This window comes from Magnolia sinica, chromosome 18 (genome assembly GCF_029962835.1).
Source record: "Magnolia sinica isolate HGM2019 chromosome 18, MsV1, whole genome shotgun sequence".
Taxonomy (NCBI): domain Eukaryota; kingdom Viridiplantae; phylum Streptophyta; class Magnoliopsida; order Magnoliales; family Magnoliaceae; genus Magnolia; species Magnolia sinica.
Window position 1 is genome coordinate 5,504,869 of NC_080590.1, and position 53,616 is coordinate 5,558,484.

At 39.0% G+C, this 53,616-nt stretch overlaps 2 protein-coding genes across 2 annotated transcripts; one reads left to right on the forward strand and one right to left on the reverse strand.

Annotated features, from left to right (window-relative positions):
- The first annotated feature begins 11,387 nt into the window (after nt 1-11,387).
- LOC131233450 (E3 ubiquitin-protein ligase Os04g0590900-like) lies at nt 11,388-13,364 on the forward strand. Its single transcript, XM_058230157.1, has one exon. It carries the CDS (start codon nt 12,085-12,087, stop codon nt 13,186-13,188), a length of 1,104 nt encoding a protein of 367 aa, XP_058086140.1. The 5' UTR covers nt 11,388-12,084; the 3' UTR covers nt 13,189-13,364.
- A 9,920-nt stretch (nt 13,365-23,284) lies between these two features.
- LOC131233772 (transcription factor bHLH71-like) lies at nt 23,285-31,508 on the reverse strand. Its single transcript, XM_058230563.1, has 3 exons — nt 30,963-31,508; nt 30,134-30,572; nt 23,285-24,300 (listed from the first exon to the last, which is right to left on the reverse strand). Exons 1-3 carry the CDS (start codon nt 31,371-31,373, stop codon nt 24,167-24,169), a joined length of 984 nt encoding a protein of 327 aa, XP_058086546.1. The 5' UTR covers nt 31,374-31,508; the 3' UTR covers nt 23,285-24,166.
- Nucleotides 31,509-53,616: the final 22,108 nt, after the last annotated feature.

A 53,616-nucleotide genomic window follows, 5' to 3' on the forward strand; every position in this document is an offset into this window, starting at 1 on the left:
TGTGCCAGGCCCCTATACCTTGGGCCTTGTACTGTTGGATTGGTCTGGGCCTCGTAGGGCCTGGAAGTTGGGCCCGCCTTTAATGTATGTGGTCTATCCACGCCGTCCATCCGTTTTTCCATCTAATTTAAGGGGTTGAACCCAGAATTGAAGCATATCTAAAGATCAAGAGGATCATACCACTGGAAACAGTGGGGATAATTATGTCCACCGTTGAAACCTTTTCAGGCCCTGCAGTGATGTTTATTTGTCATCCAACCTGTTCATAAGATCATACAGACATGGATGAAGGGAAAACACAAATATAATCTTGATCCAAAACTTCAGTGGCCCCCAAGACATATGCCTCATTTTTGAGATCAAGCCCTAAAATTATGTGGTGAAATGGATGGACGGAGTGGATAAAATACATAAATCATAGTGGACCTCACAGAGTTTACTCAGTACGCTAAGCGTAGTGAGTCACTACGCAATCCGCTTCCTAGGGTCCAACCCATTGCCACCCCTACCAGATGCCGCCTTAAACTCGGATCATGTGTGTACGTCAGAAGCCTAATTACTTATCAAAACTTCTTCTATTTTTATAATATCATATAACAATTTTAATATGACGTGGAAGTACTTATATATGACATTTGCATGTTTACGATAAGAAGAAAATATGGAGTCTTGTTTTTACGAGAAACTTTCCCACACACCTCAACGGACGGTATCATCCACCTGCTTATTTGCCAGCTCTTATATATTTACGAAGTCCACCATCCGAAAGGTGGGTCCATCATGAAAGTCTTACGGCACAAAAAGAAGGCTGATCCAGGGCCTCACGTACTAAAATAATGGACACCCAACAATACACACATGATTGTTAATCAGATGCGATGTGACCCTACCAATGACTGGATCAGCCTAATTTCGGGGGCAAGTGATTTTCATGATGGGGCTGAACTTTTCAACGGCTCGGATATTTTGATTATGTCACCCTTGCCTGTGTGCACAAGGTGGACGGTTAGCTTAGAAGTGTGCTTCAACACTCTTTTCTTATTTTGTTCGTGTCTGGTGAGATGCGCGACCTCAGATAAAATAATAATAGAGTACCGGACTATATGATATGGATTTATATTTGGTGCGAGGGTTCCAATCAGAGACCTACCAATCGTCTTATAGATAGCTAGGGACGTCCAATTGCCTTTGACCCTCCCAACGGGATGTTCCTGTAAGTGGAAGAAGCTGTGTGGACCTCAATGCAATGCCCATGAGAAATCCACTCCGTCCATCAATTTTGCAGGCTCACGATAAGATAGGAGCCCAAAAAATGAGGCAGATCCAAAACTCAAGTGGATCATGCCAAAGGAAACAACGGGAGATCGAAAAAAAAAAAAAAAAACTGATGGAGGGGGTGAATTTCTCACAGACATCGCGGTGGGCCCAGAAAGCTTCCGCGTGCAGGAACTTGTCCCATTCGCGTGCACATTTACCAACATTTCACATGTGTGAGATAATTAGGACTCGTCGGGTTGGGCGAACAATGAACATACCACACATCCATGAAAGAAATAGACAGCTCCATGTATGGCCTGATTTTTTGGCCAGTGTATGTTTGCGGTGGGCCCCTCCTAAGTAATTAATGGCCAAGATCATGTACACATGTGCCATGAATGCTGTAGAGCCCTCCATCTCAAGCAAGCTAGCACCCGTCCGCATCTTGCTTACGTTGTATGGATGTTGAATGTCAACTGGTGCGGGCCTGAGTCATCTTCATCCTACCAAACACGATAATAAACAACAACAAAAATTACGAAAAAAAAAAGGATCAAAATGAGAAGTAGGTCGATTGTTGTTGGAGCCAAATCAGGAAAAATAAGGGCGGTTTGGTGTTTGGATGCTTTACGATTAAGTGTATTAGGATAATCAATGCCAAAATGCATTTCCTTTCCTTTTTAACCAATGGGAAACCGTCTCTCTTTTCGAGTATATGAGACAAAAATTCCAATTTCTTTAACCAGACTTAGTTAGGAGTAGGGGTGGCGATTTATCAGGTTGGGTTAAAGTCCGACCCTATCCCGTTACTAAATGGGCCACGAATTGTACAACCCATTACCCTCTGGTCCGCATTACCTGGACTACTTCAAATTTATCTAGCCCAAGTTTCAACGGACCCAACCTATTCAATTGTAATTGGGTCAGGCTCGACTCACCTGACACAACTCGCCTCAACCTAAATCAAATTTAGAAATGAAATGCAGGATAATGGCATGCAGTGGCCCTCTCTGTTCATACATACATAGATCATGCGGACTTTTTTTTTTTTTCTTTTTATTTATTTATTTATTTATTATTATTATTATTATTATATATTTTACTATTTGTTTGTTTTGGCCTTTGAGTCAGTCGTCTGTCCCTAACCACTGATGGGCTATATGGGTCAGCCGAGTCTGGTAGGGTTCAACCCAAACCCGTAATATTTTATGAGGCACTACAAAGGCACGTGACCATCCTAGCCTCACAGTGATATTGGCTGGACGTAGGCCCTGGTGATGTATTCAAAGAATCCAACTCATCCATTTGATGAATCACCTGAAACAACGCCCAACTCCCACAAAACCGACTGGTCCAAAACTCAAGTGAGCTACAGCACATGGAAAATGTTGATAGGGAATGCCCACCATTGATTAATATTTGTGGGTGGGAGGGGGATTACTACAATGATCTTTATATAGAATCCAGTCCATTCAAACCCTTAATGAGGGAAGAGTGAGGCAAAACGTCGGGCTGTTGCATGACTCAGGTGTGCCCCCGTGAAATTCAGGGTGTTCCACTCAGATTATTTCCTTTAAAAGGGTCCACTTCAGTTTGGAAAGAGCCTGGTGGTATTGACACTTGTGTTTTTCGAGGTGACACATCTGATGGATGGGCTAGATGATTTGAATAAATCACATGGGCCCCACATCCTGGCTGGTACCATCCGGTACTACAGGGTGTGCCCCCTAAATCAAAATAGTTCACATCTTTAACCTCAGGCCGATCCACTGCCAGTTTAGCTTTGGCCCAAACCGCCCTCAAAAGCAGGTTGGGGTAGTTGACCCACAGGCCCACCGACCCACTTACAAGTTAGAAGATACTGATGAAGCAATAAGATTGTTTTTTCCCTTACAGGGACTTGAGATCCGAACATATCTAATAGTTAGTAAGATCCGTTCAGTGTCCTTCTTTCGGACGCCGATGAGATACTGTAGTGACGTCACCAAGTTCTATGGGGCCTACCATGATGTATGTGTTGTATCCACACCGTCCATCCAACTAGAGAGATCATTTTAAGTCATGAGACGAAGAATGAGTCAGATCCAAATCTGTAGTGGACCCCACCACAGAAAACAGCGGAGAGAGGGACGTCCACCGTTGAAAATTTCTAAGGGCCACAAAAGTTTTTGATCAAGCAGAAATTTGTTTTTTCTCTTCTTTCATGTCTGTATTAACTTATAAACAGGTTGGATCTCAGATAAACATCGGAGTGAACCTTAGGAAGGTTTCAACGGTGGACGTCCCTCTCCCCACTGTTTTCTGTGATGAGGTCCACTACAGATTTGAATCTTACTCATTCTTTGTCTCATGACTTAAAATGATCTCTCCAAATGGATGGGCAGTATAGATATAACATATACATCATGGTGGGGGCCACATAACTTAGTGACGTCACTTCGGTAGGTAGCCTGGCTGCTCAACCTGTCAGTATCGAATCCGCGTCCCCTTCTTTCGGCTTGGAAACCCGATTTTAACGGCTTAGATTAAGCACATGTATGTATGATAGCATATGGACTAGCTCGCGTTTTTAAGCGTGTAAAAAAAAGTAAGAAGCTCCTGCGGCGCTTTATTCTCATCGGTATTTGCCCCCGACCTGAGAATCATTGTCAACTACTAAAAGTGCACCCGCATCTGACACGTTATCACGAGACAGAAGAAGGTGGTCGAGCGATGTTTTCGATACCCCATCAAGCATGCAATCTTAAGGGTCCATTCAGTACACTCGCGGAGTATCACATCCACACCGTCAGTGTACATGTGTCACATATATAACACAATCTAAACAGTCCAAGTCTTGGGCCCCTCTTTGGAGGGGGAACACACCTGGCTGTCCCCTTTTGTTTTGGTCATGCGTGTTACGTGTGCCGGCGTGCCAATAGTAGTTATGATGATCAATTCAAACCCAGCAACTTAAACCTAAGCACCAAGATGTGCAGATACGTCAAGTACCATTAAGTATCATTCATTACAAGAGCCAAATATAAGAATAATAGTTATGCTAATCAATTCAAACCCAACAACTTAAACCTAAGCACCAAGATGTGCAAATACGTCAAGTACCATTAAGTATCATTCATTACAGGAGCCAAATATAAGAATACGGGGAAATTGTTATAAGATAATCAGGTAATTAGGTATGGATTTTCCTTCAAAAATAAATTGTCTCTTGCATTTTATACTAAACGGTTCTAACATGTTAAAATAATTAAACAAAAAGAAAATACTTACAGCAAATTACAAGAAACGGTTATAAGGTGATTTCTTGAATGAAAAACTGAGTATATTAAAAATTGGAATAGTCTAGTGTATAAGTATACAAAGGGACTATAGCTATCCATTACAATTAAGAATTGTTGCTAAAGGCTTACAACTAACTGTTATCCCTACTTCTTTGATAGAATTAAGCTGTGATAAATAAAGGTAATTTGATTGATTTGATTCGATTAGTGTGAGACGTTTTGCTTTATTGGATTCATTGTTGTTTATAGATTTCTCTCACAATTATTTTTTAGGAATTTCTTTCTTTACTCATATGGTTATGGTGGTTGATTTGTCACCACATTAGTCTTCCATATACTTTCTTCTTTTTTTAATACGTGCCCTTTTAACTATTCTTTTTACACGTCCATGCTTTGCCTTTGGATTTCTCGATCATGATCTGTCATCAAATGATGCATACCATCCAAATCATCACTAGCTATAATTTCATAAAAAGAGTTTTGAGTATCTCCGAAAAACTTTTATGTATAACATATTTCCTGTGCCATTACACATATCCTTTTTTAATTGGCTATTCCAAGAATGATCAAAAATAAAATACAACAACTATCCAATTTGGTGGCCATCGATGGAATGGATGATCAAGTGAAAATAGCCGATCGCTTGAATTTAACAACAAAATGTTTGTTAACGGGTATCACAAATGTCCAATAATTCCGTACCCAGACCCACCTGAAATGGGCCATGATTTGGATGGTCTGAAATGAAGTATAAGAATGGATCCTGGTACTCTGCTATGAATAGATGTTTTTCTAACTATTCCAGATCCAATACAAACCTTTCTACTAAGGTGTAGGGTCAACATGATGTTTTAATAACATCCAATCCGTCCACCAACTAAAAACCTTTCAGATTGTATTTGTGGGCCTACTAAGTGTTTTATATTTCATCTATTCCGTTCAAAAGATGCATTCCACCTAGATTAATGAATACCAACAAATCAGGCAACTCCAAAACTCAAGTGGGCGACAACACGTGATTTTGTAGGTTTAAGGCATGACATGGTGTGGACCACCTGAGCTTTGGAGCGACCTGAGTTTTATTAACCAAGGATAATAGGACGTGTCATAATTGGACGGACGGATTGGAAGTCATCAAAACATCACAATGTGGACCACACATTGATTGGTAGGTTAAGCTGAACATTGAAACGTTATTTAGAAGGAATTTTTTAGCAGGTTTGCAGTCACCGTTTACCGAACAAGACCACCCAACGGCCATCTACACGTATACAGTTCTGCCATATTTTTTTACTGAAAATTACATCACTACCCATTTCAGTCAAAGATGGAGAATATCCAACCATTATAAAGCACGTCGATCAAGGGTAATTTAGTCTTTTCGACATCTCCAAAGACACCTATATTCGAGCTTCTGTCTAGTGTGGTTCATTTAAAAAGCCAGGGTTATTTTGGTAATTTTGAAGGGAAGCCATCTCTCTATTTGTTGGTGGAGCTGACTGGGTTTTGCTTTCCCTTTCGACAGTTCACCAAAAAGCTGATGGGTCTCCTTCACGTTATCCGTGAAAGTGAGCCGATCCCTTCTTCATGAGTTAAACAAAACCTCCTCAGCTTTTTGAAAAATTACGAAAGTGGTAGATAGATCGTATAGATGGATCCAGAAATAAAGCTTCGTAGCTTATTCTGGTGCGGACGTGGATTGCTTGCAGCGCCTGTCAGCAGGGATATCCCTGCAGCACGACGTAGCCCAAGCTCTGTGGAGCCCACCTTGATGTGAATGTTTTATCCACACTGCCCATCCGTTTTTAAAGCTTATTTTAGGGCATGAGCCAGAAAACGATGAGGATCTATATCTGAAGTTGACCACACTATAGGATAAAGTGGGGATTGAACGGCCACCATTGAAAACTTCTTGGGGGCTACAAAAGTCTTGAATCAAGCTGATATTTGTATTGTCCCTTCATCTAGGTCTGTGTGACCTTATGAACAGGTTGGATGGCAAATAACCACCACTGTGGGCCATAGGAAGGTTTCGATGATGGGAGTCATTGTCCCTCTTGTTTCCTGTGGTGCGGTCCACTTGAGCTTTCCATCTGCCTCATTTTTTTGAAACACGCCCTTAAATGAGCTGAAAAAATGGATGGACGGTGTGGATAAAACACATATATCACAATGGCCCCACAAAGCTTGGGCCAGGTGGCGCTGCAGGGAAATCTTCATGACAGGCGCTGCAGGCCATGCACGTCCTAACGGTGGGAATTCCTATGTGGAGCCCAAGTGGATCCACCAGTGATCTGTAAAAGTAGTTGGATAGGAGGATCCTACCTTAATCGCAGATGAGCCAAGACGATTGGATGATCACAGCCAAACAATTAAGGGCATCCAGTGACTCAGATTCAATTATAAAAAATCAAAGGTTATGATCATCACTGAAGTATAATCATGGGACAATAGCTTATTTACTAAAGCATACGGTTCAAAACATGACCATCTCAGCATGTGGGCCCCATAGGGTCGCGACATTGGCTTAATCTGCCACAGGAGAGACAAAACGAACTCATTTTTATTCGATGACCGATGCCATACATACACATGTTAGCCCACGAAATCAATTATCCTAACGAGAATAGAAATTTTGTTACAAGGAATCCAACGTGTGGATACAATGATGATTATTTTCATTTTTGTTGCAGCAAGGATTTCAAATTTAGGAGTCTTAGGTGGGTGTTTGGATTGTAATTTACTTAAAATAAGGTTTATTTTTTTTACACACACACCCCCACACACTCACACCAGTGGAATTTCACCACCTATGGATACTCGAACCCTTGACCGGGTGTTGAAACTACTGGGAGTCTACCACCCGATCAAGAGTAAGGATCCAACTTAAAATAAGCTACTTATGTCTTTAAGTAGCTTATTTTGATTTCTACTTATTAAACTGAAATAATTAAGTAACTTTTAAAAATGTTTCTTATAATTGGCCATAAACCAAACTATCTCAAGTAAATTACTTAGCTACTGTTGTAAGCAGAAAAAGATTTGCTGGCATCAAAGGAGCAGTAAGAAGCATTTGCCTCGTGCCTCGTGTTAGAAAAATGCCATTGTAAATGAAGCCATGCCTCGGTGGAGTGGTGAAATTCCACAGTGGTAAGAGTGCATGTGTAAAAAAAAGAAAAAGAAAAAGAAAAAAAAAACAAAGGCCAATGATTATTTCATGATATTTATGATTTTCAGATTTTTAAATGGTGATTGTTGTTAAATTCTTTTCCCCTTGAATTGTTCGTATTCAAAGGCACCATCTTGATATGTGAGGGTATTATTGTAATTATTTGGCTACGGAAATGCAAGATTGGAATCCTAGCAAATGGGTAGAAGTAGGTGGACGAACTGGGACCAAAGGGATAATGGATGTGGTGGGGAGCAGCAATACTTGCAAAGAAGTGAAAAAGAAAAAGTGAGAAACGTTTAATAAACGAAAGAAGAGATTAAAAGCAAAGGAAAGAAAATAGAAAAGAGGAGTAGAGGATTGCTAGATGTGCTCTCGAGCACCTTTCTTTTCTCTCGGCACCTACCCTCTCACACGTGTTTAAGGTACAGGCCCTATTGAGATGCCGTGTGAAAAAGATGAGGCTAATCTGATGGTCAGATTAGACACTAACCAATAAGAGAACTGGACGATTAATAAGAGTCTCGAAATGTTCTAGATACAGTTTACACGCCTGGCTTACCTAATGAACTGACCAGCCTAATATCTTTTCCTGAGAAATTCATTTATACATCCTCCCTAATCAACTATTTTGATATTCTACACGCGTGCAAATTTTCCACCTATGAGAGGATGGCCAAGAAAGTCTACTGAAGTTTGCAGGTGGTTGGTTAGGGACAAGGACTTCCTGTCATGCGAAGCCGTGTAATCAAGCTTTGTGGGCCCAGCATGGTGTTTGTGTTAATTTTGTTATATCTACAAGTGTACCTGCTAAAAATATACAAAATTTTAAAATTTCCAGTAGATGAATTATCTTGAATGCATAATTACAACCGTTTTCTTTATTATAAAAAAGAAAAGTATTTCAAATCAACTTCTTACACTTCCTTCATTAAAAAAAAAAAAAAACCACATATTTAGAGACGATCTCAGCATCTCTGATACAGGGTTAATAAGGTGTACTGAATTACTATGTTCCTTCACAATAAGAAAACTTAATATATACCTCCAAATTAAGTAGATTAAGCGTTAGACCTCTGAAACTATGATCTTCCTAATAAAACTAACATTGCGTTAAATTTATATATGAAACAAAAACATTTATCTCAATCTTATATCACTTTTCATAAACAGTTGATTTGATCATTCTCAATCAAACACCTTTAATTTCATCTGTGCATGTGCACAAATTTCAATGCTCCGACTGTGAGGCAAACTCATCTACTTATGACATCTTGAGAAATTAATTAATTAAATCAAATTAAAAATATTAATAAAATAATATATAAATATTTTAAAAATAGTTTGCAATAAAATTTGATCATCCATTCAATTCAACACATTAAATAAGTCTCACAAGTTTAGAAAGAGAAATAGGTGCGCTTGAAAGTCACTCCAATACTCATGACAAGGTTAGGGGGAGAGTAAGGAGTCGCCTCAAATACTCAATAGCCGAGAAAGCTACTTCTTTGACTGCTAGCGAAGTTTTTCTAAAATGAAGGTGACCTAACATCAAAATATTCTGAGTAGTTTTTTAGATGACAGATACATCCTAGCGTTTGGAACTTTGACAATTATACCCATGGGATATTAGAAGTAATTAATTGTCAGCCGTCCGTATCGTCTAAGTTACTGACCCAATTGTGGATGGAGAATAACCAACTAATTACAATGAGAGGATAATAATAACTATCAGATTATTCCCTTCAAATTTGGACAGCTCACTACTTTTTATTTTTAGCCATCCATTTGATAGTCATTGATTGGGATATTTAGGATTGCTTGATTAGCCTGATTTTAGAGACGAGCTCTGTTTACAATATAACCCGCAATTTGAGTGGTCTCGATTGCTGTACATCAGTGCCACATTTGAAAAGGATGATTCGCCATCAGTTTCAAACTGGTGTTAAACTAACACAGGAGTCTAGCCCTCACTAATCAATAATCACTTCAAGGGCATGCTGACATACAATTCTGCCTCAAAAAGTTTTCTCTTTGAAATTATCTCTTCAAAAAGTTCAAGCCGTCCATCAGATAGGTCTGACTCTACCGGTGGCCCACAAACATAATGTGCCCAACAAAAGAGGATGCTAATTGCACATTGAATCAATTCTGTGGGGCCCACCGTGATGTATGTCTCTTATCCACGCGGTCCATCCATTTTTCCAGCTCATTTTAGGACGCGAGCACAAAATTCAAGGTAAGTATTCAATTCCCACTGTTTCATGTGGTGTGGTCCACTTGAGCTTTTGATATGCTTGAAGTTTGTGCTAGTGCCCTAAAATGAGCTGTCAAAATGGATGGACCGCGTAGATAAGAGACATACATCACGGTGGGCCCCACAGAGTTACTCGGTACGGTATTGGTGCGCAATCCGCGTCCAACAAAAGATGGCCGGATAAACTTCAAACCCCGTGCATTTGTTTCGTGCACTATTGCTCAGCTGATGCCTGATTAATGAACAACTCCGATCTTCCCCACGCACAACCTATTTATGCACATGCAAGAGTAATGCCACACTTGTAATTATCAAACATAGTACAGCTGCGATTTTTCACAAGTGCTATTTTGGGGGCTCTGGATACCTCTAGATATAATTTTTTTAACCCATTTTAACCCTTAAGACAAAAGGCTGTTAGACCTGTGGCATGCACCCCTTCCAAAGCGGAAGTGGATTGGCTGTTTCCAGGATAACACCAGGTGGTTGTTAACCCAACGGTGTGGGGCCCAACTTTATGTATATTTTGTATATCCACTCAGTTCATATGTTTGTATACCTAATTTTAGGATGTGATCCCAAATATTAAGAAGATCCAAATCTCAGCTGGACCATAACACTACAAACAGTGATGAATGATCATTAAAAACTTTTTATGGGCAAAAACCGTTTTGGATCAATCTAATATTTGTATTTTCCCTTCATCTAGGTCTTATTGACATTATCAACAGGTTCGATGGTAAATAAATATTGCGAAAACATTACGAAGGTTCCTTTGGAATTTTAATGGTGAGGCACTCAATAAACACTTTTTTTCTATGTTGTGGTCCACTTGAGATATGGATATTATTCATTTTTGAAACCAAGTTCTAAAAATGGTATGGAGAAACGTATGTACGGCTTGGATATGTAACATAATCATCAAGGTTTGCCCCACGGTAAGGGTAACTCTCACTACGGTGTTACCCGGGTAACACCTGATCCGCTCCCTTCCAAAGCCGGGTAGTTATTTGATAGTCCGTCTACCTAATACCCTTGATACACAGTCACTTTGAAATGGTCTACATGGAGTATATTGACTAAAATTAAACCGACTAAATTGTGAAACCCATTGTCTTCAAGTTACAGTATAAAAATCAAATTGGTGGAATGATCCTAAGCTCTGATTCACTAACACTTGTTTTTTAAAAAAATAAAAATAAAATAAGACCACTAGTGAACTTTTAATTTCTAACCGATCAATAAATGTCCAGAAAATCAAATATTCAGATAATCAAATAATAGTAACCTTTTTTCACAAAAATCTAAATTAGTGGCCATATTTTGGACAGTTTAGTTTGAACTATTTATATGCTAGAATAAGCAATTTTTGAGTAATTTCTAAGTGCCTGTGTATCATCCATCGCATTTTGGCAGAGTATCAAAGTTTTTTTCTTCCCAAGCTATAAGCCTATGACACTGCATTGATTATTTTGAAGAAACCCAAACATACATTGCACCAAACATCAGATCTTAGTCAACAAACCATTATCTCCATCTCATCCAAGAGAGAAGATAGAGAAAGAAAAAGCAAAGAAAACCCAACTCTCATCGCTTGCTTTGCTTTCCATCAAAGCACTTTGGTTGTTCCTCCTTTTTCACCCAACAATTCCCTACAAGAAATACTAGTCAAAGTAAGACTCTCCCCCACAAGCTCCCCTGCTTCTCCCCTGTTTTGCTTCCCTTACATTTCCCAACAAAACCATAGAAAATACCAAAATTCAAAAAAAAAATTTTAAAAATGGTAGTCCCATGTGCCTAATCATTTATGAAAAGACCCAAAATGATAAGGAATCATCGCTAAAACCCATGACAGTCTGAGCCCATATCGGATCCCAATACATCTCTCAGGTACAATCACATTCTCTTTATCATCTTCACACCTTAAACAATTACTATTAGATTTCAAGGATTACGATAAACCCCGACCATCTTTCATAGATTTATTTAAATATTCCTCATCAGAGATCATGTTATTGATCCTGTTCTCTTCTCCATGACGGCAAAAATCTATGTTCTTTCGCTAATTTCCTTTCAAATTCTAAGTGGTATTAGTCCAGAGTGACGCATTTGATTCGGCCATGGCCTCCTTAGACAACCAGCAAACATGGGCACCTTATGAAAACTCCAAGGATTGCTCTCAAGGCTTTTGTAGCCTGTATTGCCCCCAATGGTGCTACATCATTTTCCCGCCTCCGCCTCCGTTCGATCCTCCCACTGAAGATTCTGGCTTGAATTTCTCCCCCCTTGTGATTGCCATCATCGGCATCCTGGCGAGTGCTTTTCTCCTCGTGAGCTACTACACCATCGTCTCCAAGTACTGTGCGAATGCGGAATCGTTGAGGAGGAGGACGCAGCGAAGCCGGGACGATGAGTACGACGAGGGTGGCAATTCTCAGCATGAGCAGTGGCGGACGGGGACATCGGGCTTGGACGAGGCACTGATTAAATCGATTGCCGTGTGTAAGTATAAGAGGGGAGATGGGCTGGTTGACGGAACGGATTGTTCTGTCTGTCTCAGTGAATTTCAAGAAGATGAAAGCCTTAGACTATTGCCTAAGTGTAGCCATGCTTTCCATGTCCCATGCATCGATACGTGGTTGAAAACGCACGCGAATTGCCCATTGTGCAGAGCGAGTGTCGTGTCTACTAGTCCTTTGCCTCTTCAACCGCTCCCTCCAGTTCAAGAAAGCCTTCCCAATCATGAGCCATCAACAGAAACCCAAGAGGATAACCAGACGATTGTAGCTGCTGAAGATTTAGAAAGTGGGCTGAATGAGTCTAGCATGGCTGGCGAGGTTGTCTCTAAGTCTCCATTTCGAGCTCTTAGCGATATGGGCTGCTTAGAGAGAGATACCATAATCGAGATTAGAGATGAGGAGGAGATTCAACCGGTTAGGAGATCCTTTTCGATGGATTCCTCACATCAAAGCCGTGTTTCAATTGCCGATGTGTTGGGAATGGGCACGGAGGAGGACAATAATCAGGTGGGAATCCGGCTCCCAACAGGCATCAGATCATCAAAACGATCGGGAGGAGATAATAGCAAGGGTAGCAGCAACAGAAGCAGGGTGTTGCATGGTGTAATGAGTCCTATTGCAATGAAGAGATCCTCCTCAAGTGGGACGTTATTGCTCACTAGGCATGGAAGAGGAAGGAATCCATCTGTTTCCATATTGAACTGATTGGAGTGTGTGGAGAATGATAGCTTAACACAGTAGTAAGTTCTTTTTTACTTGAGTGTGTAAGTAAAAGAAGCCGAGGAAAGGAGAGATCATGGGACATTGCATTTGGTTTGAAATCTTACATGGTATGGAGTCCCTAGAAGCTCTTGATACATGTTTCTATTTCTTCTTCTTTCTTTCTTTCTTTCTATTTTTTTTCTTTTTTTTTTTTTTCTTTTTTTTTTTCTTTTTTTTTTTTTACTTTATAAAAAAAAAAAAACCTTTTTTGGGTTTGTGATGTCATGGAGTTTGATTTTTCATGGCTACCATGTTCTAGTGCATTTTTTAATACATTTTTTTTTTCTTTACCATTTAGGGAGTAGGGACATTTAGAGATCGAATCATTGATGAGATTGGTTCCACTAAGCCTTGTGTTGTACTGAATACTGATGTGGAGTTTGTCAGTGGTTTTGCTTTCTCTGCTTCTTTTGGTTTCTTCCTTTAGATCTCTCCTAACACTTTAGGGAATCTTGGAAGAGGTGTATTCCATTCCTGGCATTTCTCACATGCAGGGAAGAAAGTAATTGCTAGATCTGATACCACATATTCTCATTCATTCGAAGATGATATGCAACAATAGGAATGCCTATGTAATTGACCTCCACATCTAGATAAATATCAATATCAACCCATAGCATGAAATCTTATGATTTGAACACAAGGGTGGCAATAGGCCGGCGGCCCGCCTGACCCTACAAGTCCGACCCAGCTTTGGACCTGTCTTGGGATCAATTTTCAGGCTGGGCTTGGGATGTCAAGTCATTATAGGTAGACCGGGCTCAACCCGATTTCATATACACCAATGATCCTTGAATCGGTGCGGTTTGGCAACATTGGCCATCCACTATAGTGCCCACCAGATGGACATTCCAGATTCATTAACCATTCCCCACATGCATGGATTGGTTCGTGCCCATCCTAGTGGACTATTAATAAAGATGAATTATACAATGCGTGGCCCACATGATGTATTGGGGCCCATAGTTCTGTAATCCAGACCATTGGTCTCTTAAGTTCCACTGAAAATGAACTCTGCCTAACAAAATAACAGGATAGGTTACGAAGAGAAAATACAACAAGTATCCACGTTCAACTTTTAGAAAGGTTCTAATATTAGTGGCGGGGATCTCTCAATCTGATAAAGTCTTGGGACATGCTCTATCCAGTCTGGGAACCAACATATCAATGGCCAAATTAAATGAACCATTGCCTCACCGGTAAGAATTGGAAGTTTACTGTGTAAAGATGTTGGGATCATATTGGATGATTTGTATTATATATATATATATATATATATATATATATATATATATATATATATATATATATATATATATATAGACACACACCCACACAATGATGGATACTTTTGTTAGAAAAGTACAACATGGAATATAAACTCCTATGTGGCAATTGGCTGATCAGGGATGGGCCATGGTTAGCCCAAGCCTGGCCCGTTCATCTATCTGGCTAGGGGTGGCAATATGGGCTGGGCAATCGGTCAGTAGGCGTTTGCTCTAGCTTAGCCCTGGCCCTGTGGGCCGGCTAGGTGAGGTGAGGCCTGGTCTTGTAAGGAAAAAGATTCAAATGATCAACAATTTATAAAAGTTCAATCAAAGATTTTGCTACGTGAGGATCCCACCAGAGCGCCTTCTACTTCTAATTCTAATAGGCATTTTTTAATCCGTCATTGTACAAATGGTTCGGATGGTTGAAACATGACCCACATTCAATGAGTTTTACATGTATTGTGAATGAGAATTGCTTACTAGGGTCTTCAAATCTCCCATTCTTACAATATATTGGTGGCCCACTTGATGATTAGACTAGATAGGCCATTCGTAATTGGCCGACAAGCAGCCCTGTCGAATACTAGGTATAGATTTCAAGCCTGGGCTCAACCATCAGGCCAAGTTTAGGGATCCCACCTCTGGCCCTACACTGCCAGGCCATCTGGGCCAAACTGGGCCTGCCAGCTAGCCCATTGCCACCTCCATTTTTGGCCTGAAAACTCAAGACCAAGGAAGCCTGCCATGCCTGATCCTGAGCCGTGACAGCCATAATTCAAAAAAAGAAGTTTTACCAACCATGGCCTATTTAATGGAAGGACTGATCTTGGACCTCATCCACAGGCCTAAAATTCAAGCCTGGTCTTTAGAAATGTTGAAGCCCATTGCCAGCCTTGGTCTCCTTGTGTTGCATGCATGACGCTTGTAATTTTCTGTTGTATTGTTAACTTCTTTTAGCTGTCTGTTTGGTAAAATGACCAGCCCAATTATTTAAACAGCAGATTCCACCTTATCAATGTCTTGAATGTGGGCCACAATTTTCAGCACATGTAATGCTGCAACAAACGTGTGGGGTTGGCAAACCTCTACTATAATTACAAAAGAAAAATGGGAACCGATCACCTGTAGGCTATGCACCGCAAGGAGTGGTACAAGACATTCTCAAATCTTAGACCCTATTAAATGGGGAGAGCTAAGAGATATATTGGACGAGTTTTGACGAGTTCAAAGCCTTAAATAAATAAATAAATAAACTCGTACCACCCTTTGTGGTGCAAGCGCCTGTAGGTAATACGTTCTCCTTACAAAAAGAATGAAAAGAAGTTCGTTTTGACTCAGTATCAACTCAGTATCGAGCATGTGCTGCCACCCACTGGGGCCAAAAATAAGATACAAATAATGACCAACGTTTCATGGCAAAATGTTCATGAATTAGACAGTTGTGATCATTTGATGGGGAAGAATTTCAGAGCATGGAGGTTTAGGAAGGCTAGCTAACATGCAGATGTTACATTTGTATACAGCTCCTTTCTCACTGTCCAAGGACTCTAGCCCAATGATCAGAGCGTTGGTTGACTACTCGCATCATTTTCACACGAGAGGCATGTGAGTAGGATATCCGTGCTTTGAATCTGGTGGGCCGCACTTAGTTGATGCTCTGGCTAAAAGTAAGACCGTTTCAATCCTTGTGTGGGCCACGGTGTAACTTGAAGATATAAATGGCCTGAGTTTTAGGCCACCTGATGGAAAGCTTGTAACTCGAATATGCTTGCCGTATCGCATGTAGACGGCCGGGGCTCTACATGCATGTGAACCTAATACTGTACAGTCGGCGTTTGTATGATATTCAACTGCCTTATTCATCAGGACCGCACAGTGATCCCATGATCCTGACCATTTAAAAGAGTTCAACTAACATTGCAATTTTGATCTATCCTCCACTTTTGAGGTTCTGTCAACGAACGATTCATATTATCAAATTTACATTCCAGGTGTGCAAAATATACCCAAATGTGTCAATGGGCCGGGCTACTACTGGGCCAGCCTCTGTCCAAGCCTGGCGAACAATGTAGGCTGCCGAGGTTGGCCTGAGCAGGTGACAAGACAAAATACTCAAGCCTGAGCCTAGCGTGAAATGTTTATTTTGGGCCTGAGCCCGAGCATGAGGGTTGGTCCAGTTGGAGGATAAGGAGAGAGATGGGACTGTGGGTTAGAGCAGCAACACAGAGTAAATGAGAAATTTTGCATATTGTGTTTGGTATGGTAAATAAGAATTTTTGCATGTTGTTGTTATGTTACAAAATTACCCTTGTAAACCTTGATAGGTTGGGCTGGGCTGATGGGCTGTTGTACACAGTCTAAATGCAGCTCAATTGAGAAACGGACTTGAATTTCTGATACTCCAGCCAAGCCCATCCTGAGGTGGGCAATGATTCCCGATAGTCCAGCCCTACGACCATGTGAACGGAATCTCCTCTCATGTGAAATTATTGGGGGAGTTATTTGATACTCTGGCCTTGTATGACACTCGATACACAAGCATTTTTAAATTGTACAAGTGATGTACATTAACTAAATTATACCTATTAAATCGTGTAACCCACAGTTGTTAAAGTCACGATTCCCAAAACATGATCAGTTGAACAATTCGGACCTTGATTTGTGGAGATTGTTGAAATAAACCCCTGCGATATTTCTTTCTTAACCCTACAATAGATGTCTGCCAATCTGATAGTTGGATGATTTTTAAAAATTAGCATTTGGTTCATAATATGAATCACACGTGTGCCAGGCGTAAGAATACTAACACATGTGAAGGATTGGGCACAATCGATTTCAAACAAGGGAAAGCTATAGAAGAAGGATAGTTAGATTCTATAAACATGAAAGAAAAATTAGAGCTTGTGTTGAAGAAGATAAGGTTTCACACCTTGAGTCCTCAAGCTAAACCCTTAATTCAATTCAAGGGCTCTAGTTGTCAAAGATTGGTCACCTTAAGTTCTCTGAGACCCACAAATCTAAGGGCCTATTTTGATACTGCCCAATAAATAATTTTTTAACTTATACTAAATTAATAAGGTTTAAAAAAAAAAAAAAAAAAAAAAAAAAACTTTTAAGTTAGTTTGACAAGCACTATTGTATATGTAATTCATGTGAAAGTTACTTATTCCTACATTAATTTTTTTTATTTTTTTTTGTCTTGCTTTTCAACTTATCTCTGTGTTGGATGGTTCATAGCAAAGAAGGCCGTGCATGATGAGTTATCCACATCAAAGAAGGGGCTCATGAGATGGGCAGTCCACATCAATGGTGAGGCCCACTTGATGGACGGGCTGCAACAAAGGTGGGCCCATATTATGGATGACTCACATCAAAGTGAGCCCACGTAATAGATTGTCCACATCAAAAGTAAGGCCCAAATGATGAATGGGCCACATCCAAAGTAGGCCATACATCGGATGACCCACATTGAAAGTGGGGCCTACACGATGGATGGTCCATGTCAAAGGTGGGCTCCACATGAGGGGCAGTGTATGTTAAAGGTGGCTCCACATGATGGACAAAAAACATTGAAGGCACGCCCTCACATAATTAAGGTCCACATCAAAGGTTGGCCCCTAATGATGAATTGGCCACATCCAAGGTGGGACCCCGCATGATGGATGGGTAATGAAGGCGGGCCCCACACGATGGACAATACACAAAGGTGGGCTTCACGTGACAGCCAGTGGATATTAAAGGAAGGCCCCACATGAGGAAAATTTATGTCGAAGGTCAACCCCTAATAATGAATGATCCACTTCTAAGGTGGTCCCTGCTTAATGGACAACCTAGTTTAAAGTTGGGCCCTACATGATGGATGGTCCACATAAAAGATGGGTTCGCATGATGGATGACACACATCCAAGGTGGGTCCCACATGATGGAAGCCCACATCAAAGATGGGCCTCGCAGGATGGACAGTCCATATTGAAAGTAGGTTCCACATGATGGATGGTTCACATTGAAGATAGAGCCAAGGTAAGCCCAGTATAATGAATCGTCCACATCAAAGGCTGGGCACACATATTCGATGGTGGATATTGAGAGTGGGCCAAACAAACTTGAGGGATAAGTGCTAATATGATGTTGGATGCCAGGCATATTTTTCTACTTTTTAGTTGATACATTGTTTGTCAAGAATACTAATATGTAGAATAAGTATCAAGCATACTAATATCTAGAATAAGTAGAAACCAATAAAAGGAACTTGAGGTATAAATAGTTTACGTAATTTTATGATCCCAACGCTGCTAAAGTTAATTTTTCTAGAATCCTAATTCTATAAAGAGAGAGTTGGGGGTGGCTTGGGCCCATGTGGGAATGACACAAACAACTCAATTGCAGAGGAAAAGAGAGAAAGGAAATCAAGGGAAAAGATTTGGGAATAAAGGGGGTTACAACATGAATGAGAAAAAAATAAGAGAGGGATGCAGGGAGTGAAAGGATGCTAAAAAAAGAGAGAATTCAGTGAAAGATTGGGGTGGGAAAGAATGTGAGCTACATATAGAGGAGACAATGGCTACATGCAAAAACAAGTATGCATGAGAGAGGATTTCTGCAGGTAAAATTTAAACCGTTGAGTGGCTTTCTACAGCTAAAATCCAGAGTACATAGGTAAGCGGTCACACTTTTAAATTACCAAAGCACCCATGTCTTTAATATAAATGCTTTCTATGTCCATTAAATTCAAAGTTCATAGGTACTTTAAAACTAATTGTGGGATTATAATTATCCTCCGTTGCTAGAGTAATGAATACACACATACACACCAGAATTCTGAATAAATGGTACGGATTTTAATCACCCAGTCCAAACGAACTAAATTCCAATCTGCCTTCCAAACATTGATTTAGCAAATTGATTGCAATAATTTACAATTTGGAAAATCCATTTATGCTGTCTGGCATCTTACCCATTTGCTCCAAAAAAACAAATGATCTGAAGAACGATGACGTCTCGAAAATGGGAAATTGTTTCTATTTCTCTAATAATTCGTGTGAGAATGACCCATCACTCGTCGGTCCCTGAAAATGACCCATCACAAATCGGTCGCTCAAAATGACAAACTCCATCATTCGATCGGCGAATCTCCAAAAAAGTATTTAAATGTAATTTAATTTAAAAAATAAAAAAATTTTAAAATTTTAAAATAATTTATAATAATAATAATAATAAGCTTTTTGAAAGCAGTGTTTTGATCAAATACATCAATGATTGATCGGGCACCTGCGCTGCGCGTATGAACCGTACATGCGGGCCCCATATTTCCATGATTCAACTAGCTCTGTGTGGGTCGACCCGGTGACCTGTGTGACATAGATTGTTTGGACCCGTTCCATGTTTGGGATCCGTCGGGTCAGATCCGAATACAGATCCTAAGATCTGATTTGAAATCCAGTCCGATCGATATGAACCATAGCTTTATTCAGCATTCGGGATCCATCCAAAATCTTGGGATTCTTACAGAATCCAACCCGTTCACAGTCCTACTTGTACTGTCGGTCTCATTGTAGACGGGAAAAGTCCAAAAAAGAAAAATTAAAAAAAATCCCAACAACCATCACGAGTGTTTCTAACTAATCATTTTCAACTGAGACCGTCCAATTGCCTAGTAGGATCCTTATGAGGGCATGACTCATCCGTTGATGGGGCCCACCAGATCAATGGCTTTGGTTATAGAAGATGCACCCCAACGGTACTATGGTGTCGTAGAACAAATGAGATTCAGTTCCAACAAACGTGGGCCCATAGTCAGGTACTCCAGCCCAGTCAACTATTTCACTCGTACCTCTTACACATGCATGAACCAAACATAAGCGCCCCACACGTGCTGAAATGGGTACTTCATCAAGTGGGCCAGTGGTGACCGTTCCTTAGCATAAAAATGTTGCCGATCTACTACTCATCAGGTAGAGCACAAATGTGCCAGAAAAATAGACGGCCTCGATGATGGGTAGCTATGAAATAACATTCAGGGAGCCCGCATGGGGGACCTTCTTGATTAATTTCACGTGTGAGGTTCTCATAACTGTAGCTCCTAGATGTGTGTTGGATTTAAGGCTACGTTGTGGAAACTTGAATATCTCAATTTATATACAAGAGGTAGGAGATATTAAGAGATACATATATACAATCGTATCCATATCTATTCCTATCTGTAGTATGTATTGTTGTATATCTGAAACTATATATACATCTTATACTATTAACAATGTGCGGCTACAAATATGTTTGTTCCATCAGATGAGTGGCCCACATTAACCCGCTACATAGGTGGAGCAGGGCCCAAAATGGCTCACAGACCTGATGTTCCTAACAGCCCACCTATGTAGTGACCATTAGATTGATGGTTATAAAGAAAATGGATTTTACCGAAATTCTTTGGAATATTTGATATTTTAAGATAATGCTTTCGCATTTTATATTTACCAAAACATCTCTATAACAACACGTTTAGAAAGTTAATTGTCTAATTTATTCTTAAGAGAGACCGAAAACCCCCCGGCCCGATGCCGAAGCAAATTGCATTTTTCCACCTGCTAAAATCAGAAGACAGGTGGGCCACCATGATCTGTATCCGAAATCCACTCCGACCACCAGTTGCGTGACCTGATTTTAGGCGCAGGGCTAAAAACTGATCTCCTTTCATGATTCTGGTGGGCCGCATAATTGGAAATAGTGTTCAAGGCATTCATCTATGTGGCCCACATAAATCACGGATTACCTTGATTTTTTTAGCCGCAGTGCAAAAATTTTGTGTGGCATCTAATGGTTTGAATATATTTTACATAATTTTTCTGGTGGCCTGTAAAAATTCAATGGTGGGCGTCTCTTTTTACTGTTACCTTTGGTGTGTCCTATCTAAATCACAAATCGGCCTAATTTCTTTGCTATGGACTAACCTAGAGTTGTAGGATTATAGATCTAATGATAGAATCACATATGCATCAAGGTCGGCCCGGCCAAAAATTGGGGATTGTACAATGTTTTCAATCATGTGGTCCACCTAAATCATGGATGGAGATAATTCTTGAAAGCTACACCTAAAATTGAGTTATATCATTGGTAGTCGGAGTGGATTTCAAAAACATATCACAGTTGGTTCTACCCCCATAATTTATTATTTTTTAATATACATGGCCAAATTTCTTTAAATAGTTTAGAGAGGGAAACCCATGCCGATTTTTTCGGGGCCCACATGATGTGTATGTGTTCCCACCACAAGGGGGCGCCTCACTCCCCCAACTATTTAAAGAAATTTCCACAAAAAGCCAATTTATAAGTGAAAGCCACCATGACGTGTTTCCAAAAATCACTTCAACAACAGTGCATTACTTAATTTTAGGCAGAAGGCTTAGAAACCATTTTCATTTGTGATTTATGCCGACCACACGAATGGAAATAGCTTGGAGGGTGGGAAACAGTGTAGAGGGTCATGACGACCCTCCAAACTATTTCCTCCGGTATGTCCCACTTGGATCATGGATTGAACTTGGATCATGGATTGACCTGATTTCTGAATTATAGGTATACATTATTTCATAACATTTTAATGGTTTAAGTGAATTTCACATAATCATTGTGATGCTGATGTAGAAATCTAGTTTATCCTTCCTCAACTTCTGTTTGTCAGAGTACATGTGATTTATTCGAAAATAAGAGAAGACATTGGAGTCAGTTAAAGAGTATCCCCGAAAGATAATTATATCTTTGTATATTACAAGTGTATTTATATCCCGTGTCCGAGTAAGGTATACAAGGCTGACCCCAGAGTTGATTACCAAGAGCCCTCAAGTAATTCATAGTCTTTAAGTCTGTTCATATGATTAGTCCATTTTTAATCATAACAATCATCACAATAGATTGTATAAAAATATACAGTAAACATCTTTCTCCTAATTATTTTCTTTTGATATGGCTCGTCCAATCAAATCACGGTGTAGCCTGATTTTTTGCCACAAACCTAAATGGTATTATACATCTCAAATTTTAGGCACAAATCATGGGGTGATGGGTGGTGCCCCATAAAAATGTTCTTTTTAATTTCTGAGTGGAAATGTCTTCAAGCAGTTAGGAGAGCAATACTCGGTAAGTGTTTTTTTTTTTTTTTGGGCCCATGTGAAATTCACTCCAACTATTAGATGCTCAATTCCACGTTGAGCCAAAAAAAAGAAAAGTTAACTTCTGATTTAGATGGGTGAAGCCAAAGGAAACGGTTGGGAAAGAAACATGTATTGTTGATTTTTTATGGGCCCCACTGTGATGATGATGTGAAATCCACTTGAATTATTAGATTCATACAAAAATTTAATCATGGGCTCAAAAATCAGGACAATCCGTGATTTAGGTGGGGCACGCGGAGGGAAACAGTTTGGAGGGTAGGTGTCATCATATACATTGTTTCCAATCATGTGGTCTACCTGAACTACAGATGGAGATGGTTTTTAAGCTCTGCACTTAAATTTGAGTCATATAATTAGTGGATTTTAGAAACACATCATGGTGGGGCCTATATAGCTCCGGTTTCATAGGCGAAAAATTGCCTTTGGTACAGGGCATGAAGCAGAGTTTTAGGTTCTACATTAAGTCTCTCTTAATAAGAAATTATACTTTACTTTTCACCTTCTATCCATTCAGATGAAGTTTTTGTAAATTCCAAACCTCAAAACATCCTTCGAAATATCATATATTTTGAGGAATTCTCAAGTAAAAATTCCAAAAGAAAATGGTCACAAATGAAAACATTATGCTATTTTATTAAACACGTACATGTGATAGTTTTCACTCCACACAAAACTACGTATGTATCCATCTAACCCAACACAGGTATGAGCTAAGCCAAAAGTCCTGAACATGCTAAACCACCCCTGCACAAAAATCCCAAGCCATTCTATTACATTGAATCCCAAATCAACTAAGAAACTAGTTCATCCAACTAATGTATGCAACTTTGACACAAGTGACGATGTGGCCCACAAGATGGATGGTTCCGACAAGCCGCTGCACACTACTTAGGTGAGGCATGGTTGGCAGTTGGTAGCACCCTCATCCTCGAAAACACCGTCAGCTTAGTAAAGAAGAGAAGCAGCAAGCAATCTGAACTACAATGCTATTTGAAATTGGCTTAATTAAGACAGAACCACCCAAAAATAGGTTAGATTTCAACACTTACATTTTTATACACTTCTTATTTTACCACTTTCCATCTTATTGAAGTCACAGCTGTCAGCCTCTTTTGAAAAATGATGAAAATAGCCATAATCAATGGTAACCGTCCATTTCTTCTAGATGCCATCATAGCCACCTTACTAGTGGACCAGAGCTTTTAGACTATGGATATAACCTAATTTGAAGGTTGATCCAATTAATGAACCCCTCAGAAAAGTATTTATGTAGAGTGGCATTTTCATCATTTCAAATATCGAAGGTGTTTTCGTCATTTCCAATATGATGGAAAGAGATGAAATAAAGAAGGCATAAGTGCGGAAATATAACCCTAATATTTTTAGGTGGTTCTATCTAATTAACCCATAAAAGGGTGGTTGTATCTCTGAAATTCCCTTGTAAATTTCCAACTAATCTTGTGGACTAATGGCATTTTCGTAGTTTCATGCAAGTTGGGAAACTGATGGCTGGAGAGGTTCCTGCGTTGAGCACAGGTCAGCTTCCTCTTCAATTATTGTTAGCATGTGGTGAACTGCACCAGCAATGTCGTCTGCCGAGCTCAGGTGGCATCCTTCCTCTACCTGCAGTGAGAATGAACATCCAAATTCGAAACTTAGGCATGAAAATGCGAATATTCCCATCACTCAGAAGAGGAAACTAATACCACTTACTGCAACTACCTTATCTATCCCCACCTTTTTACTGCTAGTGAACTTTTACAATCCTGACAGAATGTGACCATTAATATCACCAACCTCAGTTCAAACCGTCCAGATCATTGGCCCAACACATGATCCTAACTGGCACATTGGTCTATTTTGACTAACAAATTAATGAAATGAGGTTGTGGTCGTCCAAGCAATATTTTTTTGGGGCTATATTCCATTTACAGAGAGACCCACTATTTCAGTGCTTAGATTTGGGTATATATGATAGCATACATTAGCCTAAGTTGCCTGAAAGAAGCAGCCATGTGAAAATGAGCCATGTTCACATGTCAAAAGTCGTACCTAAATCACTTTAAATATTCTCCATGGTGAAATGATGATTTTATCCATTTTCAACACCACCCCCATCTCCAGCCCAGGCACATAGGGCATTTTCAATGAGACACTATGGTTCACTACGAATATAGCCCGTGTCGTTCCTTATTGGGTATTGTTTCAGGTGGGCCCCACAATAGAAAACAATGCCAACCAAGAAATTTTGAAAAAGGAAGGAAAAAAAAAATCTAAATTCATGTGGCCTAATTTTTGGGCATCTCCCTATCACTGTAGGGTGACAATTATCAACAGGTTGGATGCTAATATGCTATACACACACCAAATTAAGTAGGCCCCACACAAATAAATATGGTAGAATTAGCATATATTCTACAACTCCTAGACTAACCGGCCTCTCATTTAGCCAACAAAACCATATTAAGCCTTCTAGGTTTCTCACGTCATGCCATCAGCATTCCCCCACATACCCTAGCGTGTCAGTCAAGTACAATATCTAAGCTATTCATAAGGTTGGTGAAGTCATGTAGATGTCCCAGCACAAAAATGGAGTTGGTGGGTCCACTCCATAGGTGTCAACTAGTCAGAAGCAGGTGGAGACTTCCACCAAGTTCCAAAAAGTGTAGCCCACTTGACTAGAGTCGCCTCTGATGGATGTATTGGATATCATACACGCGTGCCATGCTGGCTTACATGAGCTGCCTTGTACAAAGGCTAAGAGCTTGCTTTACTAGCAGGACAGGACTGAGCCGCGTGACATATATCCCAGATACTATCAAAATATGGCAAAAATATTGTGAGATTATTGTGAAATAATAAAATAAAATAAAGAATTAATTAATTAATTAATTAATTAATTAATTAATTATATATATATATATATAGAGAGAGAGAGAGAGAGAGAGAGAGAGAGAGAGAGAGAGAGAGATTTTCAACATATTTTTATTTACAGTAAATAATTTTATTTCTTGCGAGATTTTAGTGATAACATCTCATGAAAAACCTCAAAATAAAGAATTATTTTTGTTTTTTAGCAGCCTAGTCGCTGTATATAAATCCTATGGGCAGGACTTTTGGTTTAGGATTTATGGTCCATGATGCACCTAAGGAAAGTAATTTGGACAGTTTAATTTGAATTATATGTGGGGTGCATTATTTCTAATCATTTGCATATCATCCGTTCCCTTCTACAAGGGTATCAAAGTTTTTCTTTTTTCTTTTTATTTATAGGAATTGTCAAGACCTACTTTTTGGTTTTAACAATTGCAAGCACCTTCCTTCTTTAGATCATTGCGAGTACCTCCTCTCTAACTTACCACTTCATTGTAGAATTCCCCACTGGGTCTAATAGAATAGACCATTCTCTTTAAAAAAATTACTACTTCATCCCTCTCTCAAAGTAAATAGTTGTATACACATGGGCCACAAAGTGCATGCATGCCTTCCACCAGTTCAATGCAGTCACTCCACCATGAAAATGGGAAACCTGTCAAATGTCTCACCATGTGAATTTTGAGGCTTTTAGATGGGTGTGGCCCACGAAAAAAAAAAAAAAAAGAAGAAGAATTATAATGACTTTTTGACATTGAATACGTTTGTTGAAGGGCATCGATGGGTGGATTGGGTACATTTCATACATAATGATTTGCCCCAAGTGCAAGCAGAATTACTCCTAAGGCTATTGCATCTTTATTATTTTGTGTAGATTCATAAATAAAACGGGAAGTGTTTTCAATTGTCCTTTGATTATTTCAATTAGCAGCATAGTGAAAAATATTATTCTTGGCAATTTCTAGACTCAATGATTACTAAGTAGATTTTTAAATTTTTTAAGTTTTTCTTGGGATATTATGGGGAAATGGTGCTGAAATTAAATTATTAAAATATTTATAGTAAATTAATAAATAAATCTATATATATATATATAACAAATTCCTTAAACTTTTTATCATTTTCGAGACTATCAACGTAAAAACATGATAATTTAAAGTCTGTTTTTTTATTTTGAAAAAACTGCATAATATCATTTCGCCAGGAGATCTTCGAAATCTTGGTGACGTGTGCTACACTGATTAGGGCGTAGAAAATTAGAGGCGAGCGTTTCCTGCATCTCCCAGCTGCAAGAGATTCCTAATGCACTGAGGTTTGTAAGGCCCATTGTGATGTATGTATTAAATCCACACTTTTCATCCCTTTCACCCGCTCATTTTAGGCTTGAGAACAAAAAATGAGGCAGATCCAAAGCTTAAGTGAACCATACAGCTAAAAACAATAGAGATTAAATGACCACCATAAAAACTAGTTAATATTTGGTTTTCTTTTTTACCTTTTACCCCTTCATCTAGGTTGAATTGACTTTACAAATATCCTGGATGGCAAATAAATATCTCGGTAGACCCTAGGAAGATCTCATTATTGTCCACTTTGTTTCTTGTGATGTGTCCAGCTGCAGATCTGCCTCATTTTTGAGCCCATGCCCTAAAATAAGTTGCCAAAAGGGATGAACGGCATGGATATAACTGGTACATCACTGTGGACCCCCAAGGGCTTAGTGGCACAATAATCCCCATCCAGCACACAGTTTAGGAGATGGTGGGCCATCCAAGAAATATATATATACACACACTGCCAGTATAAGTGTCCTACGCCTCTAATAGCTCCAATAATTTGTTACCTTTCCAAGGAGAGTTTTGCCATGAAATTTTCGATGAATAGAAGGAGATTCCCTGCCACTTTCCAAGGTCAAGCGGCACTTTGATTCCAAGGAGACTCCTAGTGACTCTTGTACGGAGGCATTCAAAATTTGTCCACGTGGCACCCATTAAACCTAATTAAACCAACTAAGTTGTAGAATTCACCGTCTCTAAGTCACGGTCCCTAATCATATCAACGTCAACATCTAATTAGTGGTCCCTTGTTTGTTGAAATTGGGACCATTGGATATTTTCATTTTTATACGTCCAATAAATGTTGACTAATCAGGTACTCGCACAATCAAATAAGCTTCTTTTTTTTTTTGACGTTACATCTAAACTGAGAACCATATTTTGGATGGTTTAGTTTGATTTAATTGCATGCCACATGCACAATTAATTATTAAGTGACTGTGTATCATCAATCATACTCTGCCTAAGTATCAAAGTTTTTCTATAAACTAAAACTACAATATTCTTGCAGGGTGTTATGTTTCTCACGCATGCACTTAAAGGTAGCATACATTTAACATAAACTAAACCGTCCAATTCGTGGGGCCCACTTTAGATTTGTTATAAACTAAAATCTCCATGGAACTGACGTTTTAGGCGGATTGGTGGATCTCTATTGGAATTTAGTCCACCGTCTAAATAAAAATATAAAAAATCGTTAATCAAGGGTTAGGACAGTTTTATCAATCTGATTTTCAGGTTATGGCCCACCTACGATGAATTCTATGATTCCAACGAATTAATATGTGTGATATGTGACGTAGGGATGAATGTGATGAGGTCGATCACCGTCTTCCTCAATGATAACTACTCGATCACCGTCTTCCTTAATGATAACAACTCCGCATCTACAGAGCTTTTCTATACTCTCCATATATACTTCTCGAATCCAAGAGGAAAAAGCAAGAAAACAAAAATAAACATTATAAAATTCATAATTTAATTGATGATTTTAATAAACAGTTCAGGATCCTTTAAATAAGGATAGTAAGCAATGAGAGAAATTTTATAATCAAACTATAGCTAAAAGTCCTAGGATTTGCAACTTAATATAAATAGTAAATTTACTATTTATATACCGTCATAATGTCTACTATTGCGCCAGGTTTTTAGCTAAAAATAGAAGTGTCTTATTTAACTTCACCATGCTGTTCTCCTAATTAGTCTAAGCACTTTTAACATTGGGCACAACTCATAGTTATAGTCAAACTAAAACTTACTAGTAAAAATGAAATTCAAAAAAGGAAATGACCATAGATTTGATGGTATTTCCAAATCTGGCTTGTGCAACCCGGAATAGCAGGTTGGGTGGCTAAGGTAGTTCATCTTACCACAAAATCATATATTCTACATCCGCATTCCGGATTGCAAGATATGCCTAATTTAAGGTCTGACGATTCAGATAACTTCTGTCGTCGATCCAGCCTTTTTTAATCCATTCGGACCATGAAAGTGTCGATGACCTGCTGTACATCAATGTGCCGCCCTGAATGCATGCATGTGAAAACTCACGGCTCTGCCAGCGCAGATGACTTCCGTTGAAACAGATAAATGGTCTATACATAATGCGAGGTATTCTGATTCTATAAAGCTAGGGTAGAACACACGTGCCATGTAAAACACATGAATCAGGGCAGCCCCACCATGTCGATGCCTTGGCACAGAAGAGTAGTTCAATTCAGTCCAGTCATTTGGTGGGCCAAATATATTGAAAGAATGGATCCAATTAGAAAAACTCACCAATCGGCCAACATCCACCGTACATTTTTGTAGCCCACCAGATGATTGGACCCGCCCGGTTTTTAGGCCAAGACGTGCACGCTTTCATGCAGGAGTTGGATTTGGCACACGTGCATATGTATGTGTCTTTATGTAAGTGGGGACGGCTGTATACCTATTTGCACCATCTTATGTTATGAATTAGTTGTACTAGACACTTGTACGGTATTGTGATCCTATGCAAGTAATTGCATCATTTTATGGTACAAATGACTTGTATTGGACACTTGTATCATATGCTCATCGGTTTGGACTCTCAGTTTAAGTCCACCCTACTCATCATGACCCACCAAGCCAAGATCTCACTTATCACACCATCCTGAGTAGTAATATATAAGTATTAAGAGAAATGGTCCAATCATCCAAGTAGATAGTGACAACATAGTGAGATACCTCTCTCTCTCTATCAACCATCTACTGTCCTGAAAAGGAACGGTTATATAAAAAGTGGCCATTGTTAGCTAAGACCATCCAAGCCTTGTGATGTTGGCTGGATGGTCCATTAAATGTGAGATGGACTAATATACACACACACACACACAATAGCGTGTGGTTGGTACACTTTAGTCCGAAAATCCGGTCATTTCACTCCCCAGGATGGCGAGCGTGCAAAACAAATTAACGGACACAGCAAGACTTTATGCAAGAGATGCATTTGTTTTGTACCCTGGCCCTCCACAGGAGTGAACGTCCGGACTTTTGCGTCCTGAAGATCCAAACGGTGGGGACCCACCTGATGAAAAGCTTGGATCTTGCACATGTGTTCCATATTGTTACGAGCCGTTACATGTGGACTTCACAGACCTCACTACATAGAGTATATGAGAATCTGAATATTTGCATATATGAGTGTACATATGAATAGAGTTATGTGTATACCTACCTTAACACTCATGTATGATTATGAATAGAGTTATGTGTATACCTACCTTAACGCTGAAAGAGTAGAGAACAAATGGATCCAAAGAGGTGACACTGAGATGAAGGACTGTAAGTCGGATAGACTGAAATGCGGCTACCATCTTAATGAGTTGCCTTGATCTTTTCCTTGAGAGGATTCGAAGATTGACATGGGTCTCGATCATCGTAGCCTCAATGTCAGCCACGGCCCGTTGCTTCCCAACCGGATACCCTCTTGGGACATGACACCAAGAGTACTGAGGGTAGGTGAAGAATTGTGCGAAAGGAGGCGAACCCAAATCATTGTCGCTGGCGGTCGTTGTGCTAAGGGTCATGTCATGTTCTTCTCCTCTCTCTATTTTTTGTTGCTGCTGTATTCTCTTACGAGCTTCTAGAGATTGGAGGTGTTGCTCAAGCTCCTTCACGAAATCAATGGCGCTGCCTACAACGGAAGCTTGATCGCCCTGTGACACAGCACGAAAAAAAAAAAAGATTTAAAAAACGAAACCTATCTGCCAATAAATTTTTTTAAACTTTATAATTTTTGGATTTATAGTTGTACATACAGTAGAACATCTAAGAATCTACTATTGTATATGCAGTGTGTGTGTGTGTGTGTGTGTGATATGTGGCCAATTAATCCACTGTTTAGAAAGAAAATACAGAATTTGTTCAGATTGCACAGCCCACTGTGAGAACCATCACATCAACGGTTTAGATTGCTTAAACCCCAGGGCTCAACTTCAACAGACTCAAGTCCTGAAGACAAAGTACAAACTTTTGGCCCATGCACTGTGTGAGACATCAAAAATAAAATAAAATAAAATAAAAATGAATAATGTAAGGTGACTAACCCTGTGTATATAGTATTCAGGCATCAAAGAACGTAAGACAGAAAGATGGTCATTCATCTGTTTGCGACGGTTCCGTTCCACAGTAATGTGTGTCATCCGTTGCGTCTCTGCTTCTTCTTTGTTCTTGCAAATCCTAGGCCTTCTCCGTCTCCTCTTCCGACCTTGTGCCGCCCAATTCGGCCTCTGTTCTGCCGTATTGGACGCAGCCAAGCTCCTCAACATCATCGAAGAAGTGCCCAAGTTCACGTGGAGATCCAATGGGCACAACCCATCTAAATGTGATCCATGAACAGCAGCATCGGCGACATTGTTTCCAAACAAGAGATCATGATTGTTGTTTTCAGTGGCTGATATAGTGTCGTAGATGATGAGATTGGAATCGTTATTAGAAACAAGTGCCTCTAGTGCCATGGTGCAACCCTGCTACTCAAATCTATCTTTACTCACAAATGACACTTCTAAAATGCACTTTTCTTACACTTCTCTCATGCATCCATGGCCCCAATACCTTCCAAATGAAGAGACTATGATCATTAAATACCAAAACCCAGCTTTATAAAAGCTTCTCAGCCCTGGAAAAGCTGAGAGAGCAAGAGGGAGGTGTACCAAAGTAAAATGGGGACAAGACACCACTGATAGTTTACCATCATTTTCAAAATGCTAGGGACACATCCTTGGATGGGGCCGGCAGGTAAGGACATCCAGACCATTTAAGTTGTTGGGGACGTTGTAGATGGAGCACAGGAAAAAAATTATATAGATCAAGTGATCATAACCAATAAATAATTGACCATCGAACGGATGGTAAGTGGTAATAAAATATGAGGTCCAAATTCAATGGGATAAATCAAACGGTCATTATCATCTTCTCAGTGTGAATAATTGAATATGCTCCTTCTAAAGCAAGATCAATCATTTGGGAGGTATGGATTTCCCATTCAATCATGGCATGTGATGGACGATGGATCACCAAACTCGGTAGTCTAGTTCATGAGAAATGAGATGGAGGCGGTTAAAACTTCAAAAAACCAAAAAGAAAGGGGTGTGGGGTTAAAAGAGAAAAACTTTGATACTCTTGCAGACTATGATCGATGATACATAGGCACTAGGAAATTGCACACGTGGCATGCATTTAGCTTAAATTCAACCATCCAAATCATGTAAAAACAAATTAAATGCCGCATAAGTGGCTTGATTTACTGACCTGATGAATGGTGGACATTTAATGGACTTTTTTAAAAAATGGCAGTCCAAATTCAACTAGAAAATGTCCATTAATCAGATTTTCAGATCATTCAAACGATTTGATTTTTGTCTGATGACCTATCTACATTAGATCATTTAATTTGGACGGTTTAGTTTAGGTCAATGGATGCCACATGAAAACATCTGATTGCCTGAGTGTCAACCACCACACTCAGCCAGAGTCGCAAATAATTCAAGGAGGTTGAAAAGGGGGGCACGTGAGGAAGTAAGTAAGACGGTTGTGCGTGTCGGATTCAAAAAGTGAGGTAAAAGGGCGACCTCTTCCACCCTTGGTTTTCCCAGATCACAGATCCTGTCAAGCACTGCAACAATCTGTCGCCTTTTGATGGACCCCAACTCCATATGGATATGCATACAAACAAGATGATCAAGCTGGTAAAAGCTACTGTAAAAATAAAAATATGACTGTCGTTCGCAAGAAATGACTGCCTTTGCATACCTTACATTCTAAAAAAAACGATAAGAAATAATACCCATTTTCTACAAAGAAAAAATGATTTAATAAAAGGGGGGGAGTGATTTGATACTCTGAGAGATTGTGATGGTTGATACGCAGGGAATCGGAATTTTAAATAAATAAATAAATTTACAAATGGCATACATTAAATCGAATTCAAGCTTTCTAATTGTGGGACTCACTTCATATAGGTCACCATTCAGAAGTCAGACTGGTGGAACAATCTTAGCCTCTGATTCCTGTACACATTTCCCCAAAATGGGACCATTAGCTATTTTTCATCTCGACTGTCCAATAAATGTTCAAGAGTTGACTACTTTAAGTGAAAAAAGTAGTATAACTTTTGGACCAGGATCCATCTAAAGTGGGGTCCACTGTTAGGATGGTTTAATTGGGCTTATGTGGCACTGTATGCCACGTGTACAATTGTTTAATGGCTGCATATTGAGTCTATTGACCGTCAGTCTGCCAAAGTGTCAGAGTTGAGCTCAACAATATAAAGTGAGTTTTAGCCTTTTAGGTGTTGTGCTGCGTTATTTTGAAGGGATAAATTTAAAAATTAACCAAAAAAAAAAAAACCTACCTACTTATTATTGAATTTACATTCTGATGCATTTTCAAAAAGTTTTCAATAAGCTAACACATTAATTGAATTAATTATCATTTGTATACCTTCTTAGATTTTCCAACAGGACATTAGTGAGGGTGCAAGCATAAGAGTCTGCTGTGAGGTAGGCCCTGATATTTATGTGAAATTCACCCCAACCACTAGGTGTGTCACCCAAGTTAGATTAGGGCCTAAAAATCATCCCAATCTATATTTCAGGTTAACCAGAAAATTGGAAATAGGGCAAGCGTCTACCCCTCTAAACCGTTTCCCTTGTTGTGGCCTTCCTGATCAGTAGATATAGGACTGATTTTTAGGCCTCATGCCTAATTTAAGTACATCCATTTGTTGGAATTGGTTCCCTATAATTAACAGGGGTTTTTTTGTAAAAATCAAGGGTAGACATCTCTCCTCCAACTGTACTCCTTTGGAGTGGCCACCTGAAACACAAGTTAGCCTATTTTTTGACATTGAGCTTAACATGGAATCATACATTTAATGGTTGGAGACTTGGAGTGGATCTTAGGAACACATCATGGTGGCCTTATAAAAAATAAGGGTGGACATCCCATAAAATTCCTTTTTTTTTTATTTATAAGACCAACCAATTGGACCACTGTTTATGGTACACCCCAGTCATAACTTCCTACTTATTGAGTGTGAAATCCAATATTCTTTCCAATAGGTTGGCACCACTTGTGGATTGCCTAGTGAAAAAATTATCATTACCTACTAATCAAGTGGACCACACTATATAAAACAATGTCTAGTCATTGATAAATAGCAAAATATAAATGTGGTACACTCAATTAGTGCTACTACTGAGTTTTTTGAAAGATGATATTGCTCATGATGCGGAAACCGCCAGGCAGGAGGGATGGCTTACGCATGTGAAAGGTTGGAAGTCATCAGCGGGTTGGACCGTAACTTATAATCCAACAAGTTGGACATGAGGCCTTATCTTTTTTATGTTTTCTTATTAGAACACTGCCAGACAGATGTCCATCCTTATTTTTTATAGGGCCCACTACAATGAGTCTATGAGATCCAATGTGACCATTAGATGTATAATCTCACTCTGGGACTAGGGCAAAAGATTCAAGCTTACCTCTAATTCAAGTGGGCCACACCAAAGGAAATAGTTGGGATATAGATGTCTACACTTGATTTTATAGGGCACATCATGATGATAATATAGAATTCACTCCAACCATTAAATACCAAATTAAAATTTAAGCTTGCGGCCTAAAAATTAAGTCCATCATTGATTCAGGTGAGCCACACCAAGGGAAACAAATTGGAGGGTGAGTGTTGCCTTGTGTAATGTTTCCGATCGTGTGATCCACTTTTTATTTATTTATTTAGTTATTCGTGCGGTCCACTTGAATCACGGATGGAGATGATTTTGGGCCTGGGCTTAATGGATGCATATCGCGTGCTAACCCCAACAACATGTAGCTATGCGGTGAGGATTATATTTGGCCCACCATAATGTATACATTTTATCCAAGTACATCTATTTTGCCAAACTCATTTTAAAGCACGAGATCAAAATCAAAGCTCAAGTTGACTAGCTCAAGTCGACAACACCACATGAAACAGTGGGGACAATGGCATCCTTAGTTGAAACCTTCCCAAAGCCTGTGTTGATGTTTATTGGTCTCTAACCTGTTCATAAGGTCACACCAACCTGGATGAGGAACGGAAAACACAGATATGAACTTAGATCCAAAACTTCCATGGCCCTCAAGAATTTTAAAAATACTAGTATTTAATTCTCATTTTTTTCTTGTGGTGCAATTTAGTTGAGCTTTAGATATGCTTCAATTTTATGCTAATGCCCTACAATGAGCTAGAAAAATAGATGAACAACAAGGATAAAACACATACATCACAATGGGCCCCACAGCCCTGACACAAAGTAGCACGTGAGGTCAACATGCAATCCACTTCCAGGCCTAACGTGGGGATATATACGTAGTGGCAGGAGTGGATTTCACGTAAACATCACGATGGGGCCCATTGACTAGTGACCCCTTTCCTCACATGGCCCATCCTGACCGGGACGGTACTCTATTGATAATTACTTAAATTAGGTGCAGTGTGTTGAAACCGTTATAAAAAAGATAGTGGAATGTAAATTCTATACTAAGTAGGTATTCTTTTGTAAAATTTCCTTTCTTTCAAAAATAAAGAAATGCAAGAGTGAGAATGCTAATGTATTATAAACCCTATAACTAATAAGATTGGTTACATGTCAAATAATCCTAGCCGTCCCACCTTATGAATGTGGAAACACAAGAAAGTTGCAGCAATTTGCTGTTTATAACCAGCCAATGTATGGAGGCCTTTTTTCACGACAATGCTCTAAGCCTTTTAGACCCTTTGGGGATGGACTATGGATCTGATGGTTATGATGTCCAATTGGCTCACCTTCTTGTGTGTAGCTCATACAAGAGGTGGCCAGCAATCCGATGGTTCAGATCCATTGCCGAAGTGCATTTATCCAGTATTCTTAGAATACGTGCATTTATAGCTGATAAAAATCAATGTCCATAAAAACTGTTTGTTCTCATCAAACTCAAAACCTCAAAATAAAAATAAAATAAAGCGAAGAGAGATCTGGAGATCTCATTTTACCAAATAGTGCCCCAACTGATTTGAAATTACAATGAGCAACTTTTCAAGGGGTGAAATCACCAAAATGCTTCAAATATTATTTTTTTCAAGTGATAAAGCTGCGCATCATGGGGCCAGTATGTGAATGGCATTGAACCCGTCTAAACATATGCACAGCCATGATAATCACAAGAACTAAAAATATGGCAACCAAATTCAGATGGGCTACATGTGAATTTGCATGTTTTGGGTCATGTACATTCTTTTATCGTGTGGCCCACCTTATGGTTGGATCATATTTATCATTTGTCTCATCATCATGGTGAGTTGCATTTGTTGAACCGGTTGGACATCATGCACATGCAGGTGGTCCCCACAATTTTCAACTTAACCACTTTTTCAAAAAAAAAAAAAAATGAAGAGGGCATTTCGGTCATTGGTCCCTATAAAAGTAGCCAATTAGATGCGACCACGCCTCACCCAAGACCGTGTGGCCATTACGTTTGGGCACGACTTATGTAAGTATTCTACATATTCGTTGTCCCTCCATTTTGCGATATAAGTTTAGAGCATGAAGTCAAAAATGAAGCATTTTGCATTTAATTTTAAAGCATGAAGCCGAAAATGACGCATATTAAAATTTCAGGCCGACTATTTTATAGGAAACAGTAGTACTTGAAAGCCCCACTATTAAAAACTTTTAGGGCCCACTTAAATGTTTCTGTAATGTTTATTCGCCATCCAACCTATTGATAAGGTCACGTAAACCTGAATGAAGGGAAAAAAACAAATATTAACTTGAACCAAAATTTTCAGTCCATTATAAGTTGTAATGGTCAATCACCATTGCTTCTTATGGCATGATACACTTGAATATTGGATCCACTTCTTTTTCAGCTCATGCCCTAAAATTATGTAGCAAACAAATGGACTACATGTGTATAGAATACATTTATCTAGTAAGGACCTTCCCTAATCCGCTCCATTAAAAAACACCACAGCAGAATTCTGACTACGGGAGGGCATTATTTGGTAAAATCAGAGCTAGGGAGGAATTTCAGGTTAAAATCTCGAAAGGGTAAAGAAAGGAAAAAAGAATTCAAAATACATTGAACGCTTTCTAAAGAAACCAGAAAGGTGGTGATGTGGCCTTCCCAATGGGGGTAGAGAAGCTTAGCTAAACCAAGCAAAACCATAATTAAAAGAAAAACAAAGAAAGCAAAAAAAAAAAAAAAAGGGAGAGAAAAAGGAAACAGTACATGTAAGAAAACATAAGACAGGTTGTATACATTGAAAATCGTTTCCCTTATCCAAGTGATGAAGACGTTTGAAAAGGAGGGAAAGGAAAGGTTTGAAAAATGGGCCTTGGACCATGGTCCACCAGTGTCAGGCCCTCTGCAGGGGAATCCATGTGACCAACAGCTCCCACCCCCCTCGATAATCCCATCCATCCACAGAAATCATGGGACATTCAGGACCAAACTCCCTTTCCTCTTTCTCACACCATTCTACTCCCTCTACTAAATACCCATCAATCACCTTCACATACCCCACTCTAATGCGAATGCAGGTAACATTTTATTTTCCTTTCATCTCTGTGTATTGTCTTTGTATCTTTCCTGACCCAACATCCACTGCTACGTACAATGTATGGCCTTTAATACATATTCATGTGCACGCTTTTGGGTGTATCCACCTTGTCTTTGCATTTGGGACCTGGAGACTGGAGTACTCATTTCCTTTTCCTTTTTGGGAATAGTGAGTATACTCGAGCGGGTTCGCTTTTCGCACGGTTGGCAATGCCGCACGTGCGAATGGGATCCATGGGTCCTTGGCTGAGAATTCTGGATGGTCTGTTCATTGGTTTGGCCATGGATGCATTACGTAAATGGACGGTTGAAAGAAATTGACCAACGGTCCGGTCCGTATTCAGTGGCCTGCATAATGAGTGGGTCCACCTGGAGTTTGCGATGGGGAACTTTCATTGCGGCGGGCACTGATGAGTGGTACGGATCTAGTGCATGCGTACTGACATATGTGGCGTGAAGCTCTCCCCTCCATATCGCTTTTCGTAAGTGTGGCTACGCTGCCGTTGGTTGGATCCTGCGGTGTCGGATACTTGGAATTCAAGACGGTCTGATCATTGGTCGGGCTATGGATGTATAAGAGTATATGGACGGGTAAAAGAAATCGACCAACGGTCTGTATTCAGTGCTCCCACGTGGTATGTATAATTAGTGGATCCACCTGAAATTTAAGATGGGGAAATTTCATGGTGGGTGATAGATGATGAGCGGTCCGGATCTGGCGGGCATGCTCCGTCTTAGCACATGTTGTGTGAAGCCCTCCATCCATCTCGAGCTACCTATTACACATGGACTCACCTAAGACGGTTCGGCCCTTATTGTGCGGCTACCTTGACGCATGTATTTTGTATCCACCCCATCTATCAGATCCGAATTAATAAATGGACAGCGTGATATAGAATACATACGTTAAGTTGGTGCTCAACTTAATGGTTGCACCGTCTTGGGCAAGGCTGGGTCTTACTGATCCGCTCCCATGAGGGAGAGGCTTGCTGGACGCAGATTCCCAGCACATCATAGGCAGAGGTTATGAGGGGCCACCAGATGTATGAGTTTTACGTTGGGACTCACGGAAACACACGGTAGAATCAAGCAAAGTGATTGCAATCACACAATTAAACTCAATAAAAAGACAATCTGAATTTTAAATGGAAAAACTCTTATATATATATATATATATATATATATATATATAACCATGACACAAAATGAAACATAATGAACTATGAAAGCAAAAGTACAAGAGATGGTAAATCTTATCGATTCAAACAAACCTTGAATCTCATTTGAAACCCTAACTATGTCTTTGAACTCTTTAGAACACCTTAGAAAGCCTGAATCCTCTCTAATCCTATCACTAATCCCGATTACACCTGGTATATATACTACTCAACTGGAATGGGAAACAAATCTCGCACTTACACAACTCTACGCGTTCGATGGGACCTTCAATGGCATCGACAAACATCAAAGCCCCATGATGACATCAAAAATCCTTTGATGCCATCGCAAGTAGCAACTTTCAAAACTATCCAGCAATTAAATAAGATTTTTTTAATTTTCTCGATGGAATCGAGCAAACTGTCGATGATATCAACATCATCCACATTTGCTCGATGGGATCGAGTGGTTTGTCAATGACATCGACAGACACTGTTACAGGCAGATTTAAGACATTAGATAATAATCTCCATCATGTCTTCAATCTTTAATCTTCATTTCTCCTTTGTCACCGTCATCTCTAATTGTCTTCCATCATAGTTACATCGTCGCTTCTCGTGCACACATCATCCTCATTACAATTTCGTTAAGCCTAGAGAAGTTGCACAAAACTTAAACTCTACATCGTCAAGTGCCTCCTGAAAAGTAAACGGATCCCCCTCATATGTAATAAAGGAAAATGCAGCATTTAAGTTATCCATGTATCTCGCTAGTAACCAAAGATCCCTTCGTGGATTCCTTCTCATAGATAACTGCTCCACTTGCTCATTTCTGTCTATTTGAACGTCCATAACTGATTTTTCATCATCCTTGTGTTCATCCTTATAGAACAACGATCCTTCGTCGAATTTGACGTCATGACTAAGGATGATTTTCCGTGTGACCCGGTCGTATAGCCTGTAACCCTTCACACCAAAGACGTACTTTTTAGCCTTTTGGTCTAACTTATCTTGCTCAACTGACGGTACATAAGAGTAAGCATCGCAAATAAATATTCACAGTCATAGATAGTCTACCTGCTGACCACTCCATATTTTCTTAAGAATTTTACAATATATAACCATTGAAGGAGACTGATTCACTAAGTAGCAAGTCGTGTTAATATTCTTAGTTCACATTTTCTTTCCCAACCAGCTTTTTTCATCATACATCGAGCCTTCTTTAAGGGAGTTTGATTCATCCGCTCAACCATACCATTTTGCTCTAGTGTGTGGCTCATTGTATTGTACCTCATGATTCCTTCAATATTATAAAAGTGTATTATCTCATGTCATGGCTAAGTGTGCAAGCTGCTGCTCTGGTATCTTAAGGCATACATTAGGTCAATTCGACCATTAAGTTATGGAAATTAAATCGGGTAGGTCATTTTTAAAATTTCAGATTGATTTAATATTTTTATTTTCTGATTAATAACTATTTATTTGTTAAATTTAAATTATTAATTATTTTTATATAACCATCCATTAATTATCCAACCCTCAATCAATTAAAAATTAAATTGATAGATTTTTCAATAAAAATCCAACTGAATCTAGACCCACCATTTATAGACTTTAATTTCGGTTCCCTGTCTTCCACGCTTATAGAATTCGTACAGTGTCCGTACATAACAAGCTTAATACGCCAAAATATAAAATTATGTCGATGAGAAAGGAAGATAGTGCACTAAAATAAAACAAATGGCCGATCCATAGTACATTTTTAATTTTCCTAAATACCCTTTCTTTTAATTATGAACACGTCCTTTAAATACGGCAAAGCTTTCCTTGTCCAAAAATAATTAAAGGGTAAAAATGTCAATACTTTGTCACGTTACACATAGTGGAGATGTACTTTTGCTGGGTATGATGAATCATGCCTAAGATCCAGCACATACATGTCCCAGTGGCATGCATGTAAGTTAATCCAGAGTGTCTCTGTAGGCTCCACATCAGATGGGTGTGGCCAACAAATCTACCTGGTCACACCATCCTACCATCTAATTGATGGCCATTAAGCCAACGGTTAAGAAATAAGAGATTCAAATGCTCAAATTTGTATAGGAAAAATCTACCATTGGTATTGTTCATCACTAAGGAATTTCCACTGCGTTCTCTACAGTGGGAAACATGTTCCAACGGTCTAGATTCGCATGCACGTATGCCATTTGTTCAGTGGAAGTGTCTGCATATTTGCCACTTTTTCGGTGGGACACATGGTAGGACCTGGTATTGCTTATACTAGAACTTGAAAAGTCTGAAATTATAATACTCATTCCACACATAAGTTGTAATTGATGAAGACAATGTCTGCACAAAAGAGAAAACTCGATTCCGTTGTGAGTCAGCATACAAGTTGCACAGTCTAATTAGTTGCCCTCTAAAGGAATCTAATGGCCCACTTCTTTTATTGCAAGGATTGTTTGGAGATGATCCAAAAATGGCATTTTATTAAAGCCCTTAAAAGGATTCAAACAATAGATTGAATCATCTTGCGAAGGGGGGTGTTCATTCATCCACCCGTTACAAACAGCATACTCGGTTTTCAGTTGGGGCCTATGGTTGAGTGATCCAGGCCATTTGCCTGATGCAACCATATCAGGATGGACCATGCCCCAAAATCCTCCAGTAGAAAAAGATCCTAGCTGCAGATTCATACGATGTGGCCTCCGAGGCTTTGCACCATATATATTTAAGTTGGTAAGTCTGATAAGTGGGCCAAGATAAGTAATCCAAATCGCTAGTCTTTTTGGGTGGGATGATCAGAGCCCTACTATTTTTGGCCTACAAATAGACGGGTAAAGTAAAAACAGTCCACGTTCAACTGACAAAACCAAAGTCTCAATATTGGGAGTCGGTGGCTTGTATCTTCCATTTTTGGGATATGCAGGTTCGCACGTTTTAACATCGATGTCCATGTGTGCATGTTTCGTGGTATGTGAGTGAAGGATGCATTGCATGCACGAGTTGTTAAAGTGTAACTGTGTGAACTATGTTGTAATTAAGCCATCTCGAAGACTATTTAAAAAAAAAAAAAAAAAGCCATCTCGATGATTGCAATGGCCCACCTTTCATCTCCTACCCACATCAATTCCTTGTCTACTGCATTTCTAGTCGACTCGACAGCTTAAATGAAAAGATGGAATCAGAACCGTCCGTCCACTAGCCCTATTTTGAATGGCCCATGTTCCAATAATCTCTCTAAAGAATGATGCTCATTCCTCACTACTGATCCGTGGAATTGTAGAATAGCTGTTGAATTCGTCTTTTCAATTGTACGCTTTCAGTTATACATATGAACAGTCAGAAATCAAGCTTTTAGCAATAGGTTATTACCATGACCCGTCTAGATTAGCCCCCGGACATGAGCGGTTTTGATCATTGATTGTCTCTTCATGCGGGTTGCGATGCATGCTGGTATCCACAGGGCCCGCCAGCCCGGCTTATAGCTAGTCCCACCGTTCGATAGCATGCATGTCACCATCCTGACCATTCATCAAGTAGTATACACTGAAAGCAGCTCAGAAAAAAAAAAGAAGAAGACAGTGGCTTAATGATCAGGAACATCACACTTGTACGAGCGAGAGGGATAGAAGAAAGAGTCTAACGGTCCAAATTCCACGTACACGTGTGGCTCACTTTACGGGGGTACTGCCCCAATTTTTAGCATACAGCATGTTCACATTGCGCTCCACCACCTAATGTATGGGCCAGATCGATCAAACATGTTATCCAAATGGTAGCTATGAGGTGGGCCCCACGATCTATCAAAACCGAATGAAGATGTCACATAGGACCTCTTAGGACTCAAAAGAAAGCATCCTCGAATCTCAGAAAGCACATCTTACACTCTGACATGCCCAACAAGGCATACATGTGCTAGATCCAGACCATTCATCAAGTAGGGCCCACCATGCACAGACCCCAGCCCACATAAACCTGACTGCTCCACTGATGAGGACTCACTTGGGTCAGTAATCTGTGTTCCGTGTATAAGTGTGGCCCAAATGATGAGCTGACCTGTATGGGACATGGAATGCTCATGGTGGGACAGATTGATTAATGGATGGACTCACTTGGTGAATTGCCCCGATCCTATGGATATGATATTTTAGTGGGACATTTTACATGTCCATTAACATTAAACGTCCGTCACCATGTGTTTACACCTGTTTTTGCCGCACCAATGTGGACCAATAACAATTCACAACGTGTTGACGCCGTGTGATTCATGTTGACAAAAAACATACATTCGAAGATATCTTTCGTTTCATCCTTATCTTCGACGATATGCATTGCATTATTAATGCAAGGAACAAGCCATATGTGTTGACACCTGTTTTTGGCGCGCCAATGTGGACCAATAACAAGCCAATGTGGACCAATAACAATTCACGGCGTGTTGACGCAGTGAGATTCATGTTGACAAAAAACATACTTGCATTCGAAAATTTCTTTTGTTTCATCTTCATCTTCAACGATATGCATTTCATTATTAATGCAAGGCACAAGTTATATATATGTTTTAGGGAGCAAAATACCAAATGTCACTTGGCACAATTAGTGAGCCAATTAATGAGGCAGCGTACCCAACACATCAATAAAAACCTACTAAGAAAAAGAATCATATCACAAATTTGGTAGTGATTCGCTTGACAAAGTCGTTTCTCACTATCCTAAAATGGGAGATCTTCCCACACATGTTTAGAGAATTTGCAGTGGTCATGAAAATTTTGAATATATGACGATCGGAAAAATACTCGAGAAAATCTGATTGCAAATCAAACCCAAATCGAAAGAGGATAAACACCAAACAAATCAGGTCCTGAACACCCATCAATCAAAATTAAGAGAATTGGATGATCCAACACCTCCAGGACCATGATCAAAAGGGAATTAGAGTTCAGAGTCTTGCAAGAGGTGGTTTAATTGGGTCATTCATATGCATGAATGGCAATGATCAATTTGAGGTCCAGGATCAACAGTAGAGATTCTCCTAATTGGATCACAAATATATATATATATATATATATATATATATATATATATATATATATATATATATATATATATATGGGAAAAGGTACTATGCGCTCGAGCTCACGATAAGATCCCATGAGGTCGAGCTGTGTGGGCCCCACCGTGATGCGTGTCGACCATCAACACCGTGCATTTGATGGGTCCCCTTTAAATTATGGGATATCCCAAAAATCACCCGTATACGGAACTCAGGTGGGCCATACCATCTAAAAAAATGTAAAGACATGCCAAAAACATATAAAAGCATTTGGTGGGGCCTACCTGAAATTTGCATGTGTCTGAAACTTGGTCTGAACCCTCATCCAAGTGCGACACACATAATGGATGGGCTGGATTTGCAAACCACATCTCGGTGGGCCCAAAAAATGATTATGAATGTCTTAATGGTGCACGGACCCTCTCAACTTCTGTATGTGGTGTGGCCCACACAAGTCACGGATTGACTTGATTTTTGAGACCTATGCCCATGATGGAATGGTGCATCTGACTAATGGGGTAGATGTTCGAAACGCATCACGGTGGGGCCCACACAGCTCGACCTCATGGGACGTTTCCATCAGCTCGAGCGCGTAGTACCTTTTCCCGATATATATATATATATATATATATATATATATATATATATATGATCCTAAAGATTCTAAAATAAGGCGTCTACGTAAAAGAAGAGATCTGAAAACTTTCAACTCTACATAGATCTTTCTATTCGAAATGCATGTTGTAAAAGTGGAGAATCCCACACAAAGAAGGAAACCTAGCGAGAGTTTTGCCGCCTCAACAACCTATAAAATGAACATGTGATGAAGAGCTCAAAGTCAGCTAAATACAATTTATCTTCTTATACATCTATCATTACTTTCTATGCTAGCATAATATAACATGACCTAGTCTTAGCATAGATTGCTACAATCCAGCACCACCGCTACAGTACCATAGGATAATATTAAATGTCTACAACCCTAAGATGCTAGATACTGATTAACTGAATTCTTACTTACACAATCATCTTTCTAGTTACATCTTGTTTACCATCAACCTTGATCATCTGTTCTTATAAACGGATCAGGTATTTATCCCTCGTTTATTTCTCTAGATTGTTTATTATGATACCATGTTAATTGTAATGATCCACACATTCAAACATTAATAAAATCAGTATTATTTAGCCTTCTTTTCATTTAGTTGTCCATCTCTATTCTTTTAAGAAATATTTTTTTACAACACAAGGTGTTCCTGCCTCCTTTTGAAGCAAGACTATTCCTTGTGAATGCACATAATCACCCACAACCACATGCGTCAGGTGATTGCAATTACTGGTGAAAGAAAAGTTCTAAACTCATAACACATGAAGAATCCATCATAGAGGACTAATTCCTACACTTTCGTAAATTGGTTGATCATTAATCACAATCGATGGCCAACTCGATAGCTAGATTTATGAACCCAGTCATGCGCATTCGTTTCGATGCGGGGTCACCAGCATTCAATCAAACAAGGAGTTAAGTAAGACTCTGATGTGTCCACACATCATAATCGCATATAAAATTTAAATACATGCCCTTAATCACACATGTAGCCTTGTTTTTTATTGAATTGTACGCAAACACCATGGATGGAAGGGCCGGGTTGATGATCAATTCAACTCTCTTGCATGTTTACCGCATCTACGGGTCCCTTATATCTCTTCCTCTTTTTTTCTTTCTTTTTTTAGAGCCAATATTCTATTTAGATTTTGAGAAGAAAAGTGAGGCTTAATTCACAGAGAACTATAGGAAACATCTAGGAAGATCCAAGCCGCTCATCAGCCAAATGCCTCTCAGAATGTAGATGCTTTGTAGAATAAATCAAGCTGCCCCACTCATTAGGTGAGCAACATTGACGCAGAGATGAATGTGATGAGGTCAATCACCATCTTCCTCAAGGATAACTACTCCAAATCCACGGAGCTTCTTTGGACTCATCATAAAGACTTATCAAATCCACGAGAAAAAAGAAAAATAGAAAATAAATTTTATAAAATTCGTAATTTGATTAATGATTGTCTGATATCTATGTACCTACAACATTAATATAGAAAAAAAAAATTATAATTACCAAAAATAACAAATTTCTAACTTTAATAAAAATTCTACTTCTACTAAAACTCTTCTAAAACCTAATTCCTAAAAATAAAAATTTTAATAAACTTTTGCTAGAAGAATCCTAGCATAATTATAAGTTATTTTTAAAAAGAAATAAAATTTAACTCTAAAAATAGAAAATTGTTTTAAAAACCTAAAAAATCAATTTTGAGCTGAAAGCGCTCGTTTTCCGATGAAACAGAAAGATACAACCCTCATAGTGGGTCAATTCACCTTGGATGGCCTGTTTCAGTAAAGATTGATAGGTTGTGCGCCCCATAACAATATCCGGATTAAAAGTTATAGCCAATTTATGGTCTACCATCTTTTGGCCCAACCATGATAGGAACATACCAGTGACGTCTACATCATGCATGAACTGAATTAAGGAATTGTTAGAAAATGGACAACAGTCCACACCAACGCATGCGTCTCATTGGAAGAGGGGACCAGCCTGACTCATGGACCAAGGGAATCCAGGTTTGGGATGGCAATTTTTCTTTGAATTTTAATCCACACATCCACGCCCCCACACTCACACCACATGGGCACTGTCTACCACTGAACCATGGAACCGGACCCTATGTATGCTGGCGATTAGAAACTGCTTACAAGCTGCATACGTGACATGCAAGTAATAAAATTTAAACTGTCCAGATTATAGTTTCAAGTTTTGATGGATTACAAATAAAAGTTACATTTATTTGATTATGTAATTATGGAATCGGTGGACATTTATTGGACGGTTATAAATGAAATGGCTTAAATGGAGTAATGTATTGCACGTGTACAATTTCTATGTGCCTGCGTATCAAGCGTCGCCCGCTTCCCCACTATCAGATAACTCCTTTATTTGCAATCACTTGACAGAGGATGTGGACGGAGATGCCCTTCGAAAAGCCAGCCCCACTCAGGCGCGGATTAGATAATTACTGACGGGTTGAGTAGAGACACTCGCTACTGAAGTGACGTCACCAAGTTCCGCGGGCCACGCCATGATGTATGTTTTGCATCCAGGCCTTCCATCCATTTGGAGAGATCATTTTAGGGCAATATCCAAAGAATGAGTTAAATCCAAAGCTTCAGTGGACCCCAGCGCAGAAAACAGTAGAGACAGTGACGCCCACCATTAAAAACTTCTAAAGGCTACAAAAGTTTTAGATCAAGCTGATATTTGTGTTTTTCCTTATTTGATGTCGTTTTTAACTTTTGAACAGGTTGGATTTGAAATAAATATTATGGTGGGCCTCAGGATCGTTTCAAAGTGGGAATCACTCTCCCACTGTTTTCTGTGGAGGGGTCTACTATAGATTTTTATCTGCCTCATTCTTAGGCTCATGCCCTAAAATGATATCTCACAATGGATGGACTGTGTGGATACAACACATACATCGTTGTAGGACCCACGTAACTTGGTGAGGTCACTTCAGTAGCAGACTCGCTACTCGACCTGTCAGTATCTAATCCCCGTCCCACTCCGCTTTCGTCGGACGCGGATTTCTTGCAAAAGGCTTTGCACGAAGTTCCCGCGCTGGAAACCTAGGTGGGGCTTACCTTGATGTTTGTTATAAATCCACCCCGTCCATCCGTTTTGTGATATAATTTTAGAACTTGAGCCCAAAATTAAAGAGGATCCAAGGCTCAAATGGACCGCACTAAAGGAAAAGGTAATTAGGGAAATTCCTACTGTTGGAACCTCTCTGGGGTCAACGGTGATGTTTACATGCCATTGATACCCCCTCGCAACGTCATTCCTGCTAGGATGAACTGAAAACACAAATATTATCCTAATTTAGAACTTCTGTGGCCCATGAATATTTTAACCGTGGACTTTCAATCCTCACGTTTTCAGCCCACTTGAGTATTCCAAATCCTAAAATGAGCCAAAAAAACGGATAGGGAGTGAAATTCTCACAAATATCACGGTAGGCCCCACCTAAGTTTCCGGATCAGTAACTTCCTTCGAAAGGCTTTGGAAATCGGCGTCCGCTTTCGTCAGGGTTAGATCGTTCCTTGCATAAAAAAAATATAATAAAAAAAAAAGAGAGAGAGAGAGAGAGACGTAGTCCTCTCGACTGAGCGAACGGTACATGTCACACATGTAAAGCATGGAAAAGTGAGAGAGAACTCGTCGAGATAAATAATGTGTGCATTTGCTCGAGTGCACTTTGTAAGCGTACTCGCCTTACATTTTTGAATTAGACACGTGTGGGATGATTGGAACTGGTTGGTGCATGATGCCTGATTTGCGATCCTGATCGTGATCTAATGGGCCCCACTTTGGATGAGTGGTCCACTGCTCCAGCAATGTAAATCGTCCCTTTTTTAATTCCAACGCCTTTTATCTTTTGTCTGTAGGCAATTGATCTACGGTTAGGATCTTCTAACCTAGGGGATTGATTATTCAAGAGTCCTAACCAATCTTGTGCCACCATCAGATCACCGTTTTGGACTAACGAAACAGGGCCCAACTTATAAGATAGGTCAACGGATGACTAGGCTAATCCAGTTTGGATCTTGATGATTCCATGTAGGATAAGGGCATGTACATATGGTCGATGGACTCAATTACACACGTGGTATCACTTTGACACGTGTGGTGTAATCCCTTTTTTAAGTAGAGCTCTCACCCAAGGATTAGGAGTGATTTTTAATGTTTGTAGGGATATTTTGGACATTTTCAAAATATCAAGTCCTCACCATTTCTGTCATTTCAAAACTGTCCACATGCAGTGCAGGTGGCACAGCCCTAATGTAAAATTAACTAGACCCTAGCCCAACCTAACCCAATTTTTACTGAATCCAAGATAGTAGATCTGACCTGAACCCAACTAGATCCAATTTAAAACTCCTCAAAAGTGGCTAACTCAAATCCAAGCTGAATGTCAAAAGGGACCGAGAAATTGCAAGACAGACCAGAGTCCGTTGAGTACCTGTGGATACTTAGTCGGCAGCCCTAATCCTTGGCAGACTTTGATCGTTAATATGCAAGCACATGGCATTTTCGCATGAACCAGCTCCTTATGTCATCTTAAACTATCTAAATATTGTTGCATGGTGGATGATCCATGGTAAGGCCCACTATCTTGACTATCCGAGCACAACAACCTTCGTGTATCAATGAATATAAAATATAGAATGAGTTCCTCAAAGAAACGAAGGAAATCTAAAGAGAAGTAAACAGAGTTTTCAACTAAAAAAATAAAAATAAAAAATAAAAATAAAAATAAAGAAAACCACAATATAATCACAACTACAGTATCAACCGAAAGATATTCTTCATAAAAAGAAAGTAAAAAAACAAATGTTTGGTAGATGAACCATGTGATTCAGTTACTTATTAAAAGTATAAAACCGGAAGCCATGTCAAAAGATGGAGTTTGAAATTGAGTCTTTGCTTTTCCTCTTTGATAGATTCAACACCGAACACAAGAAGAATGAGAATCTTGGATTCCAAACCGTGCCCTTGCACAGTCCCCTCCTATCGACAAATTCAAATTTCTAGTTGGATTGGATAATGTACATGTTTTAATTCCACCTGAAACTTTATTGCAAGATTGGAAGTGAACGTGTCTCTATCCTTAATAACTACATGTTCGAGTGACCAGTGGAGCCCACCAGATGAGCAGTCCATATCTAGTCCACTTCTGCATAGCATCACATGGGAATTCATGTCCAATTAAGTATTATGCGATTATCATTATGAATTATGAAAGATTGTACTTGGATTTGTTTTATATTTTTTTCATTCAACCATTCTAATGTAGGTGTAAATGATATGAGCCCATGCCCAGTTTGAAAATTGTTAATCAAATCATATATGTCAAACCTAAGCTCAGCCCACAGACAAAGCTAACTGGTCTAAAGTTAGGTCGGGCAGCTTCAATTGTTGATTGATGTCTTAAATCCGTAAATCAATATGTCTGTCGATGACAGTTTGATGCCATCTAGCAAATTTCGATGCTATCAAAGTCTAGCTTAATGCCATTGGAAAAGTATAAAATTTTTCATGTTAATTGTTGGACACTTTGGGTGTCATGTCTAATGCCATCAAAAAAGGTTGTTCGATGACATCGAAGCCCCATCGAGGTGACATCGCAAAAATTCAAAAAATCCATAATTTATTGTTGGAATGTTTTGGTGTTTAGTTCGATGCCATCAACAGTCTGTTGATGCCACCGAAGTCTTATCAAAGATGAATTACGTAGTGTATATGCGAGATTTGTTTCCTATTCCAAATGTGATTCTCCTAGATTCTATAAATATAGGTGAAATAAGGATTAAGGTGTATCTCAGAGGTTTCTAATTTGTTTCTAAGGTTTTCAAAGGCTTGTAAAGAGAGATTCGTGGCTTCACCACTCCAAAATCGAGAATCTACGACGGATTTGATCCGTCACAAAAAAGTTTTGATTTAACAACAGAGTTGGTCCGTCGCTAACGGAAAACGTCCACTTTACCTTTGGGAAATTTTGGTGGGATATTTACGACGGATTTGGTCCGTCTCAAATTAAGATTTTGTGCTTGCCAATTACCGTTGTATTTTTTTTTTTTTTGCAACGGATTATGGTCTGTCATAAATTAACTTTTGCATCTATATATACATATATATATATATATAGTGGTAAACTATTTAATTGTAGTTTAATAAGTATTTTTTAATAGAATTTCAATTCTTTAATTGTATTTAAGATTATTTTTATATCAATTGATTGAATGCAATGATTTTTTATTTTTATTTTTTTCTTTAAAACTGATATTCAAGTGCTTTGGAATTTCACACAAAAAATCCCACTATACATCTTTTGTATTTTAGGAAACGAAGTTTGAAAAAAATATATAATTAAAAAGAATCGATATTTTGATATATAATTGACATTTAGAAATTGAAAATTTAGAGGTTTAAAAATTTTATGATTTAAAAAAAAAAATCATTGGGAAATTTTAAAAATAAAAATGTTAAAAATAATAAAATAAATAAAAATAAATAAAGACAATTAACAACATTTGAGAAATTTTGATATTTTGAAGAAAAAAAAAACTATGATTTAATAAAAATTAAGATTTTGAAAAAAAAAATAAAAAGTTAAGAAAATTGAGTAATTTTGATAATTTTGAAAAAAAAAAAAAATAGATATCGAAAAAAACGATATTTTGAAAAACTATCAAAGGAAAATCCTACTTTTTTTATAGAAAAAATAAAACTTCAGGGATTTCTTTGCTAATGAAGTGATCCACATGATGTAGATTATTGTATTTGTCTTGAAATTTTTGACAAATCTAAATTTTCATTTCATTTTTGTAGGTACATTGGTGAATGTTGTCATCCCACGGCCAAATCCAAATGGCGAATCAGCTCTAGGAGTTGGAAAGGTTTGCATGAAAATTCATACTTGTCCTCACATTTAGAATTTATTTGAGGAAAGTACAATGTTTCATTGAGCATTCATTTGGCCCAACAAACTGTTCGTGCTGCACACACCTTTCTAAAATTCCATAGACATGAATTGTCTTTAACCAGCCTGATGTGGCCCAACAAAAAAATGCCACACGCGCCTTTCAAATGTGGGCCAAACAGCTGATAGGTGAATGCAGGACTTTTCCCTTGGGTGTGATGTCCTGTTTATAGGCAATTTGGGTCCAAATACCATTAAGCTGATCTTTTGACAATGTACATGAATGGAAGAATGATGGCTTTCATCGCAATTTAGCTAAATCAATGACTATTGATGATTTACTTGTGTAATGTTTCTTTATTCTCCAGCTTTTGTTGCACTCAGAACCTCATCATCATCATATGCAGCAACAAATCAGCAGAATCAAAACACGTAATCCCTTCCTTCTCCACACAGGTTAAAATGCTAAACCTTTCCTATTCCTTCTAATTTTAATCACGGACTTGTACAAGAGAGTCCATGGTATGTGCCTTTATTTTCAATCAGATTAGGGAGCTCGTTTTAAGGGCCCACCCTCCATTCACTTTTTACCTTTTCAATTCCCTAAAAAATGATAGTCATCCAAAATGATATATAGTCCAGTTCATATTCAGCTCAAACTTGTGAAGTTTGTTAATGGGATTCTTATTTTTGGATGACTATTAGGTGTAACAGATTCCGAAAAAATTTAAAAATCTAACGCTATTTTATTTTTATATGCAGAAATTTTAGCGACGGGCCAAATCCGTCGCTAATTTCTGAATTCGAAAATTCAAATCTGTGACTTATCTGTCGCAAATAATTGAAAGGCGAATAATTTGGGTTTTTCCATAGTTCAGCAACGGTTTTTCTTTTTTGCTACGGATATCCGTCACAAATTTGAGACGAACTAAATCCATCACAGATCCGTCTCAATTTACAACTCAGTAAGCAACAACGGATCAAATCCCTCTAACATGGTTTTGCAATGGATCAAATCCCTCTTTAACATGGTTTGGATTCCGTCCGTCGTTTAATTTTTACGACTCGGTAAGCAGCAACGAATCAAATCCCTCTTTAACATGGTTTTGCGACGAATCGGGTCCGTCGCAAACTCACAATTTTGGTGTACTCGTTTGAACCAGGTATTCTCTCTCTTGTAATTTTTACTTTCATAGTGTATTATTGTCTCTTTGTACCACGGTATTTTTTTCCCAAATGAGTTTTTTCATGTTGAATTTAGAGTGTTTGAGATGGGACTTGGATGTTGGGATTGAAGTACTTTGCTTGATTCATCTCTATGCGCTTCCGCAATCCCCCAACATCAATCACCAGAAAATACTAAGCCAACTCTTAACATTCCTTCGGAAACATAGAAACCAAAATCAGGGAACGAATTCCCCAACAACCAAACATTATATCAAGTTGTCCATCGTAGGATTCATTGTCCCTATGTTCTATATACGAGGATCTTGATTCCTAGTAAGTTTGCAAATCGAGAATCCTACTTTTATTGTTTCTAAGTTTCAATTCAAACAGCATTCCTATTCTTCAATCTAATAAGTTATCACAATAGAAATATTAGTTCAAGCTTGACTAAGTTCTTAAACAAGAGTTTGTGTTTAGGTGTTATTAAGATCATACTCTAATATCAAGTTATCGATTTTGAAACATGTCACTGTAAAAAGCATGGTGGGCTCATAACCCATGTGTAACCCATCTACTGGGGCCTGAAGACTAATAGGAGTCGTCCATATTGTGGGTTCATATGCTATGGGGACACCGTAGATAACTTCCTTTGAATGGATGATTGTGAGCATTGCTGTCAGTGGATGAATTTAGAATGAAGAAAAGAAGATAGCTTGCATTTGACTCTAAAAAATCAAAGGTTAGGATGTCATTAAAGCGTGATTTATGGAACAATAGTTCATTTATGATAGTAACGAGAATATGAAGGATTCAAATCATGAATCGGACCATCTTGGCATGGGTGTGGCCCCATTTGGCAGCCATGGGCACACGTTGGATCCTGAGGCAAAACTACTCCAGCATATTAAGTCATGACATCAACATGAAGATGTTGGAAGAGTATTCAAACAGGCAGGAAGCTTTCAGCACACGTGTCAAGGATCTGATCCATTGGTTATGTAGGGGAGGTTTGCACATGATCTGGGTCAAAAATCAGACTGTGTACTCATCAGGGCACACTTTATTTGAAAACAATCGAAATTAGCAACTTTTATATATACCTTTGCAAACGTATGCCACATGGGCACTATGTTTCATAGCCCCCTATGTTAGATGGTCCATATTCAACATACACGTGATCCCCGTGGTGAGTGGACAGGC

Excerpts from the sequence above, each read along its gene's own strand:
- LOC131233772 (XM_058230563.1), bottom strand. The coding sequence starts at position 31,373 with ATGGCACTAGAGGCACTTGTTTCTAATAACGATTCCAATCTCATCATC. Across the intron at positions 30,573-30,962 it reads CTGAATACTATATACACAGG|GGCGATCAAGCTTCCGTTGT; the intron begins GTTAGTCACCTT and ends GCTGTGTCACAG. Across the intron at positions 24,301-30,133 it reads CTCTTTCAGCGTTAAGGTAG|AGGAAGGATGCCACCTGAGC; the intron begins GTATACACATAA and ends CACTGCAGGTAG.
- LOC131233450 (XM_058230157.1), top strand. The coding sequence starts at position 12,085 with ATGGCCTCCTTAGACAACCAGCAAACATGGGCACCTTATGAAAACTCC.